This window comes from Ambystoma mexicanum, unplaced genomic scaffold (genome assembly GCF_040938575.1).
Source record: "Ambystoma mexicanum isolate Mex_15411 unplaced genomic scaffold, UKY_AmexF1_1 Mex_scaf84, whole genome shotgun sequence".
NCBI classification, from domain to species: Eukaryota; Metazoa; Chordata; class Amphibia; order Caudata; family Ambystomatidae; genus Ambystoma; species Ambystoma mexicanum.
Window position 1 is genome coordinate 797,042 of NW_027182504.1, and position 72,089 is coordinate 869,130.

At 36.9% G+C, this 72,089-nt stretch overlaps 11 non-coding genes across 11 annotated transcripts; all 11 read right to left on the bottom strand.

Moving 5' to 3' along the window:
* Window positions 1-1,937: 1,937 nt before the first annotated feature.
* TRNAC-GCA (transfer RNA cysteine (anticodon GCA)) lies at window positions 1,938-2,009 on the bottom strand. Its single transcript has one exon. It is a non-coding gene; the product is annotated as a tRNA-Cys (tRNA).
* A 1,811-nt stretch (window positions 2,010-3,820) lies between these two features.
* On the bottom strand, window positions 3,821-3,892 carry TRNAR-GCG (transfer RNA arginine (anticodon GCG)). Its single transcript has one exon. It is a non-coding gene; the product is annotated as a tRNA-Arg (tRNA).
* Window positions 3,893-7,501: 3,609 nt separating this feature from the next.
* On the bottom strand, window positions 7,502-7,573 carry TRNAC-GCA (transfer RNA cysteine (anticodon GCA)). Its single transcript has one exon. It is a non-coding gene; the product is annotated as a tRNA-Cys (tRNA).
* A 3,666-nt stretch (window positions 7,574-11,239) lies between these two features.
* Window positions 11,240-11,311, bottom strand: TRNAC-GCA (transfer RNA cysteine (anticodon GCA)). Its single transcript has one exon. It is a non-coding gene; the product is annotated as a tRNA-Cys (tRNA).
* A 5,582-nt stretch (window positions 11,312-16,893) lies between these two features.
* Window positions 16,894-16,965, bottom strand: TRNAC-GCA (transfer RNA cysteine (anticodon GCA)). Its single transcript has one exon. It is a non-coding gene; the product is annotated as a tRNA-Cys (tRNA).
* A 3,666-nt stretch (window positions 16,966-20,631) lies between these two features.
* TRNAC-GCA (transfer RNA cysteine (anticodon GCA)) lies at window positions 20,632-20,703 on the bottom strand. The gene has a single exon. It is a non-coding gene; the product is annotated as a tRNA-Cys (tRNA).
* A 10,308-nt stretch (window positions 20,704-31,011) lies between these two features.
* Window positions 31,012-31,083, bottom strand: TRNAC-GCA (transfer RNA cysteine (anticodon GCA)). The gene has a single exon. It is a non-coding gene; the product is annotated as a tRNA-Cys (tRNA).
* A 2,784-nt stretch (window positions 31,084-33,867) lies between these two features.
* Window positions 33,868-33,939, bottom strand: TRNAC-GCA (transfer RNA cysteine (anticodon GCA)). Its single transcript has one exon. It is a non-coding gene; the product is annotated as a tRNA-Cys (tRNA).
* Window positions 33,940-42,274: 8,335 nt separating this feature from the next.
* TRNAC-GCA (transfer RNA cysteine (anticodon GCA)) lies at window positions 42,275-42,346 on the bottom strand. Its single transcript has one exon. It is a non-coding gene; the product is annotated as a tRNA-Cys (tRNA).
* Window positions 42,347-47,938: 5,592 nt separating this feature from the next.
* Window positions 47,939-48,010, bottom strand: TRNAC-GCA (transfer RNA cysteine (anticodon GCA)). The gene has a single exon. It is a non-coding gene; the product is annotated as a tRNA-Cys (tRNA).
* Window positions 48,011-56,345: 8,335 nt separating this feature from the next.
* TRNAC-GCA (transfer RNA cysteine (anticodon GCA)) lies at window positions 56,346-56,417 on the bottom strand. Its single transcript has one exon. It is a non-coding gene; the product is annotated as a tRNA-Cys (tRNA).
* Between the last annotated feature and the right edge of the window lie 15,672 nt (window positions 56,418-72,089).

Consider the following 72,089-nt stretch of genomic DNA (forward strand, 5'->3'; position numbering starts at 1 on the left):
TTCTACAGGTAAAATAGTTGAACAAAGGGGCACCCAGATTTGAACTAGAGACCACTTGATCTGCAGTCAAATGCTCTACCACTGAGCTATACCCCCCGTTCTGAAAAGTTCACCTTTATTAATTCAGGAATATGTACAAAGTGGAAGCAACATGCAATCAACCTCAAAGCAATGCATTTTCAAACACCAAACCCTCCTTACAAGTATAAGGGGTACAAAAGATGTCCTTTATCTGCCTTGGTAAAATACAGTGAGGTTTCCATTGCAAGAATTCATACATTTCGTATCACATGTAGATCTTGGAACATGGAAAAAAAAACTTTTGTCAAATGCACAAATTCTGCAAAACGTAACTGCTTCTCTACTGCAGTTTGTTGATTTTGTGCTAAGAGCATAGTTAAACCCAATTGTTCATTGTTTTTTATATGAAATGATGATATATCCTATTGTTTCTTACAGTACATTGGGTTGGAAAACATTTTAACAGGATGTATTGACAAGGGTATATGGTTATGAAACAGGGACTTCTTGAACTGCACTCCTACGCTCTACCATTGAGTCAAACCCTTGAATGCTGAAAACTGCCCTTTTTTAAAAAGGTGATAGAGTGGGTGACTGTATGGAACTTGTAGAACTAATGACATCAGTGCACTTCTGGTCAGCTGTACAAATTAATACATTTCATTAAGAGCATATCATTGGTTTCCACCACAGTTTTATAACATTCATATGAGCTTCCAATGGACTATTTCAAACTGATAATATCACCAGTAGAACTTGGGTGAATGTAAAACACAGCTTGTATCATATGAAGAAATCCTAAACAGTTTCATGGTCTTTACCCTATGTTTCAGGAGATGATCAGGAGTATTTCAAATGTAGAAATGTGTTGCTCATTACATTAAATGCTAAGATTGTAAATGTTTTCTTCAATTTATTTAATTAAAATAATATTTCTACAGGTAAAACAGTTGAACAAGGGGGCACCCAGATTTGAACTAGGGACCTCTTGATCTGCCGTCAAATGCTCTACCATTGAGCTATACCCCACGTCTGAAAAGTTCACCTTTATTAATTCAGTAATATGTACAAAGTGCAAGCAACATGCAATCACCATCAAAGCAAACCATTTTCAGCCACCAAACCCTCCTTATAAGTATATGCGGTGCGAAGGATGCCCTTTATCTGCCTTGGTAAAATACAGTGAGGTTTCCATTGCAAGAATTCATACATTTCGTATCACATGTAGATCTTGGAACATGGAAAAAAAAACTTTTGTCAAATGCACAAATTCTGCAAAACGTAACTGCTTCTCTATTGCAGTTTGTTGATTTTGTGCTAAGAGCATAGTTAAACCCAATTGTTCATTGTTTTGTATATGAAATGATGATATATTTTATTGTTTCTTACAGTGCATTGGGTTGAAAAACATTTTAACAGGATCTATTGAAGAGGGTATATGGTTATGAAACAGGGACTTCTTGAACTGCACTCCTACCCTCTACCACTGACATAAACCCTTGAATGCTGAAAACTGCCCGTTTTTAAAAAAAGTGATAGAGTGGGTGACTGTATGGAACTTGTAGAACTAATGACATCAGTACACTTCTGGTCAGCTGGACAAATGAATACATTTCATTTTCATTAAGGGCATATTATTGGTTTCCACCAGAGTTTTATAACGTTCATATGAGCTTCCAATGGACTATTTCAAACTGATAATATCACCAGTAGGACTTCGGTAAATGTAAAACACAGCTTGTATCATATGAAGAAATCCTAAACAGCTTAATGGTGTTTACCCTATGTTTCAGGAGATGATCAGGAGTATTTCAAATGTAGAAATGTGTTGCTCATTACATAAAATGCTAAGATTGTAAATGTTTTCTTCAATTTATTTAATTAAATAAATATTTCTACAGGTAAAAGAGTGGACAAGGGGGCACCCAGATTTGAACTAGGGACCTCTTGATCTGCAGTCAAATGCTCTACCACTGAACTATACCCCCAGTTCTGAAATGTTCTCCTTTATTAATTCAGTAATATGTACAAAGTGGAAGCAACATGCAATCACCATCAAAGCAATGCATTTTCAGCCACCAAACCCTCCTTATAACTATAAGGGATACACAAGATGTCTTTTATCTGCCTTGGTAAAATACAGTGAGGTTTCCATTGCAAGAATTCATACATTTCGTATCACATGTAGATCTTAGAACATGGAAAAAAACGTTTGTCAAATGCACAAATTCTGCAAAACGTAACTGCTTCTCTACTGCAGTTTGTTGATTTTGTGCTAAGAGCGTAGTTAAACCCAATTGTTCATTGTTTTTTATACGAAATGATGATATATCCTATTGTTTCTTACAGTGCATTGGGTTGAAAAATATTGAAACAGGATCTATTGAAGAGGGTATATGGTTATGAAACAGGGACTTCTTGAACTGCACTCCTACCCTCTACCACTGACATAAACCCTTGAATGCTGAAAACTGCTCTTTTTTAAAAAGGTGATAGAGTGGGTGACTGTATGGAACTTGTAGAACTAATGACATCAGTGCACTTCTGGTCAGCTGTACAAATGAATACATTTCATTAAGGGCATATTATTGGTTTCCACCACAGGTTTATAACATTCATATGAGCTTCCAATGGACTATTTCAAACTGATAATATCACCAGTGGAACTTGGGTGAATGTAATACACAGCTTGTATCATACGAAGAAATCCGAAACAGCTTAATGGTGTTTACCCTATGTTTCAGGAGATGATCAGGAGTATTTCAAATATAGAAACGTGTTGCTCATTACATAAAATGCTAAGATTGTAAATATTTTCTTCAATTAAAAAAATATTTCTACAGGTGCAACAGGTGGTACTCAGATTTGAACGAGGAACCTCTTGATCTGCAGTCAAATGCTCTACCACTGAGCTATACCTGCAGTTCTAAAATGTTCACCTTTATTAATTCAGTAATATGTACAAAGTGCAAGCAACATGCAATCACCATCAAAGCAATGCATTTTCAGCCACCAAACCCTCCATATAAGTATATGGGGTGCGAAGGATGTCCTTTATCTGCCTTGGTAAAATACAGTGAGGTTTCCATTGCAAGAATTCATACATTTCGTATCACATGTAGATCTTGGAACATGGAAAAAAAAACTTTTGTCAAATGCACAAATTCTGCAAAACGTAACTGCTTCTCTACTGCAGTTTGTTGATTTTGTGCTAAGAGCATAGTTAAACCCAATTGTTCATTGTTTTTTACACAAAATGATGATATATCCTATCGTTTCTTACAGTGCATTGGGTTCAAAAACATTTTACAGGATCTATTGAAGAGGGTATATGGTTATGAAACAGGGACTTCTTGAACTGCACTCCTACGCTCTACCACTGACATAAACCCTTGAATGCTGAAAATTGCCCTTTTTAAAAAAAGTGATAGAGTGGGTGACTGTATGGAACTTGTAGAACTAATGACATCAGTGCACTTGTGGGCAGCTGTACAAATTAATACATTTTATTAAGGGCATATTATTGGTTTCTACCAAAGTTTTATAACTTTCATATGAGCCTCCAATGAACTATTTCAAAGTGATAATATTACCAGAAGAACTTGGGTGAAGGTAATACACAGCTTGTATCATACGAAGAAATGAGAAACAGCTTAATGGTGTTTACACTATGTTTCAGAAGATGATCAGGAGTATTTCAAATGTAGAAATGCGTTGCTCATTACATAAAATGCTAAGATTGTAAATGTTTTCTTCAATTTATTTAAAACAATATTTCTACAGGTACAACAGTTGGACCAGGGGGCACCCAGATTCGAACTAGGGTCCTCTTGAACCGCAGTCAAATGCTCTACCACTGAGCTATACCCCCACTTCTTAAATGTTCACCTTTACTAATTCAGTAATATGTACAAAGTGCAAGCAACATGCAATCACCATGAAAGCAAAGCATTTTCAGCCACCAAACCCTCCTTATAGGTATATGGGGTGCGAAGGATGTCCTTTATCTGCCTTGGTAAAATACAGTGAGGTTTCTATTGCAAGAATTCATACATTTCGTATCACATGTAGATCTTGGAACATGGAAAAAAAACTTTTGTCAAATGCACAAATTCTGCAAAACGTAACTGCTTCTCTACTGCAGTTTGTTGATTTTGTGCTAAGAGCATAGTTAAACCCAATTGTTCATTGTTTTTTATATGAAATGATTATATATCCTATTGTTTCTTACAGTGCATTGGGTTGAAAAACATTTTAACAGGATCTATTGAAGAGGATATATGGTTATGAATTAGGGACTTCTTGAACTGCATTCCTACGCTCTACCACTGAGTTAAACCCTTGATTGCTGAAAACCGCCCTTTTTTAAAAAGGTGATAGGGTGGGTGACTGTATGGAACTTGTAGAACTAATGACATCAGTGCACTTCTGGTCAGCTGTACAAATGAATACATTTCATTAAGGGCATATTATTGGTTTCCACCACAGGTTTAGAACATTCATATGAGCTTCCAATGGACTATTTCAAACTGATAATATCACCAGTAGAACTTGGGTGAATGTAATACACAGCTTCTATCATACGAAGAAATCCGAAACAGCTTAATGGTGTTTACCCTATGTTTCAGGAGATGATCAGGAGTATTTGAAATATAGAAAGGTGTTGCTCATTACATAAAATGCTAAGATTGTAAATATTTTCTTCAATTAAAAAAATATTTCTACAGGTGCAACAGTTGGACCAGGGGGCACTCAGATTTGAACGAGGGACCTCTTGATCTGCAGTCAAATGCTCTACCACTGAGCTATACCTGCAGTTCTAAAATGTTTACCTTTACTAATTCAGTAATATGTACAAAGTGCAAGCAACATGCAATCACCATCAAAGCAAAGCATTTTCAGCCACCAAACCCTCCTTATAGGTATATGGGGTGTGAAGGATGTCCTTTATCTGCCTTGGTAAAATACAGTGAGGTTTCTATTGCAAGAATTCATACATTTCGTATCACATGTAGATCTTGGAACATGGAAAAAAAACTTTTGTCAAATGCACAAATTCTGCAAAACGTAACTGCTTCTCTACTGCAGTTTTTTGATTTTGTGCTAAGAGCATAGTTAAACCCAATTGTTCATTGTTTTTTATATGAAATGATTATATATCCTATTGTTTCTTACAGTACATTGGGTTGAAAAACATTTTAACAGGATCTATTGAAGAGGATATATGGTTATGAATCAGGGACTTCTTGAACTGCATTCCTACGCTCTACCACTGAGTTAAACCCTTGAATGCTAAAAACTGCCCTTTTTAAAAAAAGTGATCGAGTGGGTGACTGTATGGAACTTGTCAAACTAATGACATCAGTGCACTTCTGGTCACCTGGAGAAATTAATACATTTCATTAAGGGCATATTTTTGGTTTCCACCACAGTTTTATAACGTTCATATGAGCTTCCAATGGACTATTTCAAACTGATAATATCACCAGTAGAACTTGGGTGAATGTAAAACACAGCTTGTATCATATGAAGAAATCCTAAACAGCTTAATGGTGTTTACCCCATGTTTCAGGAGATGATCAGCCAGATTTCAATTAGGGACCTTTTGATCTGCAGTCAAATGCTCTACCACTGAACTATACGCCCAGTTCTGAAATTTTCACCTTTATTAATTCAGTAAAAAGTACAAAGTTAAAGCAACATGCAATCACCATCAAGGCAATGCATTTTCAGCCACCAAACCCTCCTTATAAGTATAAGGGGTACAAAAGATGTCCTTTATCTGCCTTCATAAAATACAGTGAGGTTTCCATTGCAAGAATTCATACATTTCGTATCACATGTAGATCTTGGAACATGGAAAAAAAATATTTTGTCAAATGCACAAATTCTGCAAAATGTAACTGCTTCTCTACTGCAGTGTGTTGATGTTGTGCTAAGAGCATAGTTAAACCCAATTGTTCATTGTTTTGTACATGAAATGATGATATATCCTATTGTTTCTTACAGTGCATTGGGTTGAAAAACATTTTAACAGTATCAATTGAAGAGGGTACATGGTTATGAAATAGGGACTTCTTGAACTACACTCCTACGCTCTACCAATGACATAAACCGTTCAATGCTGAAAACTGCCCTTTTTTAAAAAGGTGATAGAGTGGGTGACTCTATGGAACTTGTAGAACTAATGACATCAGTGCACTTCTGGTCAGCTGTACAAATTAATACAGTTCATTAAGGGCACATTATTGGTTTCCACCACAGTTTTGTAACATTCATATGAGCTTCCAATGCACTATTTCAAACTGATCATATCACCAGTAGAACTTGGGTGAATGTAAAACACAGCTTGTATCATATGAAGAAATCCTAAAAAGCTTAATGGTGTTTACCCTATGTTTCAGGTGATGATCAGGAGTATTTCAAATGTAGAAAAGTGTTGCTCATTACATAAAATGCTAAGATTGTAAATGTTTACTTCAATTTATTTAATTGATAAATATTTCTACAGGTAAAACAGTTGGACAAGGGGGCACCCAGATTTGAACCAGGGACCTCTTGATATGCAGTGAAATGCTCGACCCCTGAGCTATAACCCCATTTCTGAAATGTTCACCTTTATTTATTCAGTAATATGTACAAAGTGGAAGCAACATGCAATCACCATCAAAGCAATTCATTTTCAGCCACCAAACCCTCATTATATGTATAAGGGGTACAAAATATGTCCTTTATCTGCCTTGGTAAAATACAGTGAGGTTTCCATTGCAAGAATTCATACATTTCGTTTCACATGTAGATCTTGGAACATGGAAAAAAAACTTTTGTCAAATGCACAAATTCTGCAAAACGTAACTGCTTCTCTACTGCAGTTTGTTGATTTTGTGCTAAGAGCATAGTTAAACCCAATTGTTCATTGTTTTTTATATGAAATTATGATATATCCTATTGTTTCTTACAGTGCATTGGGTTGAAAAACATTTTAACAGGATCTATTGATGAGGGTATATGGTTATGAAACAGGAACTTCTTGAACTGTACTCCTACGCTCTACCACTGAGTTAAACCCTTGAATGCTGAAAACTGCCCTTTTTTAAAAAGGTGATAGAGTGGGTGACTGTATGGAACTTGTAGAACTAATGACATCAGTGAACTTCTGGTCAGCTGTACAAATTAATACATTTCATTAAGGGCATATTATTGGTTTCCACCACAGTTTTATAACATTCATATGAGCTTCCAATGGACTATTTCAAACTGATAATATCACCAGTAGAACTTGGGTGAATGTAAAACACAGCTCGTATCATATGAAGAAATCCTAAACAGCTTAATGGTGTTTACCCTATGTTTCAGGTGATGATCAGGAGTATTTCAAATGTGGAAATGTGTTGCTCATTACATCAAATGCTAAGATTGTAAATGTTTTTTTCAATTTATTTAATTAAAAAAAAAATTCCACAGGTTAAACAGTTGAACAAGGGGACACCCAGATTTGAACTAGGGAACTCTTGATCTGCAGTCAAATGCTCTACCACTGAGCTATACCCCCAGTTCTGAAAATTTCACCTTTATTAATTCAGTAATATGTACAAAGTGCAAGCAACATGCAATCACCATCAAAGCAATGCATTTTCAGCCACCAAACCCTCCTTATAAGTATATGGGATGCGAAGGATGTCCTTTATCTACCTTGGTAAAATACAGTGAGGTTTCCATTGCAAGAATTCATACATTGCGTATCACATGTAGATCTTGGAACATGGAAAAAAAATCTTTTGTCAAATGCACAAATTCTGCAAAATGTAACTGCTTCTCTACTGCAGTTTGTTGATTTTGTGCTAAGCGCATAGTTAAACCCAATTGTTCATTGTTTTGTATATGAAATGATGATATATCCTATTGTTTCTTACAGTGCATTGGGTTGAAAAACATTTTAACAGGATCTATTGAAGAGGGTATATGGTTATGAAACAGGGACTTCATGAAAAGCACTCCTACGCTCTACCACTGACATAAACCCTTGAATGCTGAAAACTGCCCTTTTTTAAAAAGGTGATAGAGTGGGTGACTGTATGGAACTTGTAGAACTAATGACATCAGTGCACCTCTGGTCATTTGTACAAATTAATACATTTCATTAAGGGATATTATTGGTTTCCACCACAGTTTTATAACATTCATATGAGCTTCCAATGGACTATTTCAAACTGATAATATCACCAGTAGAACTTGGGTGAATGTAAAACACAGCTTGTATCATATGACGAAATCCTAAACAGTTTCATGGTGTTTACCCTATGTTTCAGGAGATGATCAGGAGTATTTCAAATGTAGAAATGTGTTGCTCATTACATCAAATGCTAAGATTGTAAATGTTTTTTTTTCTACAGGTAAAATAGTTGAACAAAGGGGCACCCAGATTTGAACTAGAGACCACTTGATCTGCAGTCAAATGCTCTACCACTGAGCTATACCCCACCTCTGAAAAGTACACCTTTATTAATTCAGTAATATGTACAAAGTGCAAGCAACATGCAATCACCATCAAAGCAAACCATTTTCAGCCACCAAACCCTCCTTATAAGTATATGCGGTGCGAAGGATGCCCTTTATCTGCCTTGGTAAAATACAGTGAGGTTTCCATTGCAAGAATTCATACATTTCGTATCACATGTAGATCTTGGAACATGGAAAAAAAACTTTTGTCAAATGCACAAATTCTGCAAAACGTAACTGCTTCTCTACTGCAGTTTGTTGATTTTGTGCTAAGAGCATAGTTAAACCCAATTGTTCATTGTTTTTTATATGAAATGATTATATATCCTATTGTTTCTTACAGTGCATTGGGTTGAAAAACATTTGAACAGGATCTATTGATGAGGGTATGTGGTTATGAAACAGGAACTTCTTGAACTGTACTCCTACGCTCTACCACTGAGTTAAACCCTTGAATGCTGAAAACTGCCCTTTTTTAAAAAGGTGATAGAGTGGGTGACTGTATGGAACTTGTAGAACTAATGGCATCAGTGCACTTCTGGTCAGCTGTACAAATTAATAAATTTCATTAAGGGCATATTATTGGTTTCCACCACAGTTTTATAACATTCATATGAGCTTCCAATGGACTATTTCAAACTGATAATATCACCAGTAGAACTTGGGTGAATGTAAAATACAGCTTGTATCATATGAAGAAATCCTAAACAGCTTAATGGTGTTTACCCTAAGTTTCAGGTGATGATAAGGAGTATTTCAAATGTGGAAATGTGTTGCTCATTACATCAAATGCTAAGATTGTAAATGTTTTTTTCTATAGGTAAAACAGTTGAACAAGGGGGCACCCAGATTTGAACTAGGGACCTCTTGATCTGCAGTCACATGCTCTACCACTGAGCTATAATCCCAGTTCTGAAAAGGTTACCTTTATTAATTCAGTAATATGTACAAAGTGCAAGCAACATGCAATCACCATCAAAGCAATGCATTTTCAGCCACCAAACCCTCCTTATAAGTATATGGGATGCGAAGGATGTCCTTTATCTACCTTGGTAAAATACAGTGAGGTTTTCATTGCAAGAATTCATACATTTCGTATCACATGTAGATCTTGGAACATGGAAAAAAAAATCTTTTTTCAAATGCACAAATTCTGCAAAATGTAACTGCTTCTCTACTGCAGTTTGTTGATTTTGTGCTAAGGGCATAGTTAAAACCAATTGTTCATTGTTTTGTATATGAAATGATGATATATCCTATTGTTTCTTACAGTGCATTGGGTTGAAAAACATATTAACAGGATCTATTGAAGAGGGTATATGGTTATGAAACAGGGACTTCTTGAAAAGCACTCCTACGCTCTACCACTGACATAAACCCTTGAATGCTGAAAACTGCCCTTTTTTAAAAAGGTGATAGAGTGGGTGACTGTATGGAACTTGTAGAACTAATGACATCAGTGCACCTCTGGTCATTTGTACAAATTAATACATTTCATTAAGGGCATATTATTGGTTTCCACCACAGTTTTATAACATTCATATGAGCTTCCAATGGACTATTTCAAACTGATAATATCACCAGTAGAACTTGGGTGAATGTAAAACACACCTTGTATCATATGACGAAATCCTAAACAGTTTCATGGTGTTTACCCTATGTTTCAGGAGATGATCAGGAGAATTTCAAATGTAGAAATGTGTTGCTCATTACATCAAATGCTAAGATTGTAAATGTTTTTTTCTATAGGTAAAACAGTTGAACAAGGGGGCACCCAGATTTGAACTAGGGACTTCTTGATCTGCAGTCACATGCTCCACCACTGAGCTATACTCCCAGTTCTGAAAAGTTTACCTTTATTAATTCAGTAATATGTACAAAGTGCAAGCAACATGCAATCACCCTCAAAGCAATGCATTTTCAGCCACCAAACCCTCCTTATAAGTATAAGGGGTACAAAAGATGTCCTTTATCTGCCTTGGTAAAATACAGTGAGGTTTCCATTGCAAGAATTCATACATTTCGTATCACATGTAGATCTTGGAACATGGAAAAAAAAACTTTTGTCAAATGCACAAATTCTGCAAAACGTAACTGCTTCTCTACTGCAGTTTGTTGATTTTGTGCTAAGAGCATAGTTAAACCCAATTGTTCATTGTTTTTTATATGAAATGATGATATATCCTATTGTTTCTTACAGTACATTGGGTTGGAAAACATTTTAACAGGATGTATTGACGAGGGTATATGGTTATGAAACAGGGACTTCTTGAACTGCACTCCTACGCTCTACCATTGAGTTAAACCCTTGAATGCTGAAAACTGCCCTTTTTTAAAAAGGTGATAGAGTGGGTGACTGTATGGAACTTGTAGAACTAATGACATCAGTGCACTTCTGGTCAGCTGTACAAATTAATACATTTCATTAAGAGCATATTATTGGTTTCCACCACAGTTTTATAACATTCATATGAGCTTCAAATGGACTATTTCAAACTAATCATATCACCAGTAGAACTTGGGTGAATGTAAAACACAGCTTGTATCATATGAAGAAATCCTAAACAGTTTCATGGTGTTTACCCTATGTTTCAGGAGATGATCAGGAGTATTTCAAATGTAGAAATGTTTTGCTCATTACATAAAATGCTAAGATTGTAAATGTTTTCTTCAATTTATTTAATTAAAATAATATTTCTACAGGTAAAACAGTTGAACAAGGGGGCACCCAGATTTGAACTAGGGACCTCTTGATCTGCAGTCAAATGCTCTACCACTGAGCTATACCCCCAGTTCTGAAAAGGTCCCCTTTATTAATTCAGTAATATGTACAAAGTGCAAGCAACCATCAAAGCAAAGCATTTTCAGCCACCAAACCCTCCTTATAAGTATATGCGGTGCGAAGGATGTCCTTTATCTGCCTTGGTAAAATACAGTGAGGTTTCCATTGCAAGAATTCATACATTTCGTATCACATGTAGATCTTGGAACATGGAAAAAAAATCTTTTGTCAAATGCAAAAATTCTGCAAAATGTAACTGCTTCTCTACTGCAGTTTGTTGATTTTGTGCTAAGAGCATAGTTAAACCCAATTGTTCCTTGTTTTGTATATGAAATGATGATATATCCTATTGTTTCTTACAGTGCATTTGGCTGTAAAACATTTTAACAGGATCTATTGAAAAGGGTATATGGTTATGAAACAGGGACTTCTTGAAAAGCACTCCTACGCTCTACCACTGACATAAACCCTTGAATGCTGAAAACTGCCCTTTTTTAAAAAGGTGATAGAGTGGGTGACTGTATGGAACTTGTAGAACTAATGACATCAGTGCACTTCTGGTGAGGTGTACAAATTAATACATTTCATTAAGGGCATATTATTGGTTTCCACCACAGTTTTATAACATTCATATGAGCTTCCAATGGACTATTTCAAACTGATAATATCACCAATAGAACTTGGGTGAATGTAAAACACAGCTTGTATCATATGACGAAATCCTAAACAGTTTCATGGTGTTTACCCTATGTTTCAGGAGATGATCAGGAGTATTTCAAATGTAGAAATGTGTTGCTCATTACATCAAATGCTAAGATTGTAAATGTTTTTTTTCTACAGGTAAAATAGTTGAACAAAGGGGCACCCAGATTTGAACTAGAGACCACTTGATCTGCAGTCAAATGCTCTACCACTGAGCTATACCCCCCGTTCTGAAAAGTTCACCTTTATTAATTCAGGAATATGTACAAAGTGGAAGCAACATGCAATCAACCTCAAAGCAATGCATTTTCAAACACCAAACCCTCCTTACAAGTATAAGGGGTACAAAAGATGTCCTTTATCTGCCTTGGTAAAATACAGTGAGGTTTCCATTGCAAGAATTCATACATTTCGTATCACATGTAGATCTTGGAACATGGAAAAAAAAACTTTTGTCAAATGCACAAATTCTGCAAAACGTAACTGCTTCTCTACTGCAGTTTGTTGATTTTGTGCTAAGAGCATAGTTAAACCCAATTGTTCATTGTTTTTTATATGAAATGATGATATATCCTATTGTTTCTTACAGTACATTGGGTTGGAAAACATTTTAACAGGATGTATTGACGAGGGTATATGGTTATGAAACAGGGACTTCTTGAACTGCACTCCTACGCTCTACCATTGAGTCAAACCCTTGAATGCTGAAAACTGCCCTTTTTTAAAAAGGTGATAGAGTGGGTGACTGTATGGAACTTGTAGAACTAATGACATCAGTGCACTTCTGGTCAGCTGTACAAATTAATACATTTCATTAAGAGCATATCATTGGTTTCCACCACAGTTTTATAACATTCATATGAGCTTCCAATGGACTATTTCAAACTGATAATATCACCAGTAGAACTTGGGTGAATGTAAAACACAGCTTGTATCATATGAAGAAATCCTAAACAGTTTCATGGTCTTTACCCTATGTTTCAGGAGATGATCAGGAGTATTTCAAATGTAGAAATGTGTTGCTCATTACATTAAATGCTAAGATTGTAAATGTTTTCTTCAATTTATTTAATTAAAATAATATTTCTACAGGTAAAACAGTTGAACAAGGGGGCACCCAGATTTGAACTAGGGACCTCTTGATCTGCCGTCAAATGCTCTACCATTGAGCTAAACCCCACGTCTGAAAAGTTCACCTTTATTAATTCAGTAATATGTACAAAGTGCAAGCAACATGCAATCACCATCAAAGCAAACCATTTTCAGCCACCAAACCCTCCTTATAAGTATATGCGGTGCGAAGGATGCCCTTTATCTGCCTTGGTAAAATACAGTGAGGTTTCCATTGCAAGAATTCATACATTTCGTATCACATGTAGATCTTGGAACATGGAAAAAAAAAACGTTTGTCAAATGCACAAATTCTGCAAAACGTAACTGCTTCTCTACTGCAGTTTGTTGATTTTCTGCTAAGAGCATAGTTAAACCCAATTGTTCATTGTTTTTTATATGAAATGATGATATATCCTATTGTTTCTTACAGTACATTGGGTTGAAAAACATTTTAACAGGATGTATTGACGAGGGTATATGGTTATGAAACAGGGACTTCTTGAACTGCACTCCTACGCTCTACCATTGAGTTAAACCCTTGAATGCTGAAAACTGCCCTTTTTTAAAAAGGTGATAGAGTGGGTGACTGTATGGAACTTGTAGAACTAATGACATCAGTGCACTTCTGGTCAGCTGTACAAATTAATACATTTCATTAAGAGCATATTATTGGTTTCCACCACAGTTTTATAACATTCATATGAGCTTCCAATGGACTATTTCAAACTAATCATATCACCAGTAGAACTTGGGTGAATGTAAAACACAGCTTGTATCATATGAAGAAATCCTAAACAGTTTCATGGTGTTTACCCTATGTTTCAGGAGATGATCAGGAGTATTTCAAATGTAGAAATGTTTTGCTCATTACATAAAATGCTAAGATTGTAAATGTTTTCTTCAATTTATTTAATTAAAATAATATTTCTACAGGTAAAACAGTTGAACAAGGGGGCACCCAGATTTGAACTAGGGACCTCTTGAACTGCAGGCAAATGCTCTACTACTGAGCTATACCACCAGTTCTGAAAAGGTCACCTTTATTAATTCAGTAATATGTACAAAGTGCAAGCAACCATCAAAGCAAAGCATTTTCAGCCACCAAACCCTCCTTATAAGTATATGCGGTGCAAAGGATGTCCTTTATCTGCCTTGGTAAAATACAGTGAGGTTTCCATTGCAAGAATTCATACATTTCGTATCACATGTAGATCTTGGAACATGGAAAAAAAATCTTTTGTCAAATGCAAAAATTCTGCAAAATGTAACTGCTTCTCTACTGCAGTTTGTTGATTTTGTGCTAAGAGCATAGTTAAACCCAATTGTTCATTGTTTTGTATATGAAATGATGATATATCCTATTGTTTCTTACAGTGCATTGGGCTGAAAAACATTTTAACAGGATCTATTGAAAAGGGTATATGGTTATGAAACAGGGACTTCTTGAAAAGCACTCCTACGCTCTACCACTGACATAAACCCTTGAATGCTGAAAACTGCCCTTTTTTAAAAAGGTGATAGAGTGGGTGACTGTATGGAACTTGTAGAACTAATGACATCAGTGCACTTCTGGTCAGGTGTACAAATTAATACATTTCATTAAGGGCATATTATTGGTTTCCACCACAGTTTTATAACATTCATATGAGCTTCCAATGGACTATTTCAAACTAATCATATCACCAGTAGAACTTGGGTGAATGTAAAACACAGCTTGTATCATATGAAGAAATCCTAAACAGCTTAATGGTGTTTACCCTATGTTTCAGGTGATGATCAGGAGTATTTCAAATGTAGAAATGTGTTGCTCATTACATGAAATGCTAAGATTGTAAATGTTTACTTCAATTTATTTAATTAAAAAAATATTTCTACAGGTAAAACAGTTGGACAAGGGGCCACCCAGATTTGAACTAGGGACCTTTTGATCTACAGTGAAATGCTCTACAACTGAGCTATGCCCCCATTTCTGAAATGTTCACCTTTATTTATTCAGTAATATGTACAAAGTGGAAGCAGCATGCAATCACCATCAAAGCAATGCATGTTCAGCCACCAAACCATCCTTATAAGTATCAGGGGTGCAAAGGATGTCCTTTATCTGCCTTGGTAAAATACATTGAGGTTTCCATTGCAAGAATTCATACATTTCGTATCACATGTAGATCTTGGAACATGGAAAAAAAATATTTTGTCAAATGCACAAATTCTGCAAAATGTAACTGCTTCTCTACTGCAGTTTGTTGGGTTTGTGCTAAGAGCATAGTTAAACCCAATTGTTCATTGTTTTGTGTATGAAATGATGATATATCCTATTGTTTCTTACAGTGCATTGGGTTGAAAAACATTTTAACAGGATCTATTGAAGAGGGTATATGGTTATGAAACAGGGACTTCTTGAATGACACTCTTACGCTCTACCACTGACATAAACCCTTGAATGTTGAAAACTGCCCTTTTTAAAAAGGTGATAGAGTGGGTGACTCTATGGAACTTGTAGAACTAATGACATCAGTGCACTTCTGGTCAACTGTACAAATTAATACATTTCATTAAGGGCACATTATTGGTTTCCACCACAGTTTTATAACATTCATATGAGCTTCCAATGGACTATTTCAAACTGATCATATCACCAGTAGAACTTGGATGAATGTAAAACACAGCTTGTATCATATGAAGAAATCATAAACAGCTTAATGGTGTTTACCCTATGTTTCAGGTGATGATCAGGAGTATTTGAAATATAGAAATGTGTTGCTCATTACATGAAATGCTAAGATTGTAAATGTTTTTTTTCTACGGGTAAAACAGTTGAACAAGGGGGCACCGAGATTTGAACTAGAGACCACTTGATCTGCAGTCAAAGGCTGTACCACTGAGCTATACCCCCAGTTCTGAAAGGTTTACCTTTATTAATTCAGGAATATGAACAAAGTGGAAGCAACATGCAATCACCCTCAAAGCAATGAATTTTCAGCCACCAAACCCTCCTTATAAGTATAAGGGGTACAAAAGATGTCCTTTATCTGCCTTGGTAAAATACAGTGAGGTTTCCATTGCAAGAATTCATACATTTCGTATCACATGTAGATCTTGGAACATGGAAAAAAAACGTTTGTCAAATGCACAAATTCTGCAAAACGTAACTACTTCTCTACTGCAGTTTGTTGATTTTGTGCTAAGAGCATAGTTAAACCCAATTGTTCATTGTTTTTTATATGAAATGATGATATATCCTATTGTTTCTTACAGTACATTGGGTTGAAAAACATTTTAACAGGATGTATTGATGAGGGTATATGGTTATGAAACAGGGACTTCTTGAACTGCACTCCTACGCTCTACCATTGAGTTAAACCCTTGAATGCTGAAAACTGCCCTTTTTTAAAAAGGTGATAGAGAGTGGGTGACTGTATGGAACTTGTAGAACTAATGACATCCGTGCACTTCTGGTCAGCTGTACAAATTAATACATTTCATTAAGAGCATATTATTGGTTTCCACCACAGTTTTATAACATTCATATGAGCTTCCAATGGACTATTTCAAACTGATAATATCACCAGTAGAACTTGGGTGAATGTAAAACACAGCTCGTATCATATGAAGAAATCCTAAACAGCTTAATGGTGTTTACCCTATGTTTCAGGTGATGATCAGGAGTATTTCAAATGTGGAAATGTGTTGCTCATTACATCAAATGCTAAGATTGTAAATGTTTTTTTCAATTTATTTAATTAAAAAAAAAATTCCACAGGTTAAACAGTTGAACAAGGGGACACCCAGATTTGAACTAGGGAACTCTTGATCTGCAGTCAAATGCTCTACCACTGAGCTATACCCCCAGTTCTGAAAATTTCACCTTTATTAATTCAGTAATATGTACAAAGTGCAAGCAACATGCAATCACCATCAAAGCAATGCATTTTCAGCCACCAAACCCTCCTTATAAGTATATGGGATGCGAAGGATGTCCTTTATCTACCTTGGTAAAATACAGTGAGGTTTCCATTGCAAGAATTCATACATTGCGTATCACATGTAGATCTTGGAACATGGAAAAAAAATCTTTTGTCAAATGCACAAATTCTGCAAAATGTAACTGCTTCTCTACTGCAGTTTGTTGATTTTGTGCTAAGCGCATAGTTAAACCCAATTGTTCATTGTTTTGTATATGAAATGATGATATATCCTATTGTTTCTTACAGTGCATTGGGTTGAAAAACATTTTAACAGGATCTATTGAAGAGGGTATATGGTTATGAAACAGGGACTTCATGAAAAGCACTCCTACGCTCTACCACTGACATAAACCCTTGAATGCTGAAAACTGCCCTTTTTTAAAAAGGTGATAGAGTGGGTGACTGTATGGAACTTGTAGAACTAATGACATCAGTGCACCTCTGGTCATTTGTACAAATTAATACATTTCATTAAGGGATATTATTGGTTTCCACCACAGTTTTATAACATTCATATGAGCTTCCAATGGACTATTTCAAACTGATAATATCACCAGTAGAACTTGGGTGAATGTAAAACACAGCTTGTATCATATGACGAAATCCTAAACAGTTTCATGGTGTTTACCCTATGTTTCAGGAGATGATCAGGAGTATTTCAAATGTAGAAATGTGTTGCTCATTACATCAAATGCTAAGATTGTAAATGTTTTTTTTTCTACAGGTAAAATAGTTGAACAAAGGGGCACCCAGATTTGAACTAGAGACCACTTGATCTGCAGTCAAATGCTCTACCACTGAGCTATACCCCACCTCTGAAAAGTACACCTTTATTAATTCAGTAATATGTACAAAGTGCAAGCAACATGCAATCACCATCAAAGCAAACCATTTTCAGCCACCAAACCCTCCTTATAAGTATATCCGGTGCGAAGGATGCCCTTTATCTGCCTTGGTAAAATACCGTGAGGTTTCCATTGCAAGAATTCATACATTTCGTATCACATGTAGATCTTGGAACATGGAAAAAAAACTTTTGTCAAATGCACAAATTCTGCAAAACGTAACTGCTTCTCTACTGCAGTTTGTTGATTTTGTGCTAAGAGCATAGTTAAACCCAATTGTTCATTGTTTTTTATATGAAATGATTATATATCCTATTGTTTCTTACAGTGCATTGGGTTGAAAAACATTTGAACAGGATCTATTGATGAGGGTATGTGGTTATGAAACAGGAACTTCTTGAACTGTACTCCTACGCTCTACCACTGAGTTAAACCCTTGAATGCTGAAAACTGCCCTTTTTTAAAAAGGTGATAGAGTGGGTGACTGTATGGAACTTGTAGAACTAATGGCATCAGTGCACTTCTGGTCAGCTGTACAAATTAATAAATTTCATTAAGGGCATATTATTGGTTTCCACCACAGTTTTATAACATTCATATGAGCTTCCAATGGACTATTTCAAACTGATAATATCACCAGTAGAACTTGGGTGAATGTAAAATACAGCTTGTATCATATGAAGAAATCCTAAACAGCTTAATGGTGTTTACCCTAAGTTTCAGGTGATGATAAGGAGTATTTCAAATGTGGAAATGTGTTGCTCATTACATCAAATGCTAAGATTGTAAATGTTTTTTTCTATAGGTAAAACAGTTGAACAAGGGGGCACCCAGATTTGAACTAGGGACCTCTTGATCTGCAGTCACATGCTCTACCACTGAGCTATAATCCCAGTTCTGAAAAGGTTACCTTTATTAATTCAGTAATATGTACAAAGTGCAAGCAACATGCAATCACCATCAAAGCAATGCATTTTCAGCCACCAAACCCTCCTTATAAGTATATGGGATGCGAAGGATGTCCTTTATCTACCTTGGTAAAATACAGTGAGGTTTTCATTGCAAGAATTCATACATTTCGTATCACATGTAGATCTTGGAACATGGAAAAAAAAATCTTTTTTCAAATGCACAAATTCTGCAAAATGTAACTGCTTCTCTACTGCAGTTTGTTGATTTTGTGCTAAGGGCATAGTTAAAACCAATTGTTCATTGTTTTGTATATGAAATGATGATATATCCTATTGTTTCTTACAGTGCATTGGGTTGAAAAACATATTAACAGGATCTATTGAAGAGGGTATATGGTTATGAAACAGGGACTTCTTGAAAAGCACTCCTACGCTCTACCACTGACATAAACCCTTGAATGCTGAAAACTGCCCTTTTTTAAAAAGGTGATAGAGTGGGTGACTGTATGGAACTTGTAGAACTAATGACATCAGTGCACCTCTGGTCATTTGTACAAATTAATACATTTCATTAAGGGCATATTATTGGTTTCCACCACAGTTTTATAACATTCATATGAGCTTCCAATGGACTATTTCAAACTGATAATATCACCAGTAGAACTTGGGTGAATGTAAAACACACCTTGTATCATATGACGAAATCCTAAACAGTTTCATGGTGTTTACCCTATGTTTCAGGAGATGATCAGGAGAATTTCAAATGTAGAAATGTGTTGCTCATTACATCAAATGCTAAGATTGTAAATGTTTTTTTCTATAGGTAAAACAGTTGAACAAGGGGGCACCCAGATTTGAACTAGGGACTTCTTGATCTGCAGTCACATGCTCCACCACTGAGCTATACTCCCAGTTCTGAAAAGTTTACCTTTATTAATTCAGTAATATGTACAAAGTGCAAGCAACATGCAATCACCCTCAAAGCAATGCATTTTCAGCCACCAAACCCTCCTTATAAGTATAAGGGGTACAAAAGATGTCCTTTATCTGCCTTGGTAAAATACAGTGAGGTTTCCATTGCAAGAATTCATACATTTCGTATCACATGTAGATCTTGGAACATGGAAAAAAAAACTTTTGTCAAATGCACAAATTCTGCAAAACGTAACTGCTTCTCTACTGCAGTTTGTTGATTTTGTGCTAAGAGCATAGTTAAACCCAATTGTTCATTGTTTTTTATATGAAATGATGATATATCCTATTGTTTCTTACAGTACATTGGGTTGGAAAACATTTTAACAGGATGTATTGACGAGGGTATATGGTTATGAAACAGGGACTTCTTGAACTGCACTCCTACGCTCTACCATTGAGTTAAACCCTTGAATGCTGAAAACTGCCCTTTTTTAAAAAGGTGATAGAGTGGGTGACTGTATGGAACTTGTAGAACTAATGACATCAGTGCACTTCTGGTCAGCTGTACAAATTAATACATTTCATTAAGAGCATATTATTGGTTTCCACCACAGTTTTATAACATTCATATGAGCTTCAAATGGACTATTTCAAACTAATCATATCACCAGTAGAACTTGGGTGAATGTAAAACACAGCTTGTATCATATGAAGAAATCCTAAACAGTTTCATGGTGTTTACCCTATGTTTCAGGAGATGATCAGGAGTATTTCAAATGTAGAAATGTTTTGCTCATTACATAAAATGCTAAGATTGTAAATGTTTTCTTCAATTTATTTAATTAAAATAATATTTCTACAGGTAAAACAGTTGAACAAGGGGGCACCCAGATTTGAACTAGGGACCTCTTGATCTGCAGTCAAATGCTCTACCACTGAGCTATACCCCCAGTTCTGAAAAGGTCCCCTTTATTAATTCAGTAATATGTACAAAGTGCAAGCAACCATCAAAGCAAAGCATTTTCAGCCACCAAACCCTCCTTATAAGTATATGCGGTGCGAAGGATGTCCTTTATCTGCCTTGGTAAAATACAGTGAGGTTTCCATTGCAAGAATTCATACATTTCGTATCACATGTAGATCTTGGAACATGGAAAAAAAATCTTTTGTCAAATGCAAAAATTCTGCAAAATGTAACTGCTTCTCTACTGCAGTTTGTTGATTTTGTGCTAAGAGCATAGTTAAACCCAATTGTTCCTTGTTTTGTATATGAAATGATGATATATCCTATTGTTTCTTACAGTGCATTTGGCTGTAAAACATTTTAACAGGATCTATTGAAAAGGGTATATGGTTATGAAACAGGGACTTCTTGAAAAGCACTCCTACGCTCTACCACTGACATAAACCCTTGAATGCTGAAAACTGCCCTTTTTTAAAAAGGTGATAGAGTGGGTGACTGTATGGAACTTGTAGAACTAATGACATCAGTGCACTTCTGGTGAGGTGTACAAATTAATACATTTCATTAAGGGCATATTATTGGTTTCCACCACAGTTTTATAACATTCATATGAGCTTCCAATGGACTATTTCAAACTGATAATATCACCAATAGAACTTGGGTGAATGTAAAACACAGCTTGTATCATATGACGAAATCCTAAACAGTTTCATGGTGTTTACCCTATGTTTCAGGAGATGATCAGGAGTATTTCAAATGTAGAAATGTGTTGCTCATTACATCAAATGCTAAGATTGTAAATGTTTTTTTTCTACAGGTAAAATAGTTGAACAAAGGGGCACCCAGATTTGAACTAGAGACCACTTGATCTGCAGTCAAATGCTCTACCACTGAGCTATACCCCCCGTTCTGAAAAGTTCACCTTTATTAATTCAGGAATATGTACAAAGTGGAAGCAACATGCAATCAACCTCAAAGCAATGCATTTTCAAACACCAAACCCTCCTTACAAGTATAAGGGGTACAAAAGATGTCCTTTATCTGCCTTGGTAAAATACAGTGAGGTTTCCATTGCAAGAATTCATACATTTCGTATCACATGTAGGTCTTGGAACATGGAAAAAAAAACTTTTGTCAAATGCACAAATTCTGCAAAACGTAACTGCTTCTCTACTGCAGTTTGTTGATTTTGTGCTAAGAGCATAGTTAAACCCAATTGTTCATTGTTTTTTATATGAAATGATGATATATCCTATTGTTTCTTACAGTACATTGGGTTGGAAAACATTTTAACAGGATGTATTGACGAGGGTATATGGTTATGAAACAGGGACTTCTTGAACTGCACTCCTACGCTCTACCATTGAGTCAAACCCTTGAATGCTGAAAACTGCCCTTTTTTAAAAAGGTGATAGAGTGGGTGACTGTATGGAACTTGTAGAACTAATGACATCAGTGCACTTCTGGTCAGCTGTACAAATTAATACATTTCATTAAGAGCATATCATTGGTTTCCACCACAGTTTTATAACATTCATATGAGCTTCCAATGGACTATTTCAAACTGATAATATCACCAGTAGAACTTGGGTGAATGTAAAACACAGCTTGTATCATATGAAGAAATCCTAAACAGTTTCATGGTCTTTACCCTATGTTTCAGGAGATGATCAGGAGTATTTCAAATGTAGAAATGTGTTGCTCATTACATTAAATGCTAAGATTGTAAATGTTTTCTTCAATTTATTTAATTAAAATAATATTTCTACAGGTAAAACAGTTGAACAAGGGGGCACCCAGATTTGAACTAGGGACCACTTGATCTGCCGTCAAATGCTCTACCATTGAGCTATACCCCACGTCTGAAAAGTTCACCTTTATTAATTCAGTAATATGTACAAAGTGCAAGCAACATGCAATCACCATCAAAGCAAACCATTTTCAGCCACCAAACCCTCCTTATAAGTATATGCGGTGCGAAGGATGCCCTTTATCTGCCTTGGTAAAATACAGTGAGGTTTCCATTGCAAGAATTCATACATTTCGTATCACATGTAGATCTTGGAACATGGAAAAAAAAACGTTTGTCAAATGCACAAATTCTGCAAAACGTAACTGCTTCTCTACTGCAGTTTGTTGATTTTCTGCTAAGAGCATAGTTAAACCCAATTGTTCATTGTTTTTTATATGAAATGATGATATATCCTATTGTTTCTTACAGTACATTGGGTTGAAAAACATTTTAACAGGATGTATTGACGAGGGTATCGAGGGTATATGGTTATGAAACAGGGACTTCTTGAACTGCACTCCTACGCTCTACCATTGAGTTAAACCCTTGAATGCTGAAAACTGCCCTTTTTTAAAAAGGTGATAGAGTGGGTGACTGTATGGAACTTGTAGAACTAATGACATCAGTGCACTTCTGGTCAGCTGTACAAATTAATACATTTCATTAAGAGCATATTATTGGTTTCCACCACAGTTTTATAACATTCATATGAGCTTCCAATGGACTATTTCAAACTAATCATATCACCAGTAGAACTTGGGTGAATGTAAAACACAGCTTGTATCATATGAAGAAATCCTAAACAGTTTCATGGTGTTTACCCTATGTTTCAGGAGATGATCAGGAGTATTTCAAATGTAGAAATGTTTTGCTCATTACATAAAATGCTAAGATTGTAAATGTTTTCTTCAATTTATTTAATTAAAATAATATTTCTACAGGTAAAACAGTTGAACAAGGGGGCACCCAGATTTGAACTAGGGACCTCTTGAACTGCAGGCAAATGCTCTACTACTGAGCTATACCACCAGTTCTGAAAAGGTCACCTTTATTAATTCAGTAATATGTACAAAGTGCAAGCAACCATCAAAGCAAAGCATTTTCAGCCACCAAACCCTCCTTATAAGTATATGCGGTGCAAAGGATGTCCTTTATCTGCCTTGGTAAAATACAGTGAGGTTTCCATTGCAAGAATTCATACATTTCGTATCACATGTAGATCTTGGAACATGGAAAAAAAATCTTTTGTCAAATGCAAAAATTCTGCAAAATGTAACTGCTTCTCTACTGCAGTTTGTTGATTTTGTGCTAAGAGCATAGTTAAACCCAATTGTTCATTGTTGTGTATATGAAATGATGATATATCCTATTGTTTCTTACAGTGCATTGGGCTGAAAAACATTTTAACAGGATCTATTGAAAAGGGTATATGGTTATGAAACAGGGACTTCTTGAAAAGCACTCCTACGCTCTACCACTGACATAAACCCTTGAATGCTGAAAACTGCCCTTTTTTAAAAAGGTGATAGAGTGGGTGACTGTATGGAACTTGTAGAACTAATGACATCAGTGCACTTCTGGTCAGGTGTACAAATTAATACATTTCATTAAGGGCATATTATTGGTTTCCACCACAGTTTTATAACATTCATATGAGCTTCCAATGGACTATTTCAAACTAATCATATCACCAGTAGAACTTGGGTGAATGTAAAACACAGCTTGTATCATATGAAGAAATCCTAAACAGCTTAATGGTGTTTACCCTATGTTTCAGGTGATGATCAGGAGTATTTCAAATGTAGAAATGTGTTGCTCATTACATGAAATGCTAAGATTGTAAATGTTTACTTCAATTTATTTAATTAAAAAAATATTTCTACAGGTAAAACAGTTGGACAAGGGGCCACCCAGATTTGAACTAGGGACCTTTTGATCTACAGTGAAATGCTCTACAACTGAGCTATGCCCCCATTTCTGAAATGTTCACCTTTATTTATTCAGTAATATGTACAAAGTGGAAGCAGCATGCAATCACCATCAAAGCAATGCATGTTCAGCCACCAAACCATCCTTATAAGTATCAGGGGTGCAAAGGATGTCCTTTATCTGCCTTGGTAAAATACATTGAGGTTTCCATTGCAAGAATTCATACATTTCGTATCACATGTAGATCTTGGAACATGGAAAAAAAATATTTTGTCAAATGCACAAATTCTGCAAAATGTAACTGCTTCTCTACTGCAGTTTGTTGAGTTTGTGCTAAGAGCATAGTTAAACCCAATTGTTCATTGTTTTGTGTATGAAATGATGATATATCCTATTGTTTCTTACAGTGCATTGGGTTGAAAAACATTTTAACAGGATCTATTGAAGAGGGTATATGGTTATGAAACAGGGACTTCTTGAACTATACTCCTACGCTCTACCACTGACATAAACCCTTCAATGTTGAAAACTGCCCTTTTTAAAAAGGTGATAGAGTGGGTGACTCTATGGAACTTGTAGAACTAATGACATCAGTGCACTTCTGGTCAGCTGTACAAATTAATACATTTCATTAAGGGCACATTATTGGTTTCCACCACAGTTTTATAACATTCATATGAGCTTCCAATGGACTATTTCAAACTGATCATATCACCAGTAGAACTTGGATGAATGTAAAACACAGCTTGTATCATATGAAGAAATCATAAACAGCTTAATGGTGTTTACCCTATGTTTCAGGTGATGATCAGGAGTATTTGAAATATAGAAATGTGTTGCTCATTACATGAAATGCTAAGATTGTAAATGTTTTTTTTCTACGGGTAAAACAGTTGAACAAGGGGGCACCGAGATTTGAACTAGAGACCACTTGATCTGCAGTCAAAGGCTGTACCACTGAGCTATACCCCCAGTTCTGAAAGGTTTACCTTTATTAATTCAGGAATATGAACAAAGTGGAAGCAACATGCAATCACCCTCAAACCAATGAATTTTCAGCCACCAAACCCTCCTTATAAGTATAAGGGGTACAAAAGATGTCCTTTATCTGCCTTGGTAAAATACAGTGAGGTTTCCATTGCAAGAATTCATACATTTCGTATCACATGTAGATCTTGGAACATGGAAAAAAAACGTTTGTCAAATGCACAAATTCTGCAAAACGTAACTACTTCTCTACTGCAGTTTGTTGATTTTGTGCTAAGAGCATAGTTAAACCCAATTGTTCATTGTTTTTTATATGAAATGATGATATATCCTATTGTTTCTTACAGTACATTGGGTTGAAAAACATTTTAACAGGATGTATTGATGAGGGTATATGGTTATGAAACAGGGACTTCTTGAACTGCACTCCTACGCTCTACCATTGAGTTAAACCCTTGAATGCTGAAAACTGCCCTTTTTTAAAAAGGTGATAGAGAGTGGGTGACTGTATGGAACTTGTAGAACTAATGACATCCGTGCACTTCTGGTCAGCTGTACAAATTAATACATTTCATTAAGAGCATATTATTGGTTTCCACCACAGTTTTATAACATTCATATGAGCTTCCAATGGACTATTTCAAACTGATAATATCACCAGTAGAACTTGGGTGAATGTAAAACACAGCTTGTATCATACGAAGAAATCCGAAACAGCTTAATGGTGTTTACCCTATGTTTCAGGAGATGATCAGGAGTATTTCAAATGTAGAAATGTGTTGCTCATTACATAAAATGCTAAGATTGTAAATGTTTTCTTCAATTTATTTAATTAAAATAATATTTCTACAGGTAAAACAGTTGAACAAGGGGGCACCCAGATTTGAACTAGGTACCTCTTGATCTGCAGTCAAATGCTGTACCACTGAGCTATACCCCCATTTCTGAAAAGTTCACCTTTATTAATTCAGTAATATGTACAAAGTGCAAGCAACATGCAATCACCATCAAAGCAAAGCATTTTCAGCCACCAAACCCTCCTTGTAAGTATATGCGGTGCGAAGGATGTCCTTTATCTGCCTTGGTAAAATACAGTGAGGTTTCCATTGCAAGAATTCATACATTTCTTATCACATGTAGATCTTGGAACATGGAAAACAATCTTTTGTCAAATGCACAAATTCTGCAAAATGTAACTGCTTCTCTACTGCAGTTTGTTGATTTTGTGCTAAGAGTATAGTTAAACCCAATTGTTCATTGTTTTGTATATGAAATGATGATATATCCTATTGTTTCTTGCAGTACATTGGGTTGAAAAACATTTTAACAGGATGTATTGATGAGGGTATATGGTTATGAAACAGGGACTTCTTGAACTGCACTCCTACGCTCTACCATTGAGTTAAACCCTTGAATGCTGAAAACTGCTCTTTTTTAAAAAGGTGATAGAGTGGGTGACTGTATGGAACTTGTAGAACTAATGACATCAGTGCACTTCTGGTCAGCTGTACAAATTAATACATTTCATTAAGAGCATATTATTGGTTTCCACCACAGAATTATAACATTCATATGAGCTTCCAATGGACTATTTCAAACTGATAATATCACCAGTAGAACTTGGGTGAATGTAAAACACAGCTTGTATCATATGAAGAAATCCTAAACAGTTTCATGGTGTTTACCCTATGTTTCAGGAGATGATCAGGAGTATTTCAAATGTAGAAATGTGTTCCTCATTACATCAAATGCTAAGATTGTAAATGTTTTTTTTCTACAGGTAAAACAGTTGAACAAGGGGGCACCCAGATTTGAACTAGAGACCACTTGATCTGCAGTCAAATGCTGTACCACTGAGCTATACCCCCAGTTCTGAAAGGTTTACCTTTATTAATTCAGGAATATGAACAAAGTGGAAGCAACATGCAATCACCCTCAAAGCAATGATTTTTCAGCCACCAAACCCTCCTTATAAGTATAAGGGGTACAAAAGATGTCCTTTATCTGCCTTGGTAAAATACAGTGAGGTTTCCATTGCAAGAATTCATACATTTCGTATCACATGTAGATCTTGGAACATGGAAAAAAAACGTTTGTCAAATGCACAAATTCTGCAAAACGTAACTACTTCTCTACTGCAGTTTGTTGATTTTGTGCTAAGAGCATAGTTAAACCCAATTGTTCATTGTTTTTTATATGAAATGATGATATATCCTATTGTTTCTTACAGTACATTGGGTTGAAAAACATTTTAACAGGATGTATTGATGAGGGTATATGGTTATGAAACAGGGACTTCTTGAACTGCACTCCAACGCTCTACCATTGAGTTAAACCCTTGAATGCTGAAAACTGCCCTTTTTTAAAAAGGTGATAGAGTGGGTGACTGTATGGAACTTGTAGAACTAATGACATCAGTGCACTTCTGGTCAGCTGTACAAATTAATACATTTCATTAAGAGCATATTATTGGTTTCCACCACAGTTTTATAACATTCATATGAGCTTCCAATGGACTATTTCAAACTGATAATATCACCAGTAGAACTTGGGTGAATGTAAAACACAGCTTGTATCATATGAAGAAATCCTAAACAGTTTCATGGTGTTTACCCTATGTTTCAGGAGATGATCAGGAGTATTTCAAATGTAGAAATGTGTTGCTCATTACATAAAATGCTAAGATTGTAAATGTTTTCTTCAATTTATTTAATTAAAATAATATTTCTACAGGTAAAACAGTTGAACAAGGGGGCACCCAGATTTGAACTAGGTACCTCTTGATCTGCAGTCAAATGCTGTACCACTGAGCTATACCCCCATTTCTGAAAAGTTCACCTTTATTAATTCAGTAATATGTACAAAGTGCAAGCAACATGCAATCACCATCAAAGCAAAGCATTTTCAGCCACCAAACCCTCCTTATAAGTATATGTGGTGCGAAGGATGTCCTTTATCTGCCTTGGTAAAATACAGTGAGGTTTCCATTGCAAGAATTCATACATTTCGTATCACATGTAGATCTTGGAACATGGAAAAAAAATCTTTTGTCAAATGAAAAAATTCTGCAAAATGTAACTGCTTCTCTACTGCAGTTTGTTGATTTTGTGTTAAGAGCATAGTTAAACCCAATTGTTCATTGTTTTTTATATGAAATGATGATATATCCTATTGTTTCTTACAGTACATTGGGTTGAAAAACATTTTAACAGGATGTATTGATGAGGGTATATGGTTATGAAACAGGGACTTCTTGAACTGCACTCCTACGCTCTACCATTGAGTTAAACCCTTGAATGCTGAAAACTGCCCTTTTTTAAAAAGGTGATAGAGAGTGGGTGACTGTATGGAACTTGTAGAACTAATGACATCCGTGCACTTCTGGTCAGCTGTACAAATTAATACATTTCATTAAGAGCATATTATTGGTTTCCACCACAGTTTTATAACATTCATATGAGCTTTCAATGGACTATTTCAAACTGATAATATCACCAGTAGAACTTGGGTGAATGTAAAACACAGCTTGTATCATATGAAGAAATCCTAAACAGTTTCATGGTGTTTACCCTATGTTTCAGGAGATGATCAGGAGTATTTCAAATGTAGAAATGTGTTGCTCATTACATAAAATGCTAAGATTGTAAATGTTTTCTTCAATTTATTTAATTAAAATAATATTTCTACAGGTAAAACAGTTGAACAAGGGGGCACCCAGATTTGAACTAGGTACCTCTTGATCTGCAGTCAAATGCTGTACCACTGAGCTATACCCCCATTTCTGAAAAGTTCACCTTTATTAATTCAATAATATGTACAAAGTGCAAGCAACATGCAATCACCATCAAAGCAAAGCATTTTCAGCCACCAAACCCTCCTTGTAAGTATATGCGGTGCGAAGGATGTCCTTTATCTGCCTTGGTAAAATACAGTGAGGTTTCCATTGCAAGAATTCATACATTTCGTATCACATGTAGATCTTGGAACATGGAAAACAATCTTTTGTCAAATGCACAAATTCTGCAAAATGTAACTGCTTCTCTACTGCAGTTTGTTGATTTTGTGCTAAGAGTATAGTTAAACCCAATTGTTCATTGTTTTGTATATGAAATGATGATATATCCTATTGTTTCTTGCAGTACATTGGGTTGAAAAACATTTTAACAGGATGTATTGATGAGGGTATATGGTTATGAAACAGGGACTTCTTGAACTGCACTCCTACGCTCTACCATTGAGTTAAACCCTTGAATGCTGAAAACTGCTCTTTTTTAAAAAGGTGATAGAGTGGGTGACTGTATGGAACTTGTAGAACTAATGACATCAGTGCACTTCTGGTCAGCTGTACAAATTAATACATTTCATTAAGAGCATATTATTGGTTTCCACCACAGAATTATAACATTCATATGAGCTTCCAATGGACTATTTCAAACTGATAATATCACCAGTAGAACTTGGGTGAATGTAAAACACAGCTTGTATCATATGAAGAAATCCTAAACAGTTTCATGGTGTTTACCCTATGTTTCAGGAGATGATCAGGAGTATTTCAAATGTAGAAATGTGTTCCTCATTACATCAAATGCTAAGATTGTAAATGTTTCTTTTCTACAGGTAAAACAGTTGAACAAGGGGGCACCCAGATTTGAACTAGAGACCACTTGATCTGCAGTCAAATGCTGTACCACTGAGCTATACCCCCAGTTCTGAAAGGTTTACCTTTATTAATTCAGGAATATGAACAAAGTGGAAGCAACATGCAATCACCCTCAAAGCAATGATTTTTCAGCCACCAAACCCTCCTTATAAGTATAAGGGGTACAAAAGATGTCCTTTATCTGCCTTGGTAAAATACAGTGAGGTTTCCATTGCAAGAATTCATACATTTCGTATCACATGTAGATCTTGGAACATGGAAAAAAAACGTTTGTCAAATGCACAAATTCTGCAAAACGTAACTACTTCTCTACTGCAGTTTGTTGATTTTGTGCTAAGAGCATAGTTAAACCCAATTGTTCATTGTTTTTTATATGAAATGATGATATATCCTATTGTTTCTTACAGTACATTGGGTTGAAAAACATTTTAACAGGATGTATTGATGAGGGTATATGGTTATGAAACAGGGACTTCTTGAACTGCACTCCAACGCTCTACCATTGAGTTAAACCCTTGAATGCTGAAAACTGCCCTTTTTTAAAAAGGTGATAGAGTGGGTGACTGTATGGAACTTGTAGAACTAATGACATCAGTGCACTTCTGGTCAGCTGTACAAATTAATACATTTCATTAAGAGCATATTATTGGTTTCCACCACAGTTTTATAACATTCATATGAGCTTCCAATGGACTATTTCAAACTGATAATATCACCAGTAGAACTTGGGTGAATGTAAAACACAGCTTGTATCATATGAAGAAATCCTAAACAGTTTCATGGTGTTTACCCTATGTTTCAGGAGATGATCAGGAGTATTTCAAATGTAGAAATGTGTTGCTCATTACATAAAATGCTAAGATTGTAAATGTTTTCTTCAATTTATTTAATTAAAATAATATTTCTACAGGTAAAACAGTTGAACAAGGGGGCACCCAGATTTGAACTAGGGACCTCTTGATCTGCAGTCAAATGCTGTACCACTGAGCTATACCCCCATTTCTGAAAAGTTCACCTTTATTAATTCAGTAATATGTACAAAGTGCAAGCAACATGCAATCACCATCAAAGCAAAGCATTTTCAGCCACCAAACCCTCCTTATAAGTATATGTGGTGCGAAGGATGTCCTTTATCTGCCTTGGTAAAATACAGTGAGGTTTCCATTGCAAGAATTCATACATTTCGTATCACATGTAGATCTTGGAACATGGAAAAAAAATCTTTTGTCAAATGAAAAAATTCTGCAAAATGTAACTGCTTCTCTACTGCAGTTTGTTGATTTTGTGTTAAGAGCATAGTTAAACCCAATTGTTCATTGTTTTGTATATGAAATGATGATATATCCTATTGTTTCTTACAGTGCATTGGGTTGAAAAACATTTTAACAGGATCTATTGAAAAGGGTATATGTTTATGAAACAGGGACTTCTTGAAAAGCACTCCTACGCTCTACCACTAACATAAACCCTTGAATGCTGAAAACTGCCCTTTTTTAAAAAGGTGATAGAGTGGGTGACTGTATGGAACTTGTAGAACTAATGACATCGGTGCACTTCTGGTCAGGTGTACAAATTAATACATTTCATTAAGGGCATATTATTGGTTTCCACCACAGTTGTATAACATTCATATGAGCTTCCAATGGACTATTTCAAACTAATCATATACCCAGCAGAACTTGGGTGAATGTAAAACACAGCTTGTATCATATGAAGAAATCCTAAACAGCTTAATGGTGTTTACCCTATGTTTCAGGTGATGATCAGGAGTATTTCAAATGTAGAAATGTGTTGCTCATTACATAAAATGCTAAGATTGTAAATGTTTACTTCAATTTATTTAATTAAAAAAATATTTCTACAGGTAAAACAGTTGGACAAGGGGGCACCCAGATTTGAACTAGGGACCTTTTGATCTACAGTGAAATGCTCTACCACTGAGCTATACCCCCATTTCTGAAATGTTCACCTTTATTTATTCAGTAATATGTACAAAGTGGAAGCAGCATGCAATCACCATCAAAGAAATGCATGTTCAGCCACCAAACCCTCCTTATAAGTATCAGGGGTGCGAAGGATGTCCTTTATCTGCCTTGGTAAAATACAGTGATGTTTCCATTGCAAGAATTCATACATTTCGTATCACATGTAGATCTTGGAACATGGAAAAAAATCTTTTGTCAAATGCACAAATTCTGCAAAATGTAACTGCTTCTCTACTGCAGTTTGTTGATTTTGTGCTAAGAGTATAGTTAAACCCAATTGTTCATTGTTTTGTATATGAAATGATGATATATCCTATTGTTTCTTACTGTGCATTGGGTTGAAAAACATTTTAACAGGATCTATTGAAGAGGGTATATGGTTATGAAACAGGGACTTCTTGAACTACACTCCTACGCTCTACCACTGACAAAAACCCTTGAATGTTGAAAACTGCCCTTTTTAAAAAGGTGATAGAGTGGGTGGCTGTATGGAACTTGTAGAACTAATGACATCAGTGCACTTCTGGTCAGCTGTACAAATTAATACATTTCATTAAGGGCATATTATTGGTTTCCACCACAGTTTTATAACATTCATATGAGCTTCCAATGGACTATTTCAAACTGATAATATAACCAGTAGAACTTGGGTGAATGTAAAACACAGCTTGTATCATATGAAGAAATCCTAAACAGTTTCATGGTGTTTACCCTATGTTTCAGTAGATGACCAGGAGTATTTCAAATGTAGAAATGTGTTGCTCATTACATGAAATGCTAAGATTGTAAAAGTTTACTTCAATTTATTTAATTGATAAATATTTCTACAGGTAAAACAGTTGGACAAGGGGGCACCCAGATTTGAACTAGGGATCTCTTGATATTCAGTGAAATGCTCTACCCCTGAGCTATAACCCCATTTCTGAAATGTTCACCTTTATTAATTCAGGAATATGAACAAAGTGGAAGCAACATGCAATCACCTTCAAAGCAATGCATGTTCAGCCACCAAACCCTCCTTATAAGTATCAGGGGTGTGAAGGATGTCCTTTATCTGCCTTGGTAAAATACAGTGAGGTTTCAATAACAATAATTCATACATTTCGTATCACATGTAGATCTTGGAACATGGAAAAAAATCTTTTGTCAAAAGCACAAATTCTGCAAAATGTAACTGCTTCTCTACTGCAGTTTGTTGATTTTGTGCTAAGAGTATAGTTAAACCCAATTGTTCATTGTTTTGTATATGAAATGATGATATATCCTATTGTTTCTTACAGTGCATTGGGTTGAAAAACATTTTAACAGGATCTATTGAAGAGGGTATATGGTTATGAAACAGGGACTTCTTGAACTACACTCCTACGCTCTACCACTGACAAAAACCCTTGAATGTTGAAAACTGCCCTTTTTAAAAAGGTGATAGAGTGGGTGGCTGTATGGAACTTGTAGAACTAATGACATCAGTGCACTTCTGGTCAGCTGTACAAATTAATACATTTCATTAAGGGCATATTATTGGTTTCCACCACAGTTTTATAACATTCATATGAGCTTCCAATGGACTATTTCAAACTGATAATATAACCAGTAGAACTTGGGTGAATGTAAAACACAGCTTGTATCATATGAAGAAATCCTAAACAGTTTCATGGTGTTTACCCTATGTTTCAGGAGATGATCAGGAGTATTTCAAATGTAGAAATGTGTTGCTCATTACATGAAATGCTAAGATTGTAAATGTTTACTTCAATTTATTTAATTGATAAATATTAATACAGGTAAAACAGTTGGACAAGGGGGCACCCAGATTTGAACTAGGGACCTCTTGATCTGCAGTCAAATGCTGTACCACTGAGCTATACCCCCATTTCTGAAAAGTTCACCTTTATTAATTCAGTAATATGTACAAAGTGCAAGCAACATGCAATCACCATCAAAGCAAAGCATTTTCAGCCACCAAACCCTCCTTATAAGTATATGTGGTGCGAAGGATGTCCTTTATCTGCCTTGGTAAAATACAGTGAGGTTTCCATTGCAAGAATTCATACATTTCGTATCACATGTAGATCTTGGAACATGGAAAAAAAATCTTTTGTCAAATGAAAAAATTCTGCAAAATGTAACTGCTTCTCTACTGCAGTTTGTTGATTTTGTGTTAAGAGCATAGTTAAACCCAATTGTTCATTGTTTTGTATATGAAATGATGATATAGCCTATTGTTTCTTACAGTGCATTGGGTTGAAAAACATTTTAACAGGATCTATTGAAGAGGGTATATGTTTATGAAACAGGGACTTCTTGAAACGCACTCCTACGCTCTACCACTGACATAAACCCTTGAATGCTGAAAACTGCCCTTTTTTAAAAAGGTGATAGAGTGGGTGACTGTATGGAACTTGTAGAACTAATGACATCAGTGCACCTCTGGTCATTTGTACAAATTAGTACATTTCATTAAGGGCATATTATTGGTTTCCACCACAGTTTTATAACATTCATATGAGCTTCCAATGGACTATTTCAAACTGATAGTATCACCAGTAGAACTTGGGTGAATGTAAAACACAGCTTGTATCATATGACGAAATCCTAAACAGTTTCATGGTGTTTACCCTATGTTTCAGGAGATGATCAGGAGTATTTCAAATGTAGAAATGTGTTCCTCATTACATCAAATGCTAAGATTGTAAATGTTTTTTTTCTACAGGTAAAACAGTTGAACAAGGGGGCACCCAGATTTGAACTAGAGACCACTTGATTTGCAGTCAAATGCTGTACCACTGAGCTATACCCCCAGTTCTGAAACGTTCACCTTTATTAATTCATGAATATGAACAAAGTGGAAGCAACATGCAATCACCCTCAAAGCAATGCATTTTCAGCCACCAAACCCTCCTTATAAGTATAAGGGGTACAAAAGATGTCCTTTATCTGCCTTGGTAAAATACAGTGAGGTTTCCATTGCAAGAATTCATACATTTCGTATCACATGTAGATCTTGGAACATGGAAAAAAAAACTTTTGTCAAATGCACAAATTCTGCAAAACGTAACTGCTTCTCTACTGCAGTTTGTTGATTTTGTGCTAAGAGCATAGTTAAACCCAATTGTTCATTGTTTTTTATATGAAATGATGATATATCCTATTGTTTCTTACAGTACATTGGGTTGAAAAACATTTTAACAGGATGTATTGACAAGGGTATATGGTAATGAAACAGGGACTTCTTGAAAAGCACTCCTACGCTCTACCACTGACATAAACCCTTGAATGCTGAAAACTGCCCTTTTTTAAAAAGGTGATAGAGTGGGTGACTGTATGGAACTTGTAGAACTAATGACATCAGTGCACTTCTGGTCAGGTGTACACATTAATACATTTCATTAAGGGCATATTATTGGTTTCCACCACAGTTTTATAACATTCATATGAGCTTCCAATGGACTATTTCAAACTAATCATATCACCAGTAGAACTTGGGTGAATGTAAAACATAGCTTGTATCATATGAAGAAATCCTAAACAGCTTAATGGTGTTTACCCTATGTTTCAGGAGATGATCAGGAGTATTTCAAATGTAGAAATGTGTTCCTCATTACATCAAATGCTAAGATTGTAAATGTTTACTTCAATTTATTTAATTAAAAAAATATTTCTACAGGTAAAGCAGTTGGACAAGGGGGCACCCGGATTTGAATGAGGGACCTCTTGATCTGCAGTGAAATGCTCTACCCCTGAGCTATAACCCCATTTCTGAAATGTTCACCTTTATTTATTCAGTAATATGTATAAAGTGGAAGCAACATGCAATCACCATCAAAGCAATTCATTTTCAGCCACCAAACCCTCCTTATAAGTATAAGGGGTACAAAAGATGTCCTTTATCTGTCTTGGTAAAATACAGTGAGGTTTCCATTGCAAGAATTCATACATTTCGTATCACATGTAGATCTTGGAACATGGAAAAAAAACTTTTGTCAAATGCACAAATTCTGCAAAACGTAACTACTTCTCTACTGCAGTTTGTTGATTTTGTGCTAAGAGCATAGTTAAACCCAATTGTTCATTGTTTTTTATATGAAATGATATATCCTATTGTTTCTTACAGTGCATTGGGTTGAAAAACATTTTAACAGGATCTATTGACGAGGGTATATGGTTATGAAACAGGGACTTCTTGAACTGCACTCCTACGCTCTACCACTGAGTTAAACCCTTTAATGCTTAAAACTGCCCTTTTTTAAAAAGGTGATTGAGTGGTGACTGTATGGAACTTGTAGAACTAATGACATCAGTGCACTTCTGGTCAGCTGTACAAATTAATACATTTCATTAAGGGCATATTATTGGTTTCCACCACAGTTTTATAACATTCATATGAGCTTCCAATGGACTATTTCAAACTGATAATATCACCAGTAGAACTTGGGTGAATGTAAAACACAGCTTGTATCATATGAAGGAATCCTAAACAGTTTCATGGTGTTTACCCTATGTTTCAAGAGTATTTCAAATGTAGAAATGTGTTGCTCATTACATCAAATGCTAAGATTGTAAATGTTTTTTTCTACAGGTAAAACAGTTGAACAAGAGGGCACCCAGATTTCAACTAGGGACCTCTTGATCTGCAGTCAAATGCTCTACCACTGAGCTATACCCCCAATTTTGAAAAGTTCACCTTTATTAATTCAGTAATATGTACAAATTGCAAGCAACATGCAATCACCATCAAAGCAATGCATTTTCAGCCACCAAACCCTCCTTATAAGTATATGGGGTACGATGGATGTCCTTTATCTGCCTTGGTAAAATACAGTGAGGTTTCCATTGCAAGAATTCATACATTTCGTATCACATGTAGATCTTGGAACATGGAAAAAAATCTTTTGTCAAATGCACAAATTCTGCAAAATGTAACTGCTTCTCTACTGCAGTTTGTTGATTTTGTGCTAAGAGCATAGTTAAACCCAATTGTTCATTGTTTTGTATTTGAAATGATGATATATCCTATTGTTTCTTAAAATGCATTGGGTTGAAAAACATTTTAACAGGATCTATTGAAGAGGGTATATGGTTATGAAACAGGGACTTCTTGAAAAGCACTCCTACGCTCAACCACTGACATAAACCCTTGAATGCTGAAAACTGCCCTTTTTTAAAAAGGTGATAGAGTGGGTGACTGTATGGAACTTGTAGAACTATTGACATCAGTGCACTTCTGGTCAGCTGTACAAATTAATACATTTCATTAAGGGCATATTATTGGTTTCCTCCACACTTTTATAACATTCATATGAACTTCCAATGGACTATTTCAAACTGATAATATCACCAGTAGAACTTGGGTGAATGTAAAACACAGCTTGTATCATATGAAGAAATCCTAAACAGCTTAATGGTGTTTACCCTATGTTTCAGGTGATGATCAGGAGTATTTCAAATGTAGAAATGTGTTGCTCATTACATCAAATGCTAAGATTGTAAATGTTTTTTTCTACAGGTAAAACAGTTGAACAAGAGGTCACCCAGATTTGAACTAGGGACCGCTTGATCTGCGGTTAAATGCTCTACCACTGAGCTATACCCCCAATTTTGAAAAGTTCACCTTTATTAATTCAGTAATATGTACAAAGTGCAAGCAACATGCAATCACCATCAAAGCAATGCATTTTCAGCCACCAAACCCTCCTTATAAGTATATGGGGTGCGAAGGATGTCCTTTATCTGCCTTGGTAAAATACAGCGAGGTTTCCATTGCAAGAATTCATACATTTCGTATCACATGTAGATTTAGGAACATGGAAAAAAAATCTTTTGTCAAATGCACAAATTCTGCAAAATGTAACTGCTTCTCTACTGCAGTTTGTTGATTTTGTGCTAAGAGCATAGTTAAACCCAATTGTTCATTGTTTTGTATATGAAATGATGATATATCCTATTGTTTCTTAAAGTGCATTGGGTTGAAAAACATTTTAACAGGATCTGTTGAAGAGGGTATATGGTTATGAAACAGGGACTTCTTGAACTGCACTCCTACGCTCTACCACTGAGTTAAACCCTTGAATGCTGAAAACTGCCCTTTTTTAAAAAGGTGATAGAGTGGGTGACTGTATGGAACTTGTAGAACTAATGACATCAGTGCACTTCTGGTCAGCTGTACAAATTAATACATTTCATTAAGGGCATATTATTGGTTTCCTCCACACTTTTATAACATTCATATGAGCTTCCAATGGACTATTTCAAACTGATAATATCACCAGTAGAACTTGGGTGAATGTAAAACACAGCTTGTATCATATGAAGAAATCCTAAACAGCTTAATGGTGTTTACCCTATGTTTACCCTATGTTTCAGGTGATGATCAGGAGTATTTCAAATGTAGAAATGTGTTGCTCATTACATCAAATGCTAAGATTGTAAATGTTTTTTTCTACAGGTAAAACAGTTGAATAAGAGGTCAGCCAGATTTGAACTAGGGACCTCTTGATCTGCGGTTAAATGCTCTACCACTGAGCTACACCGCCAGTTCCGAAAGGTTCATCTTTATTTATTCAGTAATATGTACAAAGTGGAAGCAACATGCAATCACCATCAAAGCAATGCATGTTCAGCCACCAAACCCTCCTTATAAGTGTAAGGGGTGTGAAGGATGTCCTTTATCTGCCCTGGTAAAATACAGTGAGGTTTCCATTGCAAGAATTCATACATTTCGTATCACATGTAGATCTTGGAACATGGAAAAAAAATCTTTTGTCAAATGCACAAATTCTGCAAAATGTAACTGCTTCTCTACTGCAGTTTGTTGATTTTGTGCTAAGAGTATAGTTAAACCCAATTGTTCATTGTTTTGTATATGAAATGATGATATATCCTATTGTTTCTTACAGTGCATTGGGTTGAAAAACATTTTAACAGGATCTATTGAAGAGGGTATATGGTTATGAAACAGGGACTTCTTGAACTACACTCCTGTGCTCTACCACTGACATAAACCCTTCAATGTTGAAAACTGCCCTTTTTTAAAAATGTGATAGAGTGGGTGACTCTATGGAACTTGTAGAACTAATGACATCAGTGCACTTCTGGTCAGCTGTACAAATTAATACATTTCATTAAGGGCATATTATTGGTTTCCACCACAGTTTTATAACATTCATATGAGCTTCCAATGGACTATTTCAAACTAATCATATCACCAGTAGAACTTGGGTGAATGTACAACACAGCGTGTATCATATGAAGAAATCCTAAACAGCTTAATGGTGTTTACCCTATGTTTCAGGTGATGATCAGGAGTATTTCAAATGTAGAAATGTGTTGCTCATTGCATAAAATGCTAAGATTGTAAATGTTTACTTCAATTTATTTAATTAACAAAAATATTTCTACAGGTAAAACAGATAGATAAAGGAAGCACCCAGATTTGAACTAGGGACCTCTTGATCTGCAGTGAAATGCTCTACCCCTGAGCTATAACCCAATTTCTGAAATGTTCACCTTTATTTATTCAGTAATATGTACAAAGTGGAAACAACATGCAATCACCACCAAAGCAATGCATTTTCAGCTGCAACCAAACCCTCCTTATAAGTATAAGGGGTACAAAAGATGTCCTTTATCTGCCTTGGTAAAATACAGTGAGGTTTCCATTGCAAAAATTCATACATTTCGTACTACATGTAGATCTTGGAACATGGAAAAAAAAAACTTTTGTCAAATGCACAAATTCTGCAAAACATAACTGCTTCTCTACTGCAGTTTGTTGATTTTGTGCTAAGAGCATAGTTAAACCCAATTGTTCATTGTTTTATATATGAAATGATGATATATCCTATTGTTTCTTACAGTACATTGGGTTGAAAAACATTTTAACAGGATCTTTTGACGAAGGTATATGGTTATGAAACAGGGACTTCTTGAACTGCACTCCTACGCTCTACCACTGAGTTAAACCCTTGAATGCTGAAAACTGCCCTTTTTTAAAAAGGTAATAGAGTGGGTGACTGTATGGAACTTGTAGACTAATGACATCAGTGCACTTCTGGTCAGCTGTACACATTAATACATTTCATTAAGGGCATATTATTGGTTTCCACCACAGTTTTATAACATTCATATGAGCTTCCAATGGACTATTTCAAACTGATAATATCACCAGTAGAACTTGGGTGAATGTAAAACACAGCTTGTATCATATGAAGAAATCCTAAACAGTTTCATGGTGTTTACCGTATGTTTCAGGAGTATTTCAAATGTAGAAATGTGTTGCTCATTTCATCAAATGCTAAGATTGTAAATGTTTTTTTCTACAGGTAAAACAGTTGAACAAGAGGGCACCCAGATTTGAACTAGGGACCGCTTGATCTGCGGTTAAATGCTCTACCACTGAGCTATACCCCCAATTTTGAAAAGTTCACCTTTATTAATTCAGTAATATGTACAAAGTGCAAGCAACATGCAATCACCATCAAAGCAATGCATTTTCAGCCACCAAACCATCCTTATAAGTATATGGGGTGCGAAGGATGTCCTTTATCTGCCTTGGTAAAATACAGCGAGGTTTCCATTGCAAGAATTCATACATTTCGTATCACATGTAGATCTAGGAACATGGAAAAAAAATCTTTTGTCAAATGCACAAATTCTGCAAAATGTAACTGCTTATCTACTGCAGTTTGTTGATTTTGTGCTAAGAGCATAGTTAAACCCAATTGTTCATTGTTTTGTATATGAAATGATGATATATCCTATTGTTTCTTAAAGTGCATTGGGTTGAAAAACATTTTAACAGGATCTGTTGAAGAGGGTATATGGTTATGAAACAGGGACTTCTTGAACTGCACTCCTACGCTCTACCACTGAGTTAAACCCTTGAATGCTGAAAACTGCCCTTTTTTTAAAAAGGTGATAGAGTGGGTGACTGTATGGAACTTGTAGAACTAATGACAACAGTGCACTTCTGGTCAGCTGTACAAATTAATACATTTCATTAAGGGCATATTATTGGTTTCCTCCACACTTTTATAACATTCATTAGAGCTTCCAATGGACTATTTCAAACTGATAATATCACCAGTAGAACTTGGGTGAATGTAAAACACAGCTTGTATCATATGAAGAAATCCTAAAGAGCTTAATGGTGTTTACCCTATGTTTCAGGTGATGATCAGGAGTATTTCAAATGTAGAAATGTGTTGCTCATTACATCAAATGCTAAGATTGTAAATGTTTTTTTCTACAGGTAAAACAGTTGAACAAGAGAGCAGCCAGATTTGAACTAGGGACCTCTTGATCTGCGGTTAAATGCTCTACCACTGAGCTACACCGCCAGTTCCGAAAAGTTCACCTTTATTTAATCAGTAATATGTACAAAGTGGAAGCAACATGCAATCACCATCAAAGCAATGCATGTTCAGCCACCAAACCCTCCTTATAAGTATAAGGGGTGTGAAGGATGTCCTTTATCTGCCTTGGTAAAATACAGTGAGGTTTCCATTGGAAGATATCATACATGTAGATCTTCGAACATGGAAAAAAAATCTTTTGTCAAATGCACAAATTCTGCAAAATGTAACTGCTTCTCTACTGCAGTTTGTTGATTTTGTGCTAAGAGCATAGTTAAACCCAATTCTTCATTGTTTTGTATATGAAATGATGATATATCCTATTGTTTCTTACAGTGCATTGGGTTGAAAACATTTTAACATGATCTATTGAAGAGGGTATATGGTTATGAAACAGGGACTTCTTGAAAAGCACTCCTACGCTCTACCACTGACATAAACCCTTGAATGCTGAAAATTGACCTATTTTAAAAAGGTGATAGAGTGGGTGACTGTATGGAACTTGTAGAACTAATAAAATCAGTGCACTTCTGGTCAGCTGTACAAATTAATACATTTCATTAAGGGCATATTATTGGTTTCCACCACAGTTTTATAACATTCATATGAGCTTCCAATGGACTATTTCAAACTAATCATATCACCAGTAGAACTTGGGTGAATGTAAAACACAGGATGTATCATATGAAGAAATCCTAAACAGTTTCATGGTGTTTACCCTATGTTTGAGGAGATGATCAGGAGTATTTCAAATGTAGAAATGTGTTGCTCATTACATAAAATGCTAAGATTGTAAATGTTTTCTTCAATTTATGTAATTAAAATAATATTTCTACAGGTAAAACAGTTGAACAAGGGGGCACCCAGATTTCAACTAGGGACCTCTTGATCTGCAGTCAAATGCTCTACCACTGAGCTATACCCCCAGTTCTGAAAAGTGCACCTTTATTAATTCAGTAATATGTACAAAGTGCAAGCAACATGCAATCACCATCAAAGCAAAGCATTTTCAGCCACCAAACCCTCCTTATAAGTATATGGGGTGCGAAGGATGTCCTTTATCTGCCTTGGTAAAATACAGTGAGGTTTCCATTGCAAGAATTCATACATTTCGTATCACATGTAGATCTTGGAACATGGAAAAAAAATCTTTTGTCAAATGCAAAAATTCTGCCAAAAGGTAACTGCTTCTCTACTGCAGTTTGTTGATTTTGTGCTAAGAGCATAATTAAACCCAATTGTTCATTGTTTTTTATATGAAATGAAGATATATCCTATTGTTTCCTACAGTGCATTGGGTTGAAAAACATTTTAACAGGATCTATTGACGAGGGTATATGGTCATGAAACAGGGACTTCTTGTACTGCACTCCTACGCTCTACCACTGAGTTAAACCCTTGAATGCTTAAAACTGCCCTTTTTTAAAAAGGTGATTGAGTGGTGACTGTATGGAACTTGTAGAACTAATGACATCAGTGCACTTCTGGTCAGCTGTACAAATTAATACATTTCATTAAGGGCATATTATTGGTTTCCACCACAGTTTTATAACATTCATATGAGCTTCCAATGGACTATTTCAAACTGATAATATCACCAGTAGAACTTGGGTGAATGTACAACGCAGCGTGTATCATATGAAGAAATCCTAAACAGTTTCATGGTGTTTACCCTATGTTTCAGGAGTATTTCAAATGTAGAAATGTGTTCCTCATTACATCAAAAGCTAAGATTGTAAATGTTTACTTCAATTTATTTAATTAAAACAATATTTCTACAGGAAAAACAGTTGGACAAGGGGGCACCCAGATTTGAACTAAGGACTTTTGATCTGCAGTGAAATGCTCTACCCCTGAGCTATACCCCCATTTCTGAAATGTTCACCTTTATTTATTCAGTAATATGTACAAAGTGGAAGCAACATGCAATCACCATCAAAGCAATGCATTTTCAGCCACCAAACCTTCCTTATAAGTATATGGGGTGCGAAGGATGTCCTTTATCTGCCTTGGTAAAATACAGTGAGGTTTCCATTGCAAGAATTCATACATTTCGTATCACATGTAGATCTTGGAACATGGAAAAAAAATCTTTTGTCAAATGCACAAATTCTGCAAAATGTAACTGCTTCTCTACTGCAGTTTGTTGATGTTGTGCTAAGAGCATAGTTAAACCCAATTGTTCATTGTTTTGTATATGAAATGATGATATATCCTATTGTTTCTTACAGTCATTGGGTTGAAAAACATTTTAACAGGATCTATTGAAGAGGGTATATGGTTATGAAACAGGGACTTCTTGAACTACACTCCTACGCTCTACTACTGACATAAACCATTCAATGTTGAAAACTGGCCTTTTTTAAAAAGGTGATAGAGTGGGTGACTGTATGGAACTTGTAGAACTAATGACATCAGTGCACTTCTGGTCAGCTGTACACATTAATACATTTCATTAAGGGCATATTATTGGTTTCCACCACAGTTTTATAACATTCATATGAGCTTCCAATGGACTATTACCAACTGATAATATCACCAGTAGAACTTGGATGAATGTAAAACACAGCTTGTATCATATGAAGAAATCCTAAACAGTTTCATGGTGTTTACCCTATGTTTCAGGAGATGATCAGGAGTATTTCAAATGTAGAAATGTGTTGCTCATTACATAAAATGCTAAGATTGTAAATGTTTTCTTCAATTTATTTAAAAAAATATTTCTACAGGTAAAACAGCTGAACAAGGGGGCACCCAGATTTGAACTAGGGACCTCTTGATCTGCAGAGAAATGCTCTACCACTGAGCTATATCCCCGTTTCTGAAATGTTCACCTTTATTTATTCAGTAATATGTACAAAGTGGAAGCAACATGCAATCACCATCAAAGCAATGCATTTTCAGCCACCAAACCCTCCTTATAAGTATAAGGGGTACAAAAGATGTCCTTTATCTGCCTTGGTAAAATACAGTGAGGTTTCCATTGCAAGGATTCATACATTTCGTATCACATGTAGATCTTGGAACATGGAAAAAAAAATCTTTTGTTAAATGCACAAATTCTGCAAAATGTAACTGCTTCTCTACTGCAGTTTGTTGATGTTGTGCTAAGAGCATAGTTAAACCCAATTGTTCATTGTTTTGTATATGAAATGATGATATATCCTATTGTTTCTTACAGTGCATTGGGTTGAAAAACATTTTAACAGGATCTATTGAAGAGGGTATATGGTTATGAAACAGGGACTTCTTGAACTACACTCCTACGCTCTACCACTGACATAAACCCTTCAATGTTGAAAACTGCCCTTTTTTAAAAAGGTGATAGACTGGGTGACTCTCCGGAACTTGTAGAACTAATGACATCAGAGAACTTCTGGTCAGCAGTACAAATTAATACATTTCTTTAAGGGCATATTATTGGTTTCCACCACAGTTTTATAACATTCATATGAGCTTCCAATGGACTAGTTCAAACTGATCATATCACCAGTAGAACTTGGGTGAATGTAAAGCACAGCATGTATCATATGAAGAAATCCTAAACATCTTAATGGTGTTTACCCTATGTTTCAGGTGATGATCAGGAGTATTTCAAATGTAGAAATGTGTTGCTCATTACATAAAATGCTAAGATTGTAAATGTTTACTTCAATTTATTTAATTAAAAAAATATTTCTACAGGTAAAATAGTTGGATAAGGGGGCACCCAGAATTGAACTAGTGACCTCTTGATCTGCAGTGAAATGCTCTATCCCTGAGCTATAACCCCATTTCTAAAATGTTCACCTTTACTTATTCAGTAATATGTACAAAGTGGAAGCAACATGCAATCACCATCAAAGCAATGCATTTTCAGCCACCAAACCCTCCTTATAAGTATAATGGGTACAAAAGATGTCCTTTATCTGCCTTGGTAAAATACAGTGAGGTTTCCATTGCAAGAATTCATACATTTCGTATCACATGTAGATCTTGGAACATGGAAAAAAAATCTTTTGTCAAATGCACAAATTCTGCAAAACGTAACTACTTCTCTACTGCAGTTTGTTGATTTTGTGCTAAGAGCATAGTTAAACCCAATTGTTCATTGTTTTTTTATATGAAATGATATATCCTATTGTTTCTTACAGTGCATTGGGTTGAAAAACATTTTAACAGGATCTATTGACGAGGGTATATGGTTATGAAACAGGGACTTCTTGAACTGCACTCCTACGCTCTACCACTGAGTTAAACCCTTGAATGCTGAAAACTGCCCTTTTTTAAAAAGGTGATAGAGTGGGTGACTGCATGGAACTTGTAGAACTAATGACATCAGTGCACTTCTGGTCATCTGAACAAATTAATACATTTCATTAAGGGCGAATTATTGGTTTCCACCACAGTTTTATAACATTCATATGAGCTTCCAATGGACTATTTCAAACTGATAATATCACCAGTAGAACTTGGGTGAATGTAAAACACAGCTTGTATCATATGAAGGAATCCTAAACAGTTTCATGGTGTTTACCCTATGTTTCAGGAGTATTTCAAATGTAGAAATGTGTTGCTCATTACATCAAATGCTAAGATTGTAAATGTTTTTTTCTACAGGTAAAACAGTTGAACATGAGGGCACCCAGATTTCAACTAGGGACCTCTTGAACTGCAGTCAAATGCTCTACCACTGAGCTATACCCTCAATTTTGAGAAGTTCACCTTTATTAATTCAGTAATATGTACAAAGTGCAAACAACATGCAATCACCATCAAAGCAATGCATTTTCAGCCACCAAACCCTCCTTATAAGTATATGGGGTGCGATGGATGTCCTTTATCTGCCTTGGTAAAATACAGTGAGGTTTCCATTGCAAGAATTCATACATTTCGTATCACATGTAGATCTTGGAACATGGAAAAAAATCTTTTGTCAAATGCACAAATTCTGCAAAATGTAACTGCTTCTCTACTGCAGTTTGTTGATTTTGTGCTAAGAGCATAGTTAAACCCAATTGTTCATTGTTTTGTATATGAAATGATGATATATCCTATTGTTTCTTAAAGTGCATTGGGTCGAAAAATATTTTAACAGGATCTATTGAAGTGGGTATATGGTTATGAAACAGGGACTTCTTGAAAAGCACTCCTACGCTCTACCACTGACATAAACCCTTGAATGCTGAAAATTGCCCTTTTTTAAAAAGGTGATAAAGTGGGTGACTGTATGGAACTTGTAGAACTAATAACATCAGTGCACTTCTGGTCAGCTGTACAAATTAATACATTTCATTAAGGGCATATTATTGGTTTCCACCACAGTTTTATAACATTCATATGAGCTTCCAATGGACTATTTCAAACTAATCATATCACCAGTAGAACTTGGGTGAATGTAAAACACAGCATGTATCATATGAAGAAATCCTAAACAGTTTCATGGTGTTTACCCTATGTTTCAGTAGATGACCAGGAGTATTTCAAATGTAGAAATGTGTTGCTCATTACATGAAATGCTAAGATTGTAAAAGTTTACTTCAATTTATTTAATTGATAAATATTTCTACAGGTAAAACAGTTGGACAAGGGGGCACCCAGATTTGAACTAGGGATCTCTTGATATTCAGTGAAATGCTCTACCCCTGAGCTATAACCCCATTTCTGAAATGTTCACCTTTATTAATTCAGGAATATGAACAAAGTGGAAGCAACATGCAATCACCTTCAAAGCAATGCATGTTCAGCCACCAAACCCTCCTTATAAGTATCAGGGGTGTGAAGGATGTCCTTTATCTGCCTTGGTAAAATACAGTGAGGTTTCAATAACAATAATTCATACATTTCGTATCACATGTAGATCTTGGAACATGGAAAAAAATCTTTTGTCAAAAGCACAAATTCTGCAAAATGTAACTGCTTCTCTACTGCAGTTTGTTGATTTTGTGCTAAGAGTATAGTTAAACCCAATTGTTCATTGTTTTGTATATGAAATGATGATATATCCTATTGTTTCTTACAGTGCATTGGGTTGAAAAACATTTTAACAGGATCTATTGAAGAGGGTATATGGTTATGAAACAGGGACTTCTTGAACTACACTCCTACGCTCTACCACTGACAAAAACCCTTGAATGTTGAAAACTGCCCTTTTTAAAAAGGTGATAGAGTGGTTGGCTGTATGGAACTTGTAGAACTAATGACATCAGTGCACTTCTGGTCAGCTGTACAAATTAATACATTTCATTAAGGGCATATTATTGGTTTCCACCACAGTTTTATAACATTCATATGAGCTTCCAATGGACTATTTCAAACTGATAATATAACCAGTAGAACTTGGGTGAATGTAAAACACAGCTTGTATCATATGAAGAAATCCTAAACAGTTTCATGGTGTTTACCCTATGTTTCAGGAGATGATCAGGAGTATTTCAAATGTAGAAATGTGTTGCTCATTACATGAAATGCTAAGATTGTAAATGTTTACTTCAATTTATTTAATTGATAAATATTAATACAGGTAAAACAGTTGGACAAGGGGGCACCCAGATTTGAACTAGGGACCTCTTGATCTGCAGTCAAATGCTGTACCACTGAGCTATACCCCCATTTCTGAAAAGTTCACCTTTATTAATTCAGTAATATGTACAAAGTGCAAGCAACATGCAATCACCATCAAAGCAAAGCATTTTCAGCCACCAAACCCTCCTTATAAGTATATGTGGTGCGAAGGATGTCCTTTATCTGCCTTGGTAAAATACAGTGAGGTTTCCATTGCAAGAATTCATACATTTCGTATCACATGTAGATCTTGGAACATGGAAAAAAAATCTTTTGTCAAATGAAAAAATTCTGCAAAATGTAACTGCTTCTCTACTGCAGTTTGTTGATTTTGTGTTAAGAGCATAGTTAAACCCAATTGTTCATTGTTTTGTATATGAAATGATGATATAGCCTATTGTTTCTTACAGTGCATTGGGTTGAAAAACATTTTAACAGGATCTATTGAAGAGGGTATATGTTTATGAAACAGGGACTTCTTGAAACGCACTCCTACGCTCTACCACTGACATAAACCCTTGAATGCTGAAAACTGCCCTTTTTTAAAAAGGTGATAGAGTGGGTGACTGTATGGAACTTGTAGAACTAATGACATCAGTGCACCTCTGGTCATTTGTACAAATTAGTACATTTCATTAAGGGCATATTATTGGTTTCCACCACAGTTTTATAACATTCATATGAGCTTCCAATGGACTATTTCAAACTGATAGTATCACCAGTAGAACTTGGGTGAATGTAAAACACAGCTTGTATCATATGACGAAATCCTAAACAGTTTCATGGTGTTTACCCTATGTTTCAGGAGATGATCAGGAGTATTTCAAATGTAGAAATGTGTTCCTCATTACATCAAATGCTAAGATTGTAAATGTTTTTTTTCTACAGGTAAAACAGTTGAACAAGGGGGCACCCAGATTTGAACTAGAGACCACTTGATTTGCAGTCAAATGCTGTACCACTGAGCTATACCCCCAGTTCTGAAACGTTCACCTTTATTAATTCATGAATATGAACAAAGTGGAAGCAACATGCAATCACCCTCAAAGCAATGCATTTTCAGCCACCAAACCCTCCTTATAAGTATAAGGGGTACAAAAGATGTCCTTTATCTGCCTTGGTAAAATACAGTGAGGTTTCCATTGCAAGAATTCATACATTTCGTATCACATGTAGATCTTGGAACATGGAAAAAAAAACTTTTGTCAAATGCACAAATTCTGCAAAACGTAACTGCTTCTCTACTGCAGTTTGTTGATTTTGTGCTAAGAGCATAGTTAAACCCAATTGTTCATTGTTTTTTATATGAAATGATGATATATCCTATTGTTTCTTACAGTACATTGGGTTGAAAAACATTTTAACAGGATGTATTGACAAGGGTATATGGTAATGAAACAGGGACTTCTTGAAAAGCACTCCTACGCTCTACCACTGACATAAACCCTTGAATGCTGAAAACTGCCCTTTTTTAAAAAGGTGATAGAGTGGGTGACTGTATGGAACTTGTAGAACTAATGACATCAGTGCACTTCTGGTCAGGTGTACACATTAATACATTTCATTAAGGGCATATTATTGGTTTCCACCACAGTTTTATAACATTCATATGAGCTTCCAATGGACTATTTCAAACTAATCATATCACCAGTAGAACTTGGGTGAATGTAAAACATAGCTTGTATCATATGAAGAAATCCTAAACAGCTTAATGGTGTTTACCCTATGTTTCAGGAGATGATCAGGAGTATTTCAAATGTAGAAATGTGTTCCTCATTACATCAAATGCTAAGATTGTAAATGTTTACTTCAATTTATTTAATTAAAAAAATATTTCTACAGGTAAAGCAGTTGGACAAGGGGGCACCCGGATTTGAATGAGGGACCTCTTGATCTGCAGTGAAATGCTCTACCCCTGAGCTATAACCCCATTTCTGAAATGTTCACCTTTATTTATTCAGTAATATGTATAAAGTGGAAGCAACATGCAATCACCATCAAAGCAATTCATTTTCAGCCACCAAACCCTCCTTATAAGTATAAGGGGTACAAAAGATGTCCTTTATCTGTCTTGGTAAAATACAGTGAGGTTTCCATTGCAAGAATTCATACATTTCGTATCACATGTAGATCTTGGAACATGGAAAAAAAACTTTTGTCAAATGCACAAATTCTGCAAAACGTAACTACTTCTCTACTGCAGTTTGTTGATTTTGTGCTAAGAGCATAGTTAAACCCAATTGTTCATTGTTTTTTATATGAAATGATATATCCTATTGTTTCTTACAGTGCATTGGGTTGAAAAACATTTTAACAGGATCTATTGACGAGGGTATATGGTTATGAAACAGGGACTTCTTGAACTGCACTCCTACGCTCTACCACTGAGTTAAACCCTTTAATGCTTAAAACTGCCCTTTTTTAAAAAGGTGATTGAGTGGTGACTGTATGGAACTTGTAGAACTAATGACATCAGTGCACTTCTGGTCAGCTGTACAAATTAATACATTTCATTAAGGGCATATTATTGGTTTCCACCACAGTTTTATAACATTCATATGAGCTTCCAATGGACTATTTCAAACTGATAATATCACCAGTAGAACTTGGGTGAATGTAAAACACAGCTTGTATCATATGAAGGAATCCTAAACAGTTTCATGGTGTTTACCCTATGTTTCAAGAGTATTTCAAATGTAGAAATGTGTTGCTCATTACATCAAATGCTAAGATTGTAAATGTTTTTTTCTACAGGTAAAACAGTTGAACAAGAGGGCACCCAGATTTCAACTAGGGACCTCTTGATCTGCAGTCAAATGCTCTACCACTGAGCTATACCCCCAATTTTGAAAAGTTCACCTTTATTAATTCAGTAATATGTACAAATTGCAAGCAACATGCAATCACCATCAAAGCAATGCATTTTCAGCCACCAAACCCTCCTTATAAGTATATGGGGTACGATGGATGTCCTTTATCTGCCTTGGTAAAATACAGTGAGGTTTCCATTGCAAGAATTCATACATTTCGTATCACATGTAGATCTTGGAACATGGAAAAAAATCTTTTGTCAAATGCACAAATTCTGCAAAATGTAACTGCTTCTCTACTGCAGTTTGTTGATTTTGTGCTAAGAGCATAGTTAAACCCAATTGTTCATTGTTTTGTATTTGAAATGATGATATATCCTATTGTTTCTTAAAATGCATTGGGTTGAAAAACATTTTAACAGGATCTATTGAAGAGGGTATATGGTTATGAAACAGGGACTTCTTGAAAAGCACTCCTACGCTCAACCACTGACATAAACCCTTGAATGCTGAAAACTGCCCTTTTTTAAAAAGGTGATAGAGTGGGTGACTGTATGGAACTTGTAGAACTATTGACATCAGTGCACTTCTGGTCAGCTGTACAAATTAATACATTTCATTAAGGGCATATTATTGGTTTCCTCCACACTTTTATAACATTCATATGAACTTCCAATGGACTATTTCAAACTGATAATATCACCAGTAGAACTTGGGTGAATGTAAAACACAGCTTGTATCATATGAAGAAATCCTAAACAGCTTAATGGTGTTTACCCTATGTTTCAGGTGATGATCAGGAGTATTTCAAATGTAGAAATGTGTTGCTCATTACATCAAATGCTAAGATTGTAAATGTTTTTTTCTACAGGTAAAACAGTTGAACAAGAGGTCACCCAGATTTGAACTAGGGACCGCTTGATCTGCGGTTAAATGCTCTACCACTGAGCTATACCCCCAATTTTGAAAAGTTCACCTTTATTAATTCAGTAATATGTACAAAGTGCAAGCAACATGCAATCACCATCAAAGCAATGCATTTTCAGCCACCAAACCCTCCTTATAAGTATATGGGGTGCGAAGGATGTCCTTTATCTGCCTTGGTAAAATACAGCGAGGTTTCCATTGCAAGAATTCATACATTTCGTATCACATGTAGATTTAGGAACATGGAAAAAAAATCTTTTGTCAAATGCACAAATTCTGCAAAATGTAACTGCTTCTCTACTGCAGTTTGTTGATTTTGTGCTAAGAGCATAGTTAAACCCAATTGTTCATTGTTTTGTATATGAAATGATGATATATCCTATTGTTTCTTAAAGTGCATTGGGTTGAAAAACATTTTAACAGGATCTGTTGAAGAGGGTATATGGTTATGAAACAGGGACTTCTTGAACTGCACTCCTACGCTCTACCACTGAGTTAAACCCTTGAATGCTGAAAACTGCCCTTTTTTAAAAAGGTGATAGAGTGGGTGACTGTATGGAACTTGTAGAACTAATGACATCAGTGCACTTCTGGTCAGCTGTACAAATTAATACATTTCATTAAGGGCATATTATTGGTTTCCTCCACACTTTTATAACATTCATATGAGCTTCCAATGGACTATTTCAAACTGATAATATCACCAGTAGAACTTGGGTGAATGTAAAACACAGCTTGTATCATATGAAGAAATCCTAAACAGCTTAATGGTGTTTACCCTATGTTTACCCTATGTTTCAGGTGATGATCAGGAGTATTTCAAATGTAGAAATGTGTTGCTCATTACATCAAATGCTAAGATTGTAAATGTTTTTTTCTACAGGTAAAACAGTTGAATAAGAGGTCAGCCAGATTTGAACTAGGGACCTCTTGATCTGCGGTTAAATGCTCTACCACTGAGCTACACCGCCAGTTCCGAAAGGTTCATCTTTATTTATTCAGTAATATGTACAAAGTGGAAGCAACATGCAATCACCATCAAAGCAATGCATGTTCAGCCACCAAACCCTCCTTATAAGTGTAAGGGGTGTGAAGGATGTCCTTTATCTGCCCTGGTAAAATACAGTGAGGTTTCCATTGCAAGAATTCATACATTTCGTATCACATGTAGATCTTGGAACATGGAAAAAAAATCTTTTGTCAAATGCACAAATTCTGCAAAATGTAACTGCTTCTCTACTGCAGTTTGTTGATTTTGTGCTAAGAGTATAGTTAAACCCAATTGTTCATTGTTTTGTATATGAAATGATGATATATCCTATTGTTTCTTACAGTGCATTGGGTTGAAAAACATTTTAACAGGATCTATTGAAGAGGGTATATGGTTATGAAACAGGGACTTCTTGAACTACACTCCTGTGCTCTACCACTGACATAAACCCTTCAATGTTGAAAACTGCCCTTTTTTAAAAATGTGATAGAGTGGGTGACTCTATGGAACTTGTAGAACTAATGACATCAGTGCACTTCTGGTCAGCTGTACAAATTAATACATTTCATTAAGGGCATATTATTGGTTTCCACCACAGTTTTATAACATTCATATGAGCTTCCAATGGACTATTTCAAACTAATCATATCACCAGTAGAACTTGGGTGAATGTACAACACAGCGTGTATCATATGAAGAAATCCTAAACAGCTTAATGGTGTTTACCCTATGTTTCAGGTGATGATCAGGAGTATTTCAAATGTAGAAATGTGTTGCTCATTGCATAAAATGCTAAGATTGTAAATGTTTACTTCAATTTATTTAATTAACAAAAATATTTCTACAGGTAAAACAGATAGATAAAGGAAGCACCCAGATTTGAACTAGGGACCTCTTGATCTGCAGTGAAATGCTCTACCCCTGAGCTATAACCCAATTTCTGAAATGTTCACCTTTATTTATTCAGTAATATGTACAAAGTGGAAACAACATGCAATCACCACCAAAGCAATGCATTTTCAGCTGCAACCAAACCCTCCTTATAAGTATAAGGGGTACAAAAGATGTCCTTTATCTGCCTTGGTAAAATACAGTGAGGTTTCCATTGCAAAAATTCATACATTTCGTACTACATGTAGATCTTGGAACATGGAAAAAAAAAACTTTTGTCAAATGCACAAATTCTGCAAAACATAACTGCTTCTCTACTGCAGTTTGTTGATTTTGTGCTAAGAGCATAGTTAAACCCAATTGTTCATTGTTTTATATATGAAATGATGATATATCCTATTGTTTCTTACAGTACATTGGGTTGAAAAACATTTTAACAGGATCTTTTGACGAAGGTATATGGTTATGAAACAGGGACTTCTTGAACTGCACTCCTACGCTCTACCACTGAGTTAAACCCTTGAATGCTGAAAACTGCCCTTTTTTAAAAAGGTAATAGAGTGGGTGACTGTATGGAACTTGTAGACTAATGACATCAGTGCACTTCTGGTCAGCTGTACACATTAATACATTTCATTAAGGGCATATTATTGGTTTCCACCACAGTTTTATAACATTCATATGAGCTTCCAATGGACTATTTCAAACTGATAATATCACCAGTAGAACTTGGGTGAATGTAAAACACAGCTTGTATCATATGAAGAAATCCTAAACAGTTTCATGGTGTTTACCGTATGTTTCAGGAGTATTTCAAATGTAGAAATGTGTTGCTCATTTCATCAAATGCTAAGATTGTAAATGTTTTTTTCTACAGGTAAAACAGTTGAACAAGAGGGCACCCAGATTTGAACTAGGGACCGCTTGATCTGCGGTTAAATGCTCTACCACTGAGCTATACCCCCAATTTTGAAAAGTTCACCTTTATTAATTCAGTAATATGTACAAAGTGCAAGCAACATGCAATCACCATCAAAGCAATGCATTTTCAGCCACCAAACCATCCTTATAAGTATATGGGGTGCGAAGGATGTCCTTTATCTGCCTTGGTAAAATACAGCGAGGTTTCCATTGCAAGAATTCATACATTTCGTATCACATGTAGATCTAGGAACATGGAAAAAAAATCTTTTGTCAAATGCACAAATTCTGCAAAATGTAACTGCTTATCTACTGCAGTTTGTTGATTTTGTGCTAAGAGCATAGTTAAACCCAATTGTTCATTGTTTTGTATATGAAATGATGATATATCCTATTGTTTCTTAAAGTGCATTGGGTTGAAAAACATTTTAACAGGATCTGTTGAAGAGGGTATATGGTTATGAAACAGGGACTTCTTGAACTGCACTCCTACGCTCTACCACTGAGTTAAACCCTTGAATGCTGAAAACTGCCCTTTTTTTAAAAAGGTGATAGAGTGGGTGACTGTATGGAACTTGTAGAACTAATGACAACAGTGCACTTCTGGTCAGCTGTACAAATTAATACATTTCATTAAGGGCATATTATTGGTTTCCTCCACACTTTTATAACATTCATTAGAGCTTCCAATGGACTATTTCAAACTGATAATATCACCAGTAGAACTTGGGTGAATGTAAAACACAGCTTGTATCATATGAAGAAATCCTAAAGAGCTTAATGGTGTTTACCCTATGTTTCAGGTGATGATCAGGAGTATTTCAAATGTAGAAATGTGTTGCTCATTACATCAAATGCTAAGATTGTAAATGTTTTTTTCTACAGGTAAAACAGTTGAACAAGAGAGCAGCCAGATTTGAACTAGGGACCTCTTGATCTGCGGTTAAATGCTCTACCACTGAGCTACACCGCCAGTTCCGAAAAGTTCACCTTTATTTAATCAGTAATATGTACAAAGTGGAAGCAACATGCAATCACCATCAAAGCAATGCATGTTCAGCCACCAAACCCTCCTTATAAGTATAAGGGGTGTGAAGGATGTCCTTTATCTGCCTTGGTAAAATACAGTGAGGTTTCCATTGGAAGATATCATACATGTAGATCTTCGAACATGGAAAAAAAATCTTTTGTCAAATGCACAAATTCTGCAAAATGTAACTGCTTCTCTACTGCAGTTTGTTGATTTTGTGCTAAGAGCATAGTTAAACCCAATTCTTCATTGTTTTGTATATGAAATGATGATATATCCTATTGTTTCTTACAGTGCATTGGGTTGAAAACATTTTAACATGATCTATTGAAGAGGGTATATGGTTATGAAACAGGGACTTCTTGAAAAGCACTCCTACGCTCTACCACTGACATAAACCCTTGAATGCTGAAAATTGACCTATTTTAAAAAGGTGATAGAGTGGGTGACTGTATGGAACTTGTAGAACTAATAAAATCAGTGCACTTCTGGTCAGCTGTACAAATTAATACATTTCATTAAGGGCATATTATTGGTTTCCACCACAGTTTTATAACATTCATATGAGCTTCCAATGGACTATTTCAAACTAATCATATCACCAGTAGAACTTGGGTGAATGTAAAACACAGGATGTATCATATGAAGAAATCCTAAACAGTTTCATGGTGTTTACCCTATGTTTGAGGAGATGATCAGGAGTATTTCAAATGTAGAAATGTGTTGCTCATTACATAAAATGCTAAGATTGTAAATGTTTTCTTCAATTTATGTAATTAAAATAATATTTCTACAGGTAAAACAGTTGAACAAGGGGGCACCCAGATTTCAACTAGGGACCTCTTGATCTGCAGTCAAATGCTCTACCACTGAGCTATACCCCCAGTTCTGAAAAGTGCACCTTTATTAATTCAGTAATATGTACAAAGTGCAAGCAACATGCAATCACCATCAAAGCAAAGCATTTTCAGCCACCAAACCCTCCTTATAAGTATATGGGGTGCGAAGGATGTCCTTTATCTGCCTTGGTAAAATACAGTGAGGTTTCCATTGCAAGAATTCATACATTTCGTATCACATGTAGATCTTGGAACATGGAAAAAAAATCTTTTGTCAAATGCAAAAATTCTGCCAAAAGGTAACTGCTTCTCTACTGCAGTTTGTTGATTTTGTGCTAAGAGCATAATTAAACCCAATTGTTCATTGTTTTTTATATGAAATGAAGATATATCCTATTGTTTCCTACAGTGCATTGGGTTGAAAAACATTTTAACAGGATCTATTGACGAGGGTATATGGTCATGAAACAGGGACTTCTTGTACTGCACTCCTACGCTCTACCACTGAGTTAAACCCTTGAATGCTTAAAACTGCCCTTTTTTAAAAAGGTGATTGAGTGGTGACTGTATGGAACTTGTAGAACTAATGACATCAGTGCACTTCTGGTCAGCTGTACAAATTAATACATTTCATTAAGGGCATATTATTGGTTTCCACCACAGTTTTATAACATTCATATGAGCTTCCAATGGACTATTTCAAACTGATAATATCACCAGTAGAACTTGGGTGAATGTACAACGCAGCGTGTATCATATGAAGAAATCCTAAACAGTTTCATGGTGTTTACCCTATGTTTCAGGAGTATTTCAAATGTAGAAATGTGTTCCTCATTACATCAAAAGCTAAGATTGTAAATGTTTACTTCAATTTATTTAATTAAAACAATATTTCTACAGGAAAAACAGTTGGACAAGGGGGCACCCAGATTTGAACTAAGGACTTTTGATCTGCAGTGAAATGCTCTACCCCTGAGCTATACCCCCATTTCTGAAATGTTCACCTTTATTTATTCAGTAATATGTACAAAGTGGAAGCAACATGCAATCACCATCAAAGCAATGCATTTTCAGCCACCAAACCTTCCTTATAAGTATATGGGGTGCGAAGGATGTCCTTTATCTGCCTTGGTAAAATACAGTGAGGTTTCCATTGCAAGAATTCATACATTTCGTATCACATGTAGATCTTGGAACATGGAAAAAAAATCTTTTGTCAAATGCACAAATTCTGCAAAATGTAACTGCTTCTCTACTGCAGTTTGTTGATGTTGTGCTAAGAGCATAGTTAAACCCAATTGTTCATTGTTTTGTATATGAAATGATGATATATCCTATTGTTTCTTACAGTCATTGGGTTGAAAAACATTTTAACAGGATCTATTGAAGAGGGTATATGGTTATGAAACAGGGACTTCTTGAACTACACTCCTACGCTCTACTACTGACATAAACCATTCAATGTTGAAAACTGGCCTTTTTTAAAAAGGTGATAGAGTGGGTGACTGTATGGAACTTGTAGAACTAATGTCATCAGTGCACTTCTGGTCAGCTGTACACATTAATACATTTCATTAAGGGCATATTATTGGTTTCCACCACAGTTTTATAACATTCATATGAGCTTCCAATGGACTATTACCAACTGATAATATCACCAGTAGAACTTGGATGAATGTAAAACACAGCTTGTATCATATGAAGAAATCCTAAACAGTTTCATGGTGTTTACCCTATGTTTCAGGAGATGATCAGGAGTATTTCAAATGTAGAAATGTGTTGCTCATTACATAAAATGCTAAGATTGTAAATGTTTTCTTCAATTTATTTAAAAAAATATTTCTACAGGTAAAACAGCTGAACAAGGGGGCACCCAGATTTGAACTAGGGACCTCTTGATCTGCAGAGAAATGCTCTACCACTGAGCTATATCCCCGTTTCTGAAATGTTCACCTTTATTTATTCAGTAATATGTACAAAGTGGAAGCAACATGCAATCACCATCAAAGCAATGCATTTTCAGCCACCAAACCCTCCTTATAAGTATAAGGGGTACAAAAGATGTCCTTTATCTGCCTTGGTAAAATACAGTGAGGTTTCCATTGCAAGGATTCATACATTTCGTATCACATGTAGATCTTGGAACATGGAAAAAAAAATCTTTTGTTAAATGCACAAATTCTGCAAAATGTAACTGCTTCTCTACTGCAGTTTGTTGATGTTGTGCTAAGAGCATAGTTAAACCCAATTGTTCATTGTTTTGTATATGAAATGATGATATATCCTATTGTTTCTTACAGTGCATTGGGTTGAAAAACATTTTAACAGGATCTATTGAAGAGGGTATATGGTTATGAAACAGGGACTTCTTGAACTACACTCCTACGCTCTACCACTGACATAAACCCTTCAATGTTGAAAACTGCCCTTTTTTAAAAAGGTGATAGACTGGGTGACTCTCCGGAACTTGTAGAACTAATGACATCAGAGAACTTCTGGTCAGCAGTACAAATTAATACATTTCTTTAAGGGCATATTATTGGTTTCCACCACAGTTTTATAACATTCATATGAGCTTCCAATGGACTAGTTCAAACTGATCATATCACCAGTAGAACTTGGGTGAATGTAAAGCACAGCATGTATCATATGAAGAAATCCTAAACATCTTAATGGTGTTTACCCTATGTTTCAGGTGATGATCAGGAGTATTTCAAATGTAGAAATGTGTTGCTCATTACATAAAATGCTAAGATTGTAAATGTTTACTTCAATTTATTTAATTAAAAAAATATTTCTACAGGTAAAATAGTTGGATAAGGGGGCACCCAGAATTGAACTAGTGACCTCTTGATCTGCAGTGAAATGCTCTATCCCTGAGCTATAACCCCATTTCTAAAATGTTCACCTTTACTTATTCAGTAATATGTACAAAGTGGAAGCAACATGCAATCACCATCAAAGCAATGCATTTTCAGCCACCAAACCCTCCTTATAAGTATAATGGGTACAAAAGATGTCCTTTATCTGCCTTGGTAAAATACAGTGAGGTTTCCATTGCAAGAATTCATACATTTCGTATCACATGTAGATCTTGGAACATGGAAAAAAAATCTTTTGTCAAATGCACAAATTCTGCAAAACGTAACTACTTCTCTACTGCAGTTTGTTGATTTTGTGCTAAGAGCATAGTTAAACCCAATTGTTCATTGTTTTTTTATATGAAATGATATATCCTATTGTTTCTTACAGTGCATTGGGTTGAAAAACATTTTAACAGGATCTATTGACGAGGGTATATGGTTATGAAACAGGGACTTCTTGAACTGCACTCCTACGCTCTACCACTGAGTTAAACCCTTGAATGCTGAAAACTGCCCTTTTTTAAAAAGGTGATAGAGTGGGTGACTGCATGGAACTTGTAGAACTAATGACATCAGTGCACTTCTGGTCATCTGAACAAATTAATACATTTCATTAAGGGCGAATTATTGGTTTCCACCACAGTTTTATAACATTCATATGAGCTTCCAATGGACTATTTCAAACTGATAATATCACCAGTAGAACTTGGGTGAATGTAAAACACAGCTTGTATCATATGAAGGAATCCTAAACAGTTTCATGGTGTTTACCCTATGTTTCAGGAGTATTTCAAATGTAGAAATGTGTTGCTCATTACATCAAATGCTAAGATTGTAAATGTTTTTTTCTACAGGTAAAACAGTTGAACATGAGGGCACCCAGATTTCAACTAGGGACCTCTTGAACTGCAGTCAAATGCTCTACCACTGAGCTATACCCTCAATTTTGAGAAGTTCACCTTTATTAATTCAGTAATATGTACAAAGTGCAAACAACATGCAATCACCATCAAAGCAATGCATTTTCAGCCACCAAACCCTCCTTATAAGTATATGGGGTGCGATGGATGTCCTTTATCTGCCTTGGTAAAATACAGTGAGGTTTCCATTGCAAGAATTCATACATTTCGTATCACATGTAGATCTTGGAACATGGAAAAAAATCTTTTGTCAAATGCACAAATTCTGCAAAATGTAACTGCTTCTCTACTGCAGTTTGTTGATTTTGTGCTAAGAGCATAGTTAAACCCAATTGTTCATTGTTTTGTATATGAAATGATGATATATCCTATTGTTTCTTAAAGTGCATTGGGTCGAAAAACATTTTAACAGGATCTATTGAAGTGGGTATATGGTTATGAAACAGGGACTTCTTGAAAAGCACTCCTACGCTCTACCACTGACATAAACCCTTGAATGCTGAAAATTGCCCTTTTTTAAAAAGGTGATAAAGTGGGTGACTGTATGGAACTTGTAGAACTAATAACATCAGTGCACTTCTGGTCAGCTGTACAAATTAATACATTTCATTAAGGGCATATTATTGGTTTCCACCACAGTTTTATAACATTCATATGAGCTTCCAATGGACTATTTCAAACTAATCATATCACCAGTAGAACTTGGGTGAATGTAAAACACAGCATGTATCATATGAAGAAATCCTAAACAGCTTAATGGTGTTTACCCTATGTTTCAGGTGATGATCAGGAGTATTTCAAATGTAGAAATGTGTTGCTCATTACATAAAATGCTAAGATTGTAAATGTTTACTTCAATTTATTTAATTAAAAAAATATTTCTACAGGAAAAACAGTTGGACAAGGGGGCACCCAGATTTGAACTAGGGACTTTTGATCTGCATAGAAATGCTCTACCCCTGAGCTATACCCCCATTTCTGAAACGTTCACCTTTATTTATTCAGTAATATGTACAAAGTGGAAGCAACATGCAATCACCATCAAAGCAATGCATTTTCAGCCACCAAACCTTCCTTATAAGTATATGGGGTGTGAAGGATGTCCTTTATCTGCCTTGGTAAAATACAGTGAGGTTTCCATTGCAAGAATTCATACATTTCGTATCACATGTAGATCTTGGAACATGGAAAAAGAATCTTTTGTCAAATGCAAACATTCTGCCAAAAGGTAACTGCTTCTCTACTGCAGTTTGTTGATTTTGTGCTAAGAGCATAATTAAACCCAATTGTTCATTGTTTTTTATATGAAATGAAGATATATCCTATTGTTTCCTACAGTGCATTGGGTTGAAAAACATTTTAACAGGATCTATTGAAGAGGGTATATGGTTATGAAACAGGGACTTCTTGAACTACACTCCTACGCTCTACTACTGACTTAAACCATTCAATGTTGAAAACTGGCCTTTTTTAAAAAAGTGATAGAGTGGGTGACTGTATGGAACTTGTAGAACTAATGACATCAGTTCACTTCTGGTCATCTGTCCAAATTAATACATTTCATTAAGGGCATATTATTGGTTTCCACCACAGTTTTATAACATTCATATGAGCTTCCAATGGACTATGTTAAACTGGTCATATCACCAGTAGAACTTGGGTGAATGTAAAACACAGCTTGTATCATATGAAGAAATCCTAAACAGCTTAATGGTGTTTACCCTATGTTTCAGGTGATGATCAGGAGTATTTCAAATGTAGAAATGTGTTGCTCATTACATAAAATGCTAAGATTGTAAATGTTTACTTCAATTTATTTAATTAAAAAAATATTTCTACAGGTAAAACAGTTGGACAAGGGGGCACCCAGATTTGAACTAGGGACCTTTTGATCTGCAGTGAAATGCTCTACCCCTGAGCTATACCCCCATTTTTGAACTGTTCACCTTTATTTATTCAGTAATATGTACAAAGTGGAAGCAACATGCAATCACCATCAAAGCAATGCATTTTCAGCCACCAAACCTTCCTTATAAGTATATGGGGTGCGAAGGATGTCCTTTATCTGCCTTGGTAAAATACAGTGAGGTTTCCATTGCAAGAATTCATACATTTCGTATCACATGTAGATCTTGGAACATGGAAAAAAAATCTTTTGTCAAATGCACAAATTCTGCAAAATGTAACTGCTTCTCTACTGCAGTTTGTTGATTTTGTGCTAAGAGCATAGTTAAACCCAATTGTTCATTGTTTTGTATATGAAATGATGATATATCCTATTGTTTCTTACAGTGCATTGGGTTGAAAAACATTTTAACACGATCTATTGAAGGGGGTATATGGTTATGAAACAGGAACTTCTTGAAATTTGAAAAGCACTCCCACGCTCTACCACTGACATAAACCCTTGAATGCTGAAAACTGCCCTTTTTTAAAAAGGTGATAGAGTGGGTGACTCTATGGAACTTGTAGAACTAATGACATCAGAGCACTTCTGGTCAGCTGTACAAATTAATACATTTCATTAAGAGCATATTATTGGTTTCCACCACAGTTTTATAACATTCATATGCGCTTCCAATGGACTATTTCAAACTGATAATATCACCAGTAGAAATTGGGTGAATGTAAAACGCAGCTTGTATCATATGAAGAAATCCTAAACAGCTTAATGGTGTTTACCCTATGTTTCAGGAGTATTTCAAATGTAGAAATGTGTTCCTCATTACATCAAATGCTAAGATTGTAAATGTTTTTTTCTACAGGTAAAACAGTTGAACAAGAGAGCACACAGATTTGAACTAGGGATCTCTTGATCTGCAGTCAAATGTTCTACCACTGAGCTACACCCCCAGTTCCGAAAAGTTCACCTTTATTTATTCAGTAATATGTACAAAGTTGAAGCAACATGCTGTCGTGGGGAAATTTTGCCGGGGTCGGCCGGGCCGTCTGCGGACCTCCAGGCAGGGAGGCCCCAACTCCTCCCGTGTATCCCAGTTGAGACAGAGTGCGAGACACACACAAGGAGCAAGGTGACTCTGCTGTTTATTAGACAAAAACGGCAGGGATGGGTCAAGGAGCGTACGCGTCCGTCCTGACACACACACAATCGTGGGGCTCGCAGGCCCTTTTTACTGCATTATGACGCGCTATTCGCGTCACTTCAGAAAGTTAACAAAAAACCTATCGCCACTCTTAATTGGTTGCTCGAGTGGTAGGGTTAGTATAGCACACATATAGAGGACAATGTTACTGGACAAAGGGTAGTCAGGTGATATATCTGGGTTGTCCCTACAATTAGATACATGAAAATTGTTACATGAAGACTCCTGAGGATTGGCTAATATTACTGACGTCTGAGATAAGAGCCCCATGTTCTGATTGGTGCACCCGTGAGCTTCCCAGCCTGGGACCACCGTTGTTCCCAGCTCTCGGTGTACCTGCGATTGCAACAATGTTTCAATATGGGTACGTGCAGACAATGTGAGGATTTATTCATAGTTGGAAGGCTGACCGCTCCCACTGTCGCAGATGTCCATTGAGCCTTTCAAGTGTATCTGCCTGTGTCTCGTAGTGAGGGATCCAGACGCCTTTTCTCTCCTGGGTTTGGCATCTCGTCAGGTTCGGCTTGGTCACGTGGGGAGGGACCGTGTTTGAGGCAGAATTCTGCACAATTAATATTGCTCTTCCACTGTGTGTCTGGTTTAATTTGCAGGTGTGACCTTAACGTTGGTGCGCGCAGTGCGAGGCTGCGACATCGTGCCTTTGATGCTTTGTTCTTGGAATGTGGGTTTGCAACATCGCGACCTTGGCTGGTTGTTTCACCGGGCCCATTCTGCAGGATCAGCAACCAGACTCTTGCTTTGTTAACGTCCACGGGAGCTCTTGTTTGAGGCCTACTTGGGCCTGGTGCATACGTGATCCGGTTGGTGCATGGGTGCTTTAAGTTATAGTAGCATATAGTTCCATGACCAGTATCGTGTCTTCATTATAGTTCTTATAGTGGTAACTGGTTTCAAGAGAAGCGTGAGCAAGCTTTGTAAATGAATTCATGACGCGTCTTGCGTTTCTGCATTCTGAAAGCCTATGTAAAAATAATAAAGATGCACGTCCGTGAATATGCCTGTCGCCTACGTCATAGCACTGAGTATATTCTTCGTGTATGATCGGTGTGGGAATGTCCAATGTGTGTATTTGTGCAGAGGTGCTTCCCGTTGTCTAGGTCGTCATAGCATCTCTAACGACGTGTAGATTTTAGTCTAGTTGGTCCGTGCCGCAGGTGTCGGCATGGCCAGTGCGGGCTGTTGGGCAGGCAGATGGACACATCCGTATGTTCCTATACCAGGGTATTTGGTCATCTGGTAAATGGACAAACTTTTCTCGTGGCGGGTGTCTGGGTCTTGACCCTCTAGGCCAAGCGCGAGAGGTGAAGGACGGGAGCCTGGTCTTCCATTCTCCCACTTCAGTCCCCCCTCTGGTCGACTTGTCGACCACAAACATATCCTTCTCGTTATCTCCTCTTACTCGCCATATCTTAGTTATTCCTCCTAGATGTCCATAATGGTTCACATGATCTTCAAATGACCAATACATATATTCACAGGTTCCTCCAGGAGTACAGTATACCCATTTCCCTATGTAACTCCTGGGGTTTCTTGGGTTCTCGATCTTCACTGATGGTGGGTCTAGATGGTTGGTGATTATTTGGGTGCGCAGCTTCTCCCTCTCCTGTATTATCACACCTGTATGTTGGCCCTCATCTGCTGGCATCAGGGGGAGCATTCCCACCATTTCGAGCAACTCGTCAGTGGTGCGTGCCTTCCGGGCCTTCCAAAATCTAATTATGATCAGCGTAGCTCCAGCCAAAATAGTACAACCCACTATTATTTTCAGTCCATCTGACAGCCAGGATGGCATCCATGACCATAATATTGAGAACCAGCTCTTATCCTTGTTTACACCGTTACTTTCATCCATCATTTTGGAGTGCATCTGGGCCAATTGTGAAACTGCTTCAGTCAGTGTACCATTATCAGCATCGTTGGCAGGTATGAACGTGCAGCATGATTGTCCTATCTTTGCACAAACTCCTCCTTCCATTGCTGTGAGAAGGTCCAATACATATCTGTTCTGGAGTGCTACCATTCTTATAGCTCGCAGCTCCTCTTTTATTGCGTTAAACCCATTTACTGTAGAATTGATGGTCATCATTAGTTCCCATCTAGTTATTTGGAGCCATTTCGCGTTTGCGTAAGCCTGCAGTCCCGGGTGTATTATTGAAGAGAAGAACATTGCTGCTCTGCTGAATAGTCTGTGTTCTGGTGGTATGGAGGTTAGTTCCGTTTCCGACCTTCCCCACAGGTAATTTCCTGTCAGTGGCTCTCCTTGTCTTTTCCTTCTATTTAGAACAGTATCATTGTTGTTGGTCCTGTTCCCTTGCTCCTCCTTAAGTGGTGCAGATCTCTTTTTTCTCTTGTCCCCTTCATCCATTTTGGGAAAGTTCGCCACATTAACATGCTTCTTAGGTACCACTAGTGATGGTACATTGACGTGCACCATTGTGCACACACCATTCCACAGGGGGGGCAGTGTATGGTATGCCTTTTCTCCACAGGCCCAATAATGGTCCATTATTACTGCTGTTCCTGCTCCCCCCTCAGGTAACTCCGTCACACTTGCACAATTGGTGTTATATCCTACGTCCACCTCTCCTTTATGCTGGTAGCATACCTTGGGCGCAGTCAGCGGTAGTATTGTTATTGGGTCTTCATCTGTTTCTACCCACGTGAGCATTGGTACATACTTGATCCACGTCGTCCAACATCGGTGATTGTGGGCCTCGATAGTTGAGATAGTTTCTTTTGTTACCATGTTGCTGCCAATCACTCCTATCTCCCAGCTGTTGTCCAGATACACCTTTCCTGTTCTCGTCACCAGCGGCCTCTCCCAACATCCTTGTTTGCCCGGAACTTCGGTGGCGTACCAATCACATGGTAGATACTGCAGTGTTACTTTCTTTGTTTCTCCTTTTGCAGGGCCACTTGTTATGTATCTGAATGCTTCTGCATGTAAACTGGTCTTGTGGTAACTCAAATAGGTCTTGAGGAAGTTGTTTTCATATGGATATGAGTCTCGTGTTTTCCATGTCATGTGCACTACCGTCCCTTGAAATCTTCCTTTCGTTTGGAACAGTGCCAAGTATATTATGCATTGTGCTATCTTTTCATCAATTTCTGTGGCAACAAATGTTCGTGAAGCACTCATGGCGTATGGTATTAATGAGCAAACGTAGCAGCTGTCCTCAGTTGTTTGTTTACCAATGCGGGTCATGTGTTGGTACCATATGTTGTTTGTGACGTGTGCTGAATCTTGTATAAAATTATCAATACCTTTATTGTCTGAGTATGTGCTGCGTTTAACTCTATTTTGCTTGGGTGCAAGGTTACTACTATCACCTGACGTAACACCTGTTGCAGCAGGGGACAGGGGTATATTAGGTTTAGGTGCAGCAATAAAATTAATAGCATAGCTGTACTGCCATACAGAAGCAGCCAAGAACCCGGTGATCATCAAAATCCCTATTATCTTTATTACATATGCTAGTCTCACCGGCATTTTGCTCTTACCTTGCTGCAGTCCTGGCAGCGTATTCTTGCGACGTTAAAGTTGCCCGCCTGAAAATTCTCAAAAATGCTGGTTACTAAATGTTAGTGGTTTGTTTCCTTTAAGCTCTCCCTATCAAATAGTCATTCAGTGCCCAGGCGAAGAGCTGTTCCCACGCTACTCTAAGTGATCTGTCTCTTAGGATCGGCAAGTATGGGCGGAGGTGGGGCATGGAATATTCTATGGCCAAGAGGAATGCTGTGTAGTAGACACGCACCCTTCTCCTTTTTAGGTACGTTGGCCTTTTTATTTCGTATAGAAATTGGTGTGACAATTCTTCTGGGTAGTTATCGTCTGGGAGTACCATCTACACCTGGGCAGTGAACTTGTTAGTAAGCTACTTTCTTAACAATACAATACGCAGTTCCTGTATGTGCGAGAGAAACAGAGAACATTCACGTGTTTACAGGTGTATTTGTGAGGCAATGTCTTTCAGGTCGGTTATGACTATACTTGGGGGTCAATGGGCGGGGGTTTGGGCTCAGGTGGCGGAAGTATTTTTACTCCTTGAGCGTGTGACCATGGGGTGGGCAGTATGGGTATCACTCCTTTCTTCGTCAGTTATTGTCTCCGGGGAAGTTGGGTAGTGACACGGTAAGGGAACAATTGGGTCGTTGTCTGTGGTAGAACTTCCTTCCTCTGTAGGGGATGTTGTTGCTGTTCTTCCACTGGCCCTGTCGTTGGCGCTGGGGCGGGTCTGCAGTTTGTAGATCTTTACATCATGTAAGTGGTTCCAGGCACGCTTGTCTTTTAGTTTTACTGCTCTTGTTGATACGTCCTCTACCAGATGGGGGCCAGTGAACCTCTTATCGTTCCACTTTCTATTGAAATTGCGAAGTAGCACGTGGTCACCTTTGGCAAGTTTGCACAAGTTCTCCTTTTCTAATTCGGTACTGGCGCCTTCTTCTTGATTGCTGGTGGACCCGCCCCGTGTGCGCTCGAGCTGTTGAGACACAAACACAACACTAGTAATCAAAGAAGACACATATTGATACATTTCATCACCTAACACACTTGCTGAACTTTCGTGGTCAGTGAATGCCCTTGACGTTGGCGTTAGGGGAAGGCGCATTTGACGTCCAGTAACCACCTCGTGCGGGGTGAGGTGGTGGTCGGACCCTGGCCTATTCCTCAATTCGAATAGGGCTAATGGAAGGCAATACAACCAGCTTTTCTTTGTTGTTTGTTGTATTTTTGCAATTGCCTCCTTCAGTAGGCCATTCAGGCGTTCACATACACCGTTAGCCTGTGGGTGGTATGCACATGCAAATTTATGTTTTATGTTCAGCAAGGATGTAATATGTTGGAACATTTCGTTTGCGAAATGTGGGCCGTTGTCTGACCTTAACACCTCGCACACTCCCCACCTGGGGAAGACCTCCCTTACTAGGAATTTGGCTGCTCTAAATGCATCTGGGTGTGAACAGGGCCCTGCTTCAATCCATCTAGAGAATGGGCATACTACTACAATCATATACCTATTACCTTGACATATGTTGATCATATCAACATAGTCAATGTGAAGGTGCCGAAAAGGTCCCTCTGGCCGGGGTATGGTACCTCTTATCACCTTTAGGGTATGACCGGCCATAAACTGCTGACATGTAAGACAATTGCTGATAAAATTTGACACATGAGAATTTAACTCAGGACAGAACCAATCTTCTCTAATTCGTGCTGCAATTATTTCCTTGCCTGTATGGGCTGGGTGATGTAATTGGCTCAGGGCGGTGTTTAAAAGTGCCAATAGTATTACAACTTTCCCAGTGCTGCTCTGGCGCCATAATGCGTCGGTTGGTGACATTGTACATCCTCTTTTTACCCATATTTCTTTTTCGGCCATTGGTGCAGCCGCTTGTAACTCCATAATCTGTGTGGCTGGAAGATGGGTGTACCCTTCTCTTATCAACATCTCCCTAGCCATTCCCCTCCCTCTCCCTCTCTGTGAGTCTGTAGGGTTCCATATCTCCCCAAAGTATGCAGCATATTTCGCATGTGCGTCTGCTGCTGCATTCCCTTTTGAGATGTGATCTTCCCCATTGGTGTGTGCGGTGCATTTTACTAGGGCTAGTTCTTGGGGGTCATTTATTACTTCAATTAGTTCAGCTAATAAGAGGGCATGTTGCACTGGGGTGCCATCAGCTCTCCTAAACCCTCTTCTTCTCCATTTTGATAGCCCTGAGTGGACAGTGGATGTAACATATGCACTGTCGGAATATATTGTTACTCGTTTGTCAAAACTTTCCTTCAATGCCAATATTAGTGCAACCAGTTCTGCGGCTTGAGCAGAATAATGCTGTGGTAATTGTACACATTTCATAGCCACACACACCGGCGCCTCCATCATTTTAACCACTGCTGCCCCCGTCCTCCTTATCCCATCTCCTTGATCAATAGTTGATGACCCATCAATAAACAAAAGTTCACCTCCCTCTAGTGCGTTTTCTTCAACTTTTCTAGTACCCGAGTACAGTTCAGTTATTTGGGAGCAATCATGGGCATAATCTCCCTCTTCAATTACTTCTGCTAGGAACCTTGCAGGGTTAACCGTGCTACATCTAACAGTTGCTAGTTCAGCTCTAGACAAGATGATCTCATAACCTGATGCCCTTTGCGTTGTTAGTGTGGACTTAGGTTTATTCAATATTGTAAATAGTGCATGTTCCACAAACAGTGTAGTCGGACACCCCATGGTTATTGCTGATGCTTTTTCCACTGCAAAAGCAGCTGCAGCGAGACCTTGTTTGCAAGGGAAGTGGCCTAACATCACAGGGTCTAAGTGACCGCTGTAAAATGCTACTGGTTTATAGCCCATGCTCGTTTTTTGGGCCAATACTGCCTTCATCACTGCTGAGTCGCAATGTGAAAATATAAAAAATCGTCGCTCATAGTCTGGGGATGCCAGTACTGGAGCAGTTGAGATTGCATCTTTCAATTCATCAAAGGCCTCTCTCATTTCCATAGTCCACCTCAACTTTTTCTCTCCTTTATTTGCTTCTCTCAAACCCTCAAGCAGGGGTCCTATGTATGAGCTGTAATCAAATACCCATGCTCTGCAGTAGTTGCACAGCCCCAGAAATTGCTGCAGTTCTCTCACAGTCTGTGGCATTGGAGTGCTTGAAATGGCCTGTGCTCTTTGTGGTGCAATCTTTCTTCCATGTTGGGATATCAGTTGGCCAATGTAAAGTACCTGTTCCTGACAGTATTGTATCTTATTCATGTCTACCTTGTACCCTTTTTCAGCCAATATCGTCAACATTTTTAAGGAGTCCTCTCTACATTTACTTTCGTTTATACTGCAAATTATTATGTCATCCACATACTGCAACACTGTGCTTTCCATTTCAACGTTACTCAAATCCATCTGTATTACTCTATTGAAAATTGAGGGTGATTCACAATACCCCTGTGGCAATCTGGTATTTTTCCACTTTGTGTTTCGGTAAGTGAAGCTTGTCAAATCTTGTGAGTCTGGGTGTAATGGTATTGAGAAGAAAGCATTTTTAAGGTCAATCACTGTAAACCGTGATGCTTCTGCTGGAATGCCACACAATATTGTGGCCGGGTTTGCTGTTACTGGATACTCTGCTTCCACTATGTTATTCAAGGGCCTGAGGTCTTGTATGAAGCGCCAAGACCCCCCTTTAGCCTTGCACACTGGGTACACAGCCGTGTTGCAGGGTGACTCTGAGGGGACCAATATGCCATTGTTTATAAGAGCCGTTATGGTTTCATATATACCCTCATCTGCCTCTCTTGACAGTGGGTACTGTTTCACTATTGGTAGTATTGCACCTTTTTTCAATTTTATCCTTACACCCCCTATGCTTTTTATGCATCCCACGTCATAAGGGCTAGTAGTCCATAATGATTTGGGCACCTTTGACATATCCTCCTCAAAGAAGGGGACTGGGGTGCATGCGGGTGCCTCAAGTGCCATTGCAATTTTCTGTGCTACTTGTTTGTGAGCCACCCTTAGCCATATTCCTACACTCATCATGAACACCATTTCACCTTCCTCCTTTTCTTCTGAGAACAGCTCCTCATCTGACACCTGGGTCAGCCTACACCCTTCTGCTAGTGCTATCACTGCCCTCCATGCTTTCCCTTCTTTATCTTGGGCATGTACAGCAATATAATCAGCTGTTGCAATAATGCTCTCAATGTCCATTACAAACACCTTTCCTTCTGGTTCATTAACAGGTGTTTCTGGTCGGAACAGATAGGCTGCTGGCCTCCTCCATATTTTCCCTTCTATCCCTGGCATCCATGCAAATGCCATGTCTGTTCCATACTGGAATAGCTCGCCATCTACTGGCTCCGCCCTAATCGCTGTCTGTCCACAGTATGCTTGCATAATCTGTCGTGCTGCGAGCATGTTAATCCCTGGAGTAGAGCAAATTATGCCATCCTCTGTAAAGGAGATCGTCATATTCAACCTGTTCATTATGTCCCTCCCAAGTATATTCACTGGTGAGGCACTATAATATAAAAGTGGAACTGACAGATCATAATCTCCAATAGATAAGGGAACGTTATCAGTGAATGGAACCAACCCCTTAGCCCCAGAAAATCCTTGGGTGTTCATGGCTTCGCCTGACATCTTAAATTTACCTTCCCTTATGCAAGACCGGGTTGCCCCGGTGTCAACAAGGAATGATAATTTTTTGTCACCTATCGTTACCTCTATGCGTGGCTCCTCCGCACTATTAGGTGTTACTGACAGGATGGGACACACGAAGGCCGTCTGTGGGCTGTCCTATTGTGGGTACAATGATTGGCCATTCCCTGTGTAAGGGTTGTGTCCCAAGACCGTCACCCTACCCAATTGCGTTTGTTGAGTTTTGGGTTGCTGTGTTAACGTTGCTTGTTGTTGTGGCAGTGGCTGTTGTTGTGGTATTTGTTGTTGTTGTGGGTCATTTCCTTGTTGTAACGTCTGCTGTTGTTGTATACCCTGCAGTTCTTGTGGGGTCCTAGGTTGTGCTTGTTCATTCCATGCTGGTGTCCCTGGCCTGACCCTACACGTACGTGACATGTGTCCTAATAACCCACAACTCCAACACACGGGTGGTTCCCTGCTTTGCCATGGGAAGCTCCCTGTGTTGTCCTGGTATACTGGTTGCCCTGTGGGGTAGGAATGTCTAAGTCCTCCCACCTGCTGTTGGGCATTATATCCGTATCCTCTCCCTCTCATAAATCCTCCTCTCCCCCTATTATAACTATAATACCCAGCTCCTTGCATTGGGTACCCTCCTCCCATGTTTGGTGCG